Source organism: Ranitomeya variabilis, chromosome 1 (genome assembly GCF_051348905.1).
Source record: "Ranitomeya variabilis isolate aRanVar5 chromosome 1, aRanVar5.hap1, whole genome shotgun sequence".
Lineage (NCBI taxonomy): Eukaryota > Metazoa > Chordata > Amphibia > Anura > Dendrobatidae > Ranitomeya > Ranitomeya variabilis.
In genome coordinates this window covers 364809059-364877217 of record NC_135232.1, presented here as the reverse complement: position 1 = coordinate 364877217, position 68159 = coordinate 364809059, and the positions used below count along the sequence as shown (strand labels likewise).

At 43.7% G+C, this 68159-nt stretch overlaps 2 protein-coding genes across 18 annotated transcripts; one reads left to right on the top strand and one right to left on the bottom strand.

Annotated features, from left to right (window-relative positions):
* Nucleotides 1–10494: 10494 nt before the first annotated feature.
* Nucleotides 10495–22010, bottom strand: HNRNPK (heterogeneous nuclear ribonucleoprotein K). Of its 12 annotated transcripts, none has more exons than XM_077248974.1 (15): nucleotides 21848–22010; nucleotides 17228–17312; nucleotides 16984–17081; nucleotides 16807–16863; nucleotides 15911–15954; nucleotides 15005–15077; nucleotides 14819–14932; nucleotides 14605–14733; nucleotides 14189–14496; nucleotides 14041–14098; nucleotides 13717–13732; nucleotides 13553–13617; nucleotides 13266–13435; nucleotides 12524–12602; nucleotides 10495–11168 (listed from the first exon to the last, which is right to left on the bottom strand). In XM_077248974.1, the coding sequence occupies exons 2-14, from the start codon at nucleotides 17280–17282 to the stop codon at nucleotides 12563–12565; spliced, it is 1227 nt and encodes a 408-aa protein (XP_077105089.1). In that variant the 5' UTR covers nucleotides 17283–17312; nucleotides 21848–22010; the 3' UTR covers nucleotides 10495–11168; nucleotides 12524–12562. The 12 variants fall into 12 exon arrangements, with proteins under 12 accessions (XP_077105089.1, XP_077105095.1, XP_077105086.1 ...); XM_077248980.1 differs by having other exon boundaries at nucleotides 14041–14077; nucleotides 21848–21955; XM_077248971.1 differs by lacking the exon at nucleotides 21848–22010 and adding an exon at nucleotides 21360–21645.
* RMI1 (RecQ mediated genome instability 1) lies at nucleotides 21209–53286 on the top strand. Of its 6 annotated transcripts, none has more exons than XM_077248966.1 (4): nucleotides 21214–21345; nucleotides 24189–24325; nucleotides 29452–29778; nucleotides 29857–30822. In XM_077248966.1, exons 1-4 carry the CDS (start codon nucleotides 21343–21345, stop codon nucleotides 30725–30727), a joined length of 1338 nt encoding a protein of 445 aa, XP_077105081.1. In that variant the 5' UTR covers nucleotides 21214–21342; the 3' UTR covers nucleotides 30728–30822. The 6 variants fall into 6 exon arrangements, with proteins under 6 accessions (XP_077105079.1, XP_077105081.1, XP_077105083.1 ...); XM_077248968.1 differs by lacking the exons at nucleotides 21214–21345; nucleotides 24189–24325 and adding exons at nucleotides 21635–21717; nucleotides 23781–24021; XM_077248963.1 differs by lacking the exons at nucleotides 21214–21345; nucleotides 24189–24325; nucleotides 29452–29778; nucleotides 29857–30822 and adding exons at nucleotides 21635–21717; nucleotides 23781–24021; nucleotides 50806–53286.
* The last annotated feature ends 14873 nt before the right edge of the window (nucleotides 53287–68159 follow it).

Here is a 68159-nt window from a genome sequence, read left to right as displayed (position 1 = left end):
GCGGTGCCCTCCAGTTTCTTTATCTAGAAGCAGTCACCATCCGCACAGTATCAGGCTGAGACTGACGCCTCCGCTGAGCAGGCTCTGCTGCGGCTAGAGAAGAATGGGAGACCACAGCAGAGATGGTTTGAGACTCCCCCTGTGCAGAGGTGGGAACTCGACCCCTAATAATATAAAAGTTCAAATCACCCCCCTTTTACCCCATTCAAAATAAAACAATAAAAATAAAATCAAACATACACGTTTGGTATCGCCGCATTCAGAATCGCCCGATCTATCAATAAAAAAAAGGATTAACCTGATTGCTAAACAGTGTAGCGAGAAAAAAAGTCAAAACGCCAGAATTACGTTTTTTTGGTAGCCGCTACATTGCATTAAAATGCAATAACGGGCGATCAATAAGTATTTTCTGCACCAAAATAGTATAATTAAAATCGTCAGCTTGGCGCGCAAAAAAATAAGCTCTCACCCAACCCGAGATCACGAAAAATGGAGACACTACAGGTATCGGAAAATGGTACAATTTTTTATTAACAAAGTTTGGAATTTTTTTTCACCACTTAGATAAAATAAAGAACCTAGACGTGTTTGGTGTCTATGAACTCGTAATGACCTGGAGAATCACATTGGCTGGTCAGTTTTAGCATGTAGTGAACCTAGTAAAAAAGCCAAACAAAAAACAAGTGTGGGATTGCACTTTTTTTTCCCGATTTCTAGTACACAACATGGTAAAACCAATGGTGTCTTTCAAAAGTAGAACTCGTCACGCAAAAAACAAGCCCTCACATGGCCACGTAAAAATAAAAAAGTTATGGCTCTGGGAAGAAGGGGAGCGAAAAACAAAAAAAGTTCCGGGGGTTAATGATCTCAAGGCAGCTGGGACCACAGTCACCAAGGATACCATTGATAACACATTATGCCGTAAAGGTTTAACCCCTTCACGCCGTGGCCCTTTTTCGTTTTTGCGTTTTTCGCTCCCCTCCTTCCCAGAGCCATAACTTTCTTATTTTTCCATCAATATGGTCATGTGAGGGCTTATTTTTTGCGGGACGAGTTGTACTTTTGAACGATACCATTGGTTTTTCCATGTCTTGTACTAGAAAATGGGAAAAAAATTCCAAGTGCGATGTAATTGCAAAAAAAGTGCAATACCACACTTGTTTTCTGTTTGGCTTTTTTGCTAGGTTCACTAAATGCTAAAACTAACCTGCCATTATGATTCTCCAGGTCATTACGAGCTCAAAGACACCAAACATGTCTAGGTTATTTTTTATCTAAGTGGTGAAAAAAAAATTCAAAACTTTGCTAAAAAAACAAACAAACACCATTTTCCGATACCCGTAGTGTCTCCATTTTTCGTGATCTGGGGTTGGGTGAGGGCTTATTTTTTGCATGCCGAGCTGATGTTTTTAATGATACCACCTTTGTGCAGATATGCTTTTGATCGCCCGTTATTGCATTTTAATGCAATGTCGCGGCAACCAAAAAAACGTAATTCTGGCATTTCAAATTTTTTTCTGGCTACGCTGTTTAGCGATCAGGTTAATGCTTTTTTTTACTGATAGATCGGGCGATTCTGAACACAGCGATACCAAATATGTGTAGGTTTGTTTTTTTTTTGTTTTACTTTGGATGGGGCGAAAGGGTGGTGATTTAAACTTTCATATTTTTTTAAAACATTTTTTTAAAACTTTTGCCATGCTTCAATAGCCTTCATGGGAGGCTAGAAGCTGGCACAACTGGATCTGCTCAGCTACATAGGAGCGATCACTATGTAGCTGAAATGCAGGTGTGCTATGAGCGCCGACCACAGGGTGGCACTCACAGCAGGTCGGCATCAGTAGCCATACTAGTCTCAAGGACCTCTATGGTTACCCTCCTGACGCATCGCCGACCCCTGATCATGTGACGGCCACGCGGCCAGAAGCGGTAGTTAAATGCCGCTGTCAGCGTTTTGACAGCGGCATTTAACAGGTTAATAGTCCGCCGCTATTGCGCGCACATGTCAGCTGTACAAAACAGCTGACATGTTGCGACTTTCATGTGGGCTCACCGCCGGAGCCCATATCAAAGGGGGAGACACTACATGCGTCGTACTCGTACGGCGCATGTCGGGAAGGGGTTAGGCTATGTGCAGGGCAAAACCGCTGCGGTTATCCCTGCAGATTTATCGCGGTTTGTTTTGCGGTTTCCGCTGCGGGTTTACTCCTATACTATTGATGCTGCATATGCAGCATTATGCAGCATCAATAGTAATGTTAAAAATAAAAAATGGTTATATACTCACCCTCTGACGTCCCGATCTGCTCGGCGCTGCACGCGGCGGTCTGGTTCCAAAGATGCTGTGTGAGAAGGACCTTCGTGACGTCACGGTCATGTGACCGCGACGTCGCGGCAGGTCCTGCTCGCACACCAACCCAACCCTGATACCGGACGGCCGCGTGCAGCGCTGAGGTGAGTATATCATTATGTTTTATTTTAATTCTTTTTTTTTTTTACACAAATATGGTTCCCAGGGCCTGGAGGAGAGTCTCCTCTCCTCCACCCCGGGTACCATCTGCACATTATCCGCTTACTTCCCGCATCGTGGGCACAGCCCCATGCGGGAAGTTAGCGGATCAATGCATTCCTATGTGTGCAGAATCGAAGCGATTCTGCACAAAGAAGTGACATGCTGCGGAATGTAAACCGCTGCGTTTCAGCGCGGTTTTTCCCGCATGTGTACAGCGGATTGCGGTTTCCATAGGGTTTACATGTAAACGCTATGGAAACTGCTGCAGACCCGCAGCTACAGAAACGCTGCGGATCCGCGGTAAAACCCGCAAAGTGTGAACATGGCCTTAAAATCCTGCAGTCCCCCTGCTCAAGAAGGCGAATGTGCAGGCCCGTCTGAAGTTTGCCAATGAACACCTGGATGATTTTGTTAGTGATTGGGAGAAGGTGCTGTGGTCAGATGAGACAAAAATTGAGGTCTTTGGAATTAACGCAACATGCTGTGTTTGAAGAGAAATGCTGCCTATGACCTAAAGAACACCTTGCATGGAGGTGGAAACATGTTTTGGGGGTGTTTCTCTGCTAAGGACACAAGACTACAGCACCACATCAATCAAACCCTCGACCTACTGTCTCCTTCACCATAATCCTATAGAATGTAAGCCTGCAAGGGCAGGGTCCTCGCCCCTCTGTACCAGTCAGTCATTGTTAGTTTTGTTTACTGTAAGTGATATTTGTATTTTGATGTAACCCCTTCTCATGTACAGCACCATGGTATTAATGGTGCTATATAAATAATAATAATGGGAGAATGGATGGAGCTATGTACCGTAATATCCTGAGTGAAAACCTTCCCTCAACAAGGACATTAAAAATGGGTCATGGCTGGGTCTTCCAGACAATAACAAAAAACATACAGCCAAGGCAACAAAGGAGTGGCTCAAAAACAAGCACATTAAGATCATAGAGTGGCCTAGCCAGTCTTCAGACCTTAGTCCCATAGAAAACTTATGGAGGGAGTTGAAGCTTCAAGTTGCCAAGCGACAGCCTCAAAATCTTAATGATTTACAGATGATCTGCAAAGGAGTGGACCAAAATTCCTACTGACATGAGCGCAAACCTCATCAACTACAAAAAAAGTCTGCTGTGCTTGCCAACAAGGGTTTTGCCACCAAGTAGTAAGTCTTGTTTGCCAGAGGGATCAAATGCTTATTTCTCACTGCAAATAAATTTATATAATTTACACAATGTAATTTTCTGGATTTTAATATTCTATCTCTCAATGTTAAAATTAACCTACCCTTAAAATTATACTGTTCATGTCTTTGTCAGTGGGCAAACTTACAAAATCAGCAAGGGATCACATACTTATTTCCCCCACTGTATAAACTTTGTCTTTTGGTGCTAATTTGAGTTCTACGTTTTGCCTTTCACATTATATTTATGGGTAATATTTTTGTAGTTCATGCAAAGAATTGTGTGACCCAAAGAGTCTGCAGAGCAGTGACATCACTTAGGAGAATGGCACTAAATCCCAAAGGCAGTGAGTATATTAACACACTCATAATACATGCACATATATATATATATATATTTTTTTTAAAAAAAGTCATCATATGAATACTGCAACCTCAACCCCTTCATCACACTTGTCTTTGGTACATAGTAGAGCACCTTTGGCTATTCTGCTGCAAATATGATGCACAGCTAGACACTAGCTTCTTCTAGTGATCCTGAGGAATTTAAGGCCATTTCTTATGGGCAATGGAAAACAGTTCACTAATATGCTTGGTTTGTGCACTGCTAATGCCTTATTCAAACGCCAAATATTTTTTTAGATTGACTGTAGAATCTTCAAGGACTTCTGAAACCAAGCCTTCATTAACTCTGGAGTACATTTGGGATCACTGTTCTGTTAGAAGGTTCAGTAGCATCCAAGATTCCAGACAGAAGTCACAAGATCTTTTCCTGGGATTCCCAGGTACTTGATTGAATTCATCTTGACCTCAACTAGTTGCAGGTTTCCAGTGCTAAAGCAAAGATACTGCCATACTGTCCAGTAGGCATCAACGAGCCACCACCATTGTAGGGTGCACCAAGCCATCATAATTCATTGTAAGCAGGTCACTCCTTTCTCCATTATACCTCTAGCCATACTGCTAATCTATAGGCCCTATAAAATGCAGTTTTATTGCAAACATCTATGGATTATTTATGTTTTTGTGCATGTTGGAGTGTGCTTTTCTTGTACTTTTGGGTTAGAAGTTTTGGGATGGAGACCATCAGTGATTAGTATGCACTTTGCTGTTCAACTTAAAACCTCAGTACCTGCTGCCACCAAACCTTGCTTTAAGTCTCTGCAGTTACTTAAGGGTATGTACACACGATGCGGATTTTGGTGCGGATCCGCAGCAGTTTCCCATGCGTTTACAGTTCAATGTAAACCTATGGGAAACCAAAAACTCTGTGCACATGCTGCGGAAACGCAGTTTACATTCCACAGCATGTCATTTCTTTCTGCGGATTCCGCAGCAGTGTTACAGCTGCCCCTATGGAAAAGCGCAGTTGTAAAACCGCAGTGAAAACCGTGGTATATCCGCAGCAAAAAATGCAGGGTTTTTGCCCTGCAGATTTATCAAATCTGCTGCGGAAAAATCCACAGTGACCAAGAATACATGTATAATAATACATGTAATAACCTAAGGGTTTTTGACCGCCTCCCTTGTCAGCCTTTTGGTAGCAGTCAGTGATCACTTCCTTTTTCCAACATGTCCAAGTAGTGTAACCACAGGAAAATAGTGGGCACTCTTAACATTTGTGCAGGGATTAGATTTACATCCTATTATTGAGCAGAGGACCATAGCTCTATAAAAAAACAAAAAAAAAAAAAACATTCCAATAGGATAGCTTTATTGATAGGCATGACATTAAAGTTATCCCACATATCAAGATAGTGGCGTATATAAATGCTTAAGACGATCTAAACCTAGGTAAAGGTCTGGTGTATTGTGTAGTATGAACAGTGATAACCTATAGCGCGGCCAGTGTTCCTTTAGCTTTAAATTATGCTTCTGACTATTTCTAGAAGCATTCAGTGTCTTTTTTGTTTCCTTTGCCTTGTTTTTCATGAAAATGATTTAGACCAGTGTTTCTCAACACCTGAGATCAAGGCCCCCCAAGCAAATCATGATAGGATATCCTTTAGAAAGAATCTGTGACCATTTCTGAAGCCTTGCTAATAATTCCATCACATTTGCAACAAGGAAATTCTGAGGCCTTGAAGATTAGACTTCAGAAACACAGATCTAGACTAGTGTCTTGCCCAAACCATATTTCTAATATGTACTCAAAGTCAGTAAACACCCAGACGGTTTTTATATTTGAGGTTTTATCTCACACTCACCTGATGCAACTACCAAAGCCTTTAATAGAGTTGCATGTGGTGTTCTTGAGACATCACCTGATCTGTAAATGTGTGCTCTTACAAGGGATTGTATTCATGGGGGGGGGGGGGGGGTAAGAAGAATTCTGAGACTGCTGATCATATTTATTTTTACCCTGTGGATGGGTGATCAGTGTTGAGGGACCAAACAATATTTCTGAGACTAATTCATATACTGCAAGATGTTCCTAATAGTTACTAAGATTTTGGTTTGCATTAATAGTAATAGGCAATATCTCAACAATGCAGTGCTACAGCAGTGAAATAAATGTTACACAAGGAAAACCAACACATCCAATAGACTACTTTTTATACCCCAAAATAATCAAAACCACTACACATTGTCTTGTCAAAACTGTAGTTCTTGTGATAATTATATTATAAACTGTATGGTAAAAAAAAATGTAATACACCCATTTTTTTGTATGTTTTTTTTCATTATAGCCATTTAGCTACAGCGGTACTGTAACTGGGTTCATGGTTTTATGTTCACTACAGAAATACACCCACGATTGTCAATGGTATTGCCACAGAAGCACCACTGGAAAGCTTTCACTTCTAAGGATCCACAGGTACCATTCTTGCCTTTAAGGCTGGGTTCACACTGTGTTACTGTGACCCGTTTAACGGACTAAGTTACACCGCGGCATAACGCGGTGTAATGTAGTCCATTAACGCCTCCATTTAACGTAATGGCGGACGCATCGCTAGCGCACGCCCACAATGGGCGTGCGCTAGCCATGTGCAGTCATTGAGTGATGGACCCGAGACGCGGGCTGCAGCGTTTCCGGGTCCGTCACTGCTAGCGCAGATAGAGCTAGCAGAGCTCTATCTGTGCTAGCGGGATGCAGACGCCGGCACGTTAGCGTATGTGCTGAACGGGCTGCTGCTAACGCAGTGTGAACTAAGCCTACTTTCACACTTGCGTCTTATGGCGCACGTCGCAATGCGTCGTTTTGGAGAAAAAAAAATGCATCCTGGAAAGTTGCCCCCAGGATGCGGTTTTTTTTCTCCATAGACTTGCGTTAGCGACGGATTGCCACACGTCGCATCCGTCGTGCGACGGATGGGTCGTGTTTTGGTGGACCGTCGGCACAAAAACGTTCCATGTAACTTTTTTTGTGCTTTGCGTCCATTTTCGACCGTGCATGTGCTGCCGAAACTACCCCCCCCCCGGACTGGAGAATGGGTAGCGGATGCGTTGTAAAACTGCATCCACTGCCCACGTCTTGCAGTTATTTCACAGCGTCCGTCGGCCCAAACCGACGGAAGTGTGAAAGAAGCCTAAGTGTACGTGCACACTGTCAGTAAACACTGCGGGTTGGACGCTGTGTACTTGTGCAGTGTCCAACCCGCAGCGGCCAGATGTTACAGCACAGTGGATAAGATTTCAAGAAATCCCATGTCCACTATGTGTCCAGACACCCACAGTTTACCTGTAGAGACGAACATGTGGTGTGTCTTTACCGCAGCATGTCTTGTCTATGCAAGATACATTTCACCTATACAATGAATGTATAGGACTCAGTGATTCCGCACGGCTCAAAGAACACATGCGGAATCACCTGCGTTCAATAGACAACAGCAGACATGTGCTACATCCAAAGCGCTGCCAATTATTGAACTTCTGCACATACCCTAAGGCTATGTGCACATGTTGCGGATTGGTGTGTGGATTTTTCCACACAGTTTTTGCAAAATCCACAGGTAAACCACACTGCGGATTACCCGCGGTTTTTGTGCGCATTCCACTTATAGTTTTACACCTGTGAATTCCTATTGAGCAGGTGTAAACCGCTGCGGAATTCGCAAAGAATTGACATGCTGTGGAAAAAAACACCGCTGCGTTTCTGCAGCATGTGCACTGCGGATTTTGTTTTCCATATGTTTACATGGTACTGTACAACGCATGGAAAACTGCATATCTGCGGCGTGAAATCCGCAACGTGTGCACTATGCCCAAGAAGCTTGGTACATTGACATGTAAAGCATTCTCACTTAGTGCTTTAAAATCTACTTGACTTTTTTGTGTGCAGACTGAAATAAAACTGAATAGGTTCAGTTAACAGCCCAAATCATTATTGAGAATACAACACTGACCTAAACTATGATTGCAGTTTTGGTTGGGGAGTAACAAAATGTGCCTCGAGAATACAGGTGGTTAAAGTTTGTTCACTCTTCCACGATATACAAATATATTTTTCAAGGCTCTAGCCAAAATAATAGGGGTGGGGGGGTGGGTTTAAAAAAAAAAAAAAAAAAAGCAGCTGCAACAGATTTCTGTTGACCACAAATACTTCTTCATACTGACCTGAGATAAGAGAATAGCGTCCCCCGACAGGTGACAACCAGCAGCTGTCGGCTGTACACTATAGCTGACAACTTTCTGCATCAGCCACGATCAGTGTTGGTACAGCCAATAGCTGTTTAACCCCTTAAATGCTGCTGTCACAATAATGACTACACCATCTAGATGGTTAACAGTGTGGGGGACATCCTCTAACCCCCTGAGATCTTGATCATGTAGTCCTGATGTTTGCCATGGCAATTCATGGCCAAATATTGGCCTTAGAGTCTGCCGGTTACAGTGGCCTGTTAGAATTTAGATAGCAAAAATACATTTCATTCCTGTTGTCATTTTGTATTAATTCATGAAAAGCACCTGAAGGGTTAATAAACTACCTGAAAGCAATTTTGAATATGTTTAGGGGTGCAGTTTTTTTTAAATGGTACTGCTATCGGGGGTTTCCAATATATAGGACCCCCAAAGTCACTTCAAAATTGAGTAGGTGGCAAAAAAAAAAAAAAGTTTCGGAAATTTCCTTGGAAGGAAAAAAAAAAAAAAAAAAAAAAAAAAAAAAGGAAAAATTACTGCTACATTGTTTAACCTTCTAAAATGCTAACAAAAGAAAACATTTTGCATATTGTGAGGATGTAAAGCAGACATGAGGGCAATGTAATTAATGCTTTTGTGGGGTATGACTATCTGGATTAAAGGAATAATCATTCTAAGTTTGAAAATGTCTGATTTTTTCTTCAATTGAAAGCAAAACATATCCACTTAAATTTAGCATCATCATAAAGTACAGTAAGTCATGAAAAAGACTAATCTCAGAATCAATAGGATATGTTGACACGTTCCAGTTATTACCACAAAGTGACAGTCAGATTTTAAAGATTTGGTTCGGTCACAAAAGTAGTTAAGTGTCTGTACCCACAATGGCCAAATGAATGGTGACTCTCAAATCCCCCGGATAAGGCTTCACTTGAATTATCATGTCTTAATTGGGTAAGGGTACCAAAAAAAAAAAATGCAAGTGGATTATCACTCCCAATACAACATAGGGCATTTAAAAAGTCAAACTGTTGATTCCTCTCCCCCATATCATCTGTTGGGAGACAAATAGAAGCTTCCATACACATTAGATGAGCCGATCACACAAATTAGCAACTTGTACGGACCTTAATGTGTATGGGTGTGATTAGTGTATTTAAAAATTAATCCTGCAGGTATGCCCTTTGATGGCAGCCATTATTCTGTAGGATGTGCTGAAAACTTGCCAAGTATGCTTTATTAAAAAAAAAAAAAAAAAAAAACGAACAACCAACAACCACCCACAACTATTTCTTACCTGGGATGGGGCAAGTCACTTCAGGTAATTATTCTATGGCCATTGGACACAAGCCCTACGAACTGCCATTTCCAGCCCCTCTTGATTAGCCAGCCTTACGGCATCACCTTTTGCAGTGTAACATCATGCCAAGATGGCTAAACAAAATAAGACCCAAGGAGGAGGTACTCAGGACATGGCCACTAGACCAGGTCTTGCAAATAAATTCACACCTTTTCTACTACTTACCCAATTGTGCACAACATATTTAAAAGAAACCTAAGGTTGAACTGTACCTAGGTCTTTTCAACTTATGTAACCTGTCAACCAGTCCAATCTGCAGGCATTATGCTCTAGAGCAGCAGGTGCTCAATAGATACATCCAGCAAGCGGGCTGATTAGTGACTGACAGCTATCTCTAAATATGTCTACGAAGAAAGCAGTCAGTCACTGATCCGCTCAGTGGTCCAAAAACAGCAGGTGTACAGGATTAAAATCCAGTTATATTATACAGAGTCTTCTCACAGAACCCAAGTCAATGTACTCTGCTCTCCCGGCTCTGGAATACGCTGCCTGCAGATTTTACTTCATTTCCTTAGTAACGGGTTCCCTTTAATAGCAAATTGTTAATTGAAGAATAAGGCTACTAAGGAGGGAGGGAGAATTCTACAAATGACACAAGGATCTACTCTGCTAAATACGAACATCCCAAAATATGCAGGTAATGCCTTACAGTTTCTGATGTGAGGTATTTAGCATTTGCTAAATCATTTCTTTTCAGTTGCCATGAAAGATTGGTACAAATGCAAAATCTTTTATTTGCATACCAAATAAATGGGAACCTAACAAGTGATGAAATAAGCACCCAGGTTAACTTCTAAGTAAAGCCTACATCTATAATTGGCTAGTACGACATCTCCAACTCTCGAAAAATTGCAAAAGACAATGGCTATTTCAAATGTTTGTTTAGTTAAATAAAAGTTTCACTACTCAATTAGCTACATCTAAAGAATGAAAAAAAAATCCTTTAAACTTTAATTATTGACAAAAACTGAGCGCACAGCTGGTCATCTCAATACACAAACACAAGAGACTAACTTCAGTTACAACATACCAATGTAAAAGTGATAAAAACAGCAATGTGTACAATCGGCACATTGTTACAGTGAACACAATCCCCCAATTCTAAACAGACACTGCAGATAAAAGAAAACAGCCTTGAAATTAGGACAATTAGAATAAACAAGAAAAATAAAACTGAAAAAACCAAACTTATCAGTTTTTCAAATATTAACAATTATCCCAATAGGATTTGCACAGACATGCTTAAGAGGAGTTTTATTCTCCATGTAATAACTGAATTTAGAAAATAAAAAGGAAAAAAATTATTTTAAAACAGAAAGCAGATATATTCATTCATCTTTACTAATCCTGTACAATTCTCTTGGAGGTGGGGTATTCTTCGCTGTGTGCTGCTGGCTACTAATAAATGCATCCGGTGATCCAGATCTTGGTTTGTAATCCAAAAGCAACGAAACAATGGGGGAAGAAAGCATTCCAGGTTTTGTTTGTTTTTCTCATTGGAGCTGTCCTAAACAAAATATTTTGGAATCCACTTATGCCTGAAAAAGAAATTCACATTTTGTTCCTCATATATAAAACAGTAAAAACATAGCAGCTGGCTGAACCCAAGCAGGACATAAAGAACTTAGACAATCTCTACTGTGCAGTTACCGATAATGAGGCAAACCCTTCAAAGTGTAACATTATCACACTGCTGTTCTCATGCAGATTGCCAGAAAAACCATGTCAGATTAACCACTACTGCTAACTCTGAAGAATAAAGCAAACCTCAGTTCTAGCTTTGTAAGCTAAACTATTAACTAAAACTAGCTGTCTTCTACTAATCCTTACGTGATCGCTTGTATCGTGCATACTCTCCAAAGATGAAAGCTGTACCGGGGCAGTGGCAAAAAAAAGAGCTACTCGCACTTGTGAAAAAAAACAATAAGCTCAGCTAATTATTCAAATCCAAATGGGGAGATAAAATTTTAGGATTGTAAACTATAGACAATAGTCGAGGAAATAATGTGAAAAAAAGCTAGCGTTCACTATAAAAAAGAATAAAAAAAAAAAAGAAAAATGTACTACAATCTGAGAAAAAATGTTAAATGAATACATAAAGTCTGCTTTATGACCAATTTTCCAATCAAGTACTGACTTAAATACCCATTTAGATTTGAAAACATTTGGTAAAACACAACATGGAACATAGTTTCCTTAAAAGTTTTTATTGTGATAATAGAAATAATTGTAAAACAAGATCAAGTGCAAAGGAGAACTAAATTTCATCACTGCTCACTGTACACTTTCCTCTTCATCATTAATGTGGTCTGTTAGAGTGTCCTGGAAAAAGAAACCAAAAATGCCATTTGTGCTTTATTTAACTTAAAAAAACAAAACACTAAACTTTAAAAAAAAAAAAAAAAAAAAAAAAGTGGGGAAAGTCACAATTAGGGAAATCAATATAATGACTACAAATAGTAAATAACTGTAACGAACCCCACAGCTCACTACATTAAGTAATTTCAACTGCTCATGGTAGATAGTGGTAACCATTGCCCTTCCTCGACATATATAGAAACATGTAAACCACCCACAAGTTTAATATAACAATGAAAAGTTCTTTTAAAAAGTACACCACTCATTCTGCATCTGATCCCAAACTGCACTGCTATGTAGAACACCTTTCATGGTAAGGCGCTAGATCAATAAATATAAACCACCAGTTACTTTCTACATCTTAATGTATTACACCTATGAAGCAGAGGAACGTTTTTATTATTTTTTTTGTTTGTTTTTTTAATCAGAAGCGAAGATAAAGAAAAGAAAAAGATGCAGGATTCCTTCATTCTTCACTAGTCTTAGAAAAACTTGCCAGAATACTGCTTCACACTATAAAAAAAGAGAACCTTACATTAGAACCCTTGAGCATGTGCCTCTCAATGTTTAGAAGTCAAAACCCATAAGCATAATCTTCAGAATACTGCTTCACACTATAAAAAAAAGAAAATCTCGCATTAGAACCTGTAAGCGCATAAACCTTACAGAAATAAAAGACGTTATCAACTCAAAGAGAAAACAAGGCTAGCACACAAGTTAATAAAAAGGCATGATTAATCTGCAGGTTAGTGATAATTAGGAAGCAAATAACCCAAAACATGCTACAGCTAGGCAGATTAAAAGGAAAAATTAAAAGTAGTGGTTAGTAAATAGAAAAGATGTGAAACGCTGCATTACAGGATCCAATCAAAACGACTGTAACTTGTCCTGTAGAGGCATGGTCTGTGCCATATGGCAGACCGCGATTTGTTGTCAATGCTGTTATCTAAAAACAACAAAATCACTAGTCTTCCACACAGAACTAAACCAACATCCACTGATTTCTTCTAATATATCTACAGGCACATTAATACAAAATGTTCCTTTTTTACAAATAGTTTGCAGTCGTTTCACGACAGAGTTGAGCTGTTAATTTCGTTAAGCAGAATTAGTTTTAAAGCATCTTAATTTTTAGTAATATATTTAAAAGAGAAAGAAAATGAAATCCAGAAAATCTGAAAAGGGGGAAAAAAGGAGTTAAGATAGTACACAGCTTACAGACACCTTTGTAAGAGTTTAGTCTTAGACCCATGCATGATAAAGTGCCAACTACTTGCCTGTTCTGAAGCAAATATTGTGCATTCTGTATCTGGTCTTGGGTGCCTATAATTGTGATGATTCGATCATCTGACCCTTCCAAAGGTTCATCAATTTTGATAGATGCACCCGATTCATGGCGAATTTGTTTGATCCTTTGACCTCCCTTTCCAATGATAGAGCCTGCCAACTAAAAAAAAAAATAAAAATACAAAAAGAATACTAAGTACTTATAATCTAAAACAGATGTGACAATTAAGTGTGGTAATATTATAAAGATTTACAATATTAAATAGTGAATACTTACATCTTTTGGAATAGTGACTTGAGTAGTTATGACAGGGCCCCCTATATCTCCATAAGAACCCCGACCTTGAAACAAAAAATACAATTGTTAATGATGGTACCCACACAAAACATGTGAGCAATACAAAGGATTGAGTGTGAGGGTGGAAAACCAATGACACTTACCATATCCAGAGCCACCCTAGGGAAGAAGAACAGAAATCAGGTCATTTACAAAATCAAGCCAGTTGTAAATCTCTTAAAACATGTCCGACTGATTACTCTCATGCAGTAATACAATTAGAATTTTATGTTTGTCCACATGTAGTAAATAGAAAAAAAAAAAATCTTACTAAAAGATTTTTTTAAAAATAACTAAATGAGATATATAGATCTACAAAACCTAGAAAGAAATGTAACAAATGTTAGGCAAAACAGAGTAAACTAAGAGAGAACCCCAAACCTCCAAAACTTGCAAAAATTAAGAGACAAAATATACCAGACACCTACCATCCCATCATAATGGTCAGGTCTCCCTCGACGATCACTAGAATTAAAATCAAAAGTTCTAAGTATAAACAAAGCAGATGTCAGTAGGCAGCCATGGAAATCACAGTCCAAAAACAGCAGTACAATGCCAACAATGTAAGATTCTTACCCTCCTCTTGGTGGTGGGGGTGGTGGAAGTGGAAGATTGCGAGCTCTACTGCCACCTCTACCTCCACGACCCGGAGGAGGTGGGAGAGGCCCCCTCCTTGGGCTCATATCATCATAATCTCTTCTTGACTGAGGCATTGGACGGCCACCCACTCCTGGAGGCATCCGATCAAAACCACCTCTAGCATGCATGGGGAAACCCATAGGACGCCCTCGTCTGTCATCAAACATCATAGTGAAGCCACCATAATCATATGTTTCATCATAGAAGTTGGGATCATAGGGTTGTGCTCTGCCTTTGATTGGAGACTGAAAAAGTATGATATATTAGATTAAGAAGCAAACTAAAGACAAGTTATTCAAAAAATTTAAATAAAAAAAAAAAAAAACCACCGCCCATAAACAAGTTATGCATACCTCAGATATGAGGTCGAGGATGACTTTGATGCACTCAACCACTCTATCTGGTTTTCCTCCAATAAGCACAACACGATCTGTAGAATGGGGGCAACACTCCTGGAATAGCTTAATTGTAGTCTGTGTGTTCTGGAAAAGTCAACTCGTGGAGTGAGTGTAGAAAAGACAAAAATACACCTACACACAACCACCACCACAAAAAGCTGCTATATACCTCTCGAAGTTCCTTGATCTTTGCACCTTTGACACCAATAATGCCTCCTGCCAGGGACTGGTGGATAAGGAGCCTCAACTCACAGTCAAAGTCATTTCCCTTATAGTGCTGATACTACAAAGAATGGAACAATTTTACTAAAATTTCTATGATAAGTTATTATTAGAACTAAAAGGCCAGACATACCTCTTCTAACGTAGGAATGATTTTCTTCAGGATTTCACCAATTGTTTCAATGTCTGCACTGATACTTAAAATACTGCATGACAGACACGACATAGGAAAAAAACAAGATATTAGTATATCTTTCACATCTATAGTGAGATAAGGATGCTAAGATGAACATATAACTGCTATTTAAAGATGTACACATGCACATGTGCTTTTATTTCCTTTTTTTTTTTAAATTTCCTTCAGTTGAATGTGACTGGGCAGTAAACGTTTAGATGCTGGTGAGGGAAAGGGATTCTGGAAGGATTTAGATAAAGCGGGCATAAAAGAGGCACAGAACTGGAAACAAGTGAACGATCACATTCCCCGTCACCACTAATTCAGGACACCCTCACTATCTGAATGAAACTGGCAAACTACAGGGAGAGTTGGAAAATGCAATTGGTGGATACTTAAAGATGAAACACCTTCAGAAAACTGGAAATATCAATGAGCGTTGGAGAGAAAAAAAATTAAAATGACAATAAGCAACAGAAACGTGAAGTGAAAGTGATTAAGAGTTAGCGCCTAATTAGGAAAGGAATAGAAGACAATGAAACAAGCAATGCTGCAGGAATCAGGCGGGCCACAGACAGAAACCACTCAGAAAACAACTGTACAGTGTGGAAATATGCAACTCTTGAAGCGATGTTTGCTCCCTTGTACATGGAAATTTGTGGCTCCAAAGACTAACTTATGTAAAGAAGATCAGCGAAAAAAGATGAAAGGAAATACAAAAAATATATATATATAAATAAATAATCAATGGGAAAACAAGACAGAAAAATAACACTATGTAGGGGAACTAATCATATTAAAAGGCAGGTTATAACACATTTCTCTTTCTAATCAGGCAGTGAGGCATAAACTTTTGGGACATACCGCTCGGGGCCACTGCTGTCTGGGACTGAAACACTGGAATTGTACTGCATTGGTCATTGGCGTTCGTGGATGTTGGCATTGGGCATGGGCATTCAATCGGAAGATGTCAGGAATAATGCACGTTGGGCAACGAGCACATTTTTGGGCATAGCCAACCAGGGTTTTCACATGGGCGTTCAGGGGTAGATGGGCCATCATGATGGGCAACGCAGGGGTAAGACGATCCAGTACATGGGCAACGGAGATAGGTGGCCAAAAAAAAACAAGGAGAGGGAAAAGGGGGGGAAAAGCAATACATTTTAATTTAATACAAACTGGACTCAATTTTCAATTAAAGTAATGGTATTAAGGCATATTAACTTCTAAATGCTGACTACAATTCAATTCTAAGGTAGGTAATCTGACATTAAACAACAGTAGCAGGCTGACTCGTGGGTATAGACACATTCCCTCATAATATGAAGGATCTGAGCAGACTGGAAACAGCTCTCGGATCAATGCAAAAATTAGCTAAGGGAAAATATACAAGTGAAAGTACTCCACTTAAAATTTCACTTGGAAGGTGAATTGTGAGAAAAAAAAAAAAAAAAGTGTAAGGCACATGGTGCCAGGTCAGCTTGATGAAGGCACCAGTAGTATTATGCAAATGTCTAATCACGAGTCAACCCACTTAGGCACTGTACGAACCATTAAATTTATGTTATTAATCTACAGAAAATTTTACATTAAGCTATACTAATCATGCTGAAAACTACACATTCTATAGCCAAGTGTCCAAAATCTACTGTTTCTAATACCCCTCCACAAGCCTAAAATAGACTGCCTGGATGTTGTATATACCCTAACATTATTAAAAAACAGAAGCTCGATCGGGGATTTGCTTTAAAAACACTCACGTCTGTCCGAAGTGCTTTTATATTTTTTCCTCCTTTTCCAATAACTGCGCCAGCATTCTGAAGAGACAGGAAATACAAGACATTAGAGACTGCTACAACAGTGAGCACCCAAGTCTTACAGCAGGAGGTACATCTGCATAAGAAATTGTCTGGCAGTCTGCTGGACAGTGAACCTACTTTACTCTGGAGCAGAATACGCAATTCAACCATCATATCTGTGTTTCGGGATCTCTTGAAAGCCTGTTCTTCCTCCATGTCTTCTGCTGGACGTTTTCCTACATAAATTCAATTTGATTAGAATCAGCACGCAACTGACATCTTTATCTAGCACATGTAGATAACATACAAAGATTTTAATAAATCAAGCAGCTACCACTTCAAAAATACAAAAGGGGCAACACAGTGCAAGGAAGCCTCTTACCGTTGGTCTCTGTGTTAGTGAATTCAACCTCTTCCTGCTCTGTCTCCATCTTCATTCAATAGACTAATAAGGTGGTGGCAGCTATCTGTGTAGAGACAACAGTCAAAAGACAAGATCATCATTGAGGTCCAGGTAACAGGCATACTGCTGCTGATCAAGGCAAGAAAAGCCAACGCAGGCCATGCAGGTTATAAGACAGGAATGGTAGGAGGAGGGACAAAGTGATGACTCCTCTCTAGCACACTGACCTATGAGAGCCTGCCTGAACAAAACCAGTCATTGGCTGCAGTAGTCAGACTTGCAAATCGGCGCCACACCAATGATCAGAAGGGCACAGTGAGCCTAGAGGAAGCTGCCTATACAAGAGCAACTAACATAGCAGGGAACCTAGAAGAAGAGCTGCTAGCAACATTGTGAGAACCTAGAAGTATTGTTAACAACATAGTGGCAAGCCTAGAAGACGCTGCTTATACAACAAGAACATGCGAACATGATGGAGAATCTAGAAGCCGCCATCTATACAAGAGCTGCTAACATGGCGGAAAACATGGAAGCTGCCTATACAACAAGATCGGCAAACATGGCTGGTACTCTTGAAGAGGATAAAAAAAACTGCTAACATGACTGAGAACCTAGAAGAACTTAACACAGTTGTGAACCTATAAGTTGCTTGCTTATAAAAAAAGGTGCCAACATGATCTGAAATTAGAAAGATCCAGCGATTGTTTGCCCATAAGACTTAGAAAACTATTCCTTTCAGCTCACAAGGCTTGGCTCAGCCCAATGTGCATGTGTTCTCAATAGGGAAAGGGTTGCTGCAAGACACCTCCCATCTCTCTTGGGAACCAAAGAATCAGATATAGCAGCAAGGTAGCTAGCACTGTGTCCTTTAAGAGCTGGGGTCCCCGAGTGCAAATCCTATCAACAATAACATTCGCCAGGAGTGTGTATGTTCTCCCTGTGATTGCATGGGTTTTCTTTCCTTCCACATTGGGAATTTAAAATTGCTAGGCTCAAAGGGGACATTGACCATAATGTCTAAAAAAAACATTTTAAAACTAATGCCACTATATAGTAAAAGAAATGTTAAAGGGAACCTGTCGCCCCCAAATTCGAAGGGGAGTTAAGCCCACCGGCATCAGGGGCTTATCTACAGCATTCAGTAATGCTGTAGATAAGTCCCCCGATGTATCCTGAAAGATGAGAAAGAGGTTAGATTATACTCACCTGGGGGGGCGCGGTCCGATCCGATGGGCGTTGCGGTCCGGGGCCTCCCATCTTCTTAGGATGACGTCCTCTTCTTGTCTTCACGCTGCGGCTCCGGCGTACTTTGCTCTGCCCTCAACAGGGCAGACAAAGTACGCCAGAGTCGCAGCACAAGAGGACATCGTAAGAAGATGGGAGGCCCAGGACTGCGACGCCCATCGGACCAGAACCGGACCGCCCCTGGGCGAGTAATCTAACCTCTTTTTCTCATCTTTCAGGTTACATCGGGGGCTTATCTACAGCATTACAGGATGCTGTAGATAAGCCCCTGATGCCGGTGGGCTTAGCTCACCCTCGATTTTGGGGGTGACAGGTTCCCTTTAAAATCCATCTAATACGCCCCAACACTTCACCAGATGGGGTAGAGACCAAACAACCACCATATACATTAGATGCTCAGGCAGTCTCACTAACATGATCAGGGCAGCACGGTGGCTCAGTGGTTAGTACTAGTGATGAGTGAACATCCTCAGATAAGCTGTTATCTGAGCATGCTCTGGTACTGAGTGACTGGCATGCTCGAATAGTATGTTCAAGTTCCCTCGGCTGCATGTCTCGCAGCTGTTCGACAGTCGGAACTCAAATATTCTATTTGAGTACGCCAAAGTCACTCAGCACCAGAGCATGCTCAGATAACAGCTTATCCGAGAACGTTCACTCATCACTAGCTGCGCTGGACTCATATCCCACCAAGGACAACATCTGCAAGGAGTCTATTCTCTGCCTGTGTTTGCATTGGGCTCTCTGGTTTCCTCAAGCACTTTAAAGACATACTGATAGGAATCTAGATTGTGATCCCCAATGGGGATAGTTCCGATGATGTATGTAAAGCGCTGAGGAATTAATGGCGCTATACAAGTAAAATAGACATCTGTGGCCATTTTTACACCTGGCGCATTTAAAATACATTGACCTGTAACTCGCGTACACGTTTCGGAGCGTGTGGTCCATATTCATAGTATGTATTTTAAACGTCCCAAGAATAAAGCCTACGGTCAGGGCTGCATGTTAAAGCCTACGGTCAGGGCTGCATGTTAAAGCCTACGGTCAGGGCTGCATGTTAAAGCCTACGGTCAGGGCTGCATGTTAAAGCCTACGGTCAGGGCTGCATGTTAAAGCCTACGGTCAGGGCTGCATGTTAAAGCCTACGGTCAGGGCTGCATGTTAAAGCCTACGGTCAGGGCTGCATGTTAAAGCCTACGGTCAGGGCTGCATGTTAAAGCCTACGGTCAGGGCTGCATGTTAAAGCCTACGGTCAGGGCTGCATGTTAAAGCCTACGGTCAGGGCTGCATGTTAAAGCCTACGGTCAGGGCTGCATGTTAAAGCCTACGGTCAGGGCTGCATGTTAAAGCCTACGGTCAGGGCTGCATGTTAAAGCCTACGGTCAGGGCTGCATGTTAAAGCCTACGGTCAGGGCTGCATGTTAAAGCCTACGGTCAGGGCTGCATGTTAAAGCCTACGGTCAGGGCTGCATGTTAAAGCCTACGGTCAGGGCTGCATGTTAAAGCCTACGGTCAGGGCTGCATGTTAAAGCCTACGGTCAGGGCTGCATGTTAAAGCCTACGGTCAGGGCTGCATGTTAAAGCCTACGGTCAGGGCTGCATGTTAAAGCCTACGGTCAGGGCTGCATGTTAAAGCCTACGGTCAGGGCTGCATGTTAAAAGGTTCGTCACAAAATAGCAATTGCTTATTGCTGAACACCAGGACCCCAATAACAGGGCTCTGGACCCATGGAAGTCAGTGGTGAAGTCCTGGAAACACACAAGTACTGCTCAGTAATCTGCTTTCTGCAGCCAATCCCATAGAATGAATGCAGCAGAGGTGGAGCATGTGCCACTCGGCTCTATACAAGCCTGCTGTAGAGCACGATGGTAGCAGCACATTATCCCCAGAGTGGAGCCGTGCCTGCAGAGTCTGTATGGCGGATCATCCTGGTGCTGTGTTATATTGGGGCTATGTGCGCTCAGACATGTAAGGGGGAATCAGGACCTATGGACGAACAAGCGCGGGGCCTTCCAGCTCGGACGAGCAGTCATAGGAGAAAGAAGGGCTCCTAGGGGAGGTCATGTGACCCGAGTACATCGCGTGGATGAGACCCACCGAGACAAAGGCGAGGCCCCCACACGCGGCATCAGGCCGGCGGGGACAAAGCACGCCGCTCCGCTCCCGCCTTTGTCTTCAGGACACCGGCCACAGCGGCCCCGCCCCTCGGCCGCAAGCTTCCGCCAACAGCCATTTTGTGAGTGAGAGAAGACGGGCAGACAGCATGGCGGCTGCGAGCCACACAAAGCCCGCCTAATTCTGCCCGTCACAGCCCTCCTGCCCCAGTCCACCCGACCGCACTATAAACCGTCAGAAGCCCGCGGCCGAGTATATAAAGGCGGCACGGGGGGGGGGGGGGGATGGGCTGAGTATGCCCGGTAACGGCGGCACCGCTCTCCATGACGTCACCTCAGGCCCGGTGCAGACAACGGAAAACGCCCCGCCACGAAGCCTGCATATGTGATACCAAGCCCGGTCACGACTCCGTACCCGCCGCCCTGCGTCAGACTACCGGCCACTATCCCCGCTAACAGTGACGCAGTCTCTAATAAGCCTCTTCCCCGCCCTCACAACGCGGTCCAGAGCCGCCATAGCGAGCCCTGCGTCCACACTGCGCCCATGCCGGGCTCGCTTTACCTCGCTCCTCCGCCGCTCCCGAGCTCCCTCCACTAGCGCGGCCGAAGCACAAGACGAAACCACACAGGGCGCAACCTACAGACCTGCTAAGTGTGCAGCTCCGCTCTCCGACTGCGATTGGACGCTCACTAAGCGAACAGACTGGATTGGCTGAGGAAGAAGCCGATCAATGGTAACCCCGCCTACCTCTTCCAACAGGGCACTGTGCGATGCAAGCTTGGTTGGATGAAAATGCTGGCAAGACGAAGAAAATGAAAGCGGCGCCTAGTAATGTGGCGCACGTACGCCGCACACGGCGGGGGTCGTGTGCTCAGGGACTGGCAGTACTGGGTGACACGGCGGCCGGTAACGGGCGTCACACCGTGTAATGTATGCGTGGCTAATGGCAGCGCAGGAACAATACAGAACTGCATATGTTATAAAGCGCAGTCCAACGAGCCGGTTGCCAAGACAATAGGTGGGGGAGGGGAGAAATCTCGCGATATTCCGCGCGCAGCCTGCGGCCCTGTGATTGTGTGCTCTGCTGGCGCCGCGTGAGCCGCGGGTGAGTGCTGTGCGGTCCCTGTGTATGAGGGGAGCGCGTCCCCCGCCATTACTGGCAGCGATTATCCGCCATTACTCCGAGCGCTCAGAGACGAGCAGATCGCCTCACAATTGGCCGATAGATACATAACCTTGTGGGGATAGAGATGCGGCTCTCCCTGTGCCCGCTCCCCTGGGAGATAACGCGCCTTCCGTACACATGCACGCTCACTCCGTCCGGTCGTGCCTGCATGTCCTCTACTCTGCCCCCTGTCTGTGGGCAGAGGAATCACGTCGGTTTCCCGAGGGTGACGTGACCGTGAAATTAATTCTGCTCAATATTATAATTGTACATTGTATTGTATCACTGAATATTGAGCAGGATTAGAAATGCCGACCTCCCCTATTTATCTCACTATATAGCGCCATCATATTCCGCAGCGCTCTACATATATCGCTGTCCCCCATGGGGCTCACAATCTAGATTCCCTATCCGTATGTCTTTGGAATGTGGGAGGAAACCGGAGAACCCAGAGGAAACCCACACAAACACGGGGAGAACATACAAACTCCTTGCAGATGTTGTCCAAGGTGGGATTTCAACCCAGGACCCCAGCAATGCAAAGCAACAGTGCTAACCACTGAGCCACCATGCTGACCCTATATACTGTATGAGCCTGCATAGACCCCTGTATATGCTGTGTGAGCCCCCACATATCCTCCCTATATACATTGAGCCGTCACATAACTGCTATATACAGAGTGAGCACTGCATAGCCTTGTATATACAGTATGAGTAGTCTATATACAGTTTTAACCTTAGTCTCTCTATACAGTATGATTCCCACATAGCTCCCTAAGTACACTATGAGCCCCCACATAGCCTCTCTATGTACAGTATTGACCACCACATACCCTCCAATAGACCGTATGAGCCCCCACATAGCCTCCTTGTATACAGTATGATCCCCCACATAGCCGCCTTGTATGCAGTATAAGCCCCCACATAGCCTCCTTGTGTACAGTACAAGCCCCCTATATACAGGATGAGTACCCACACAGCCTCCTATATACAATGATCTCCACAGCTGCCTTGTATACAGTATGAACCCCCACATAGCCTCCTTGTATACAGTATAAGCCCCAACATAGCCCCCTATACACAGGATGAGCCCTTACATATTTGGCCTCTTTTATAGAGTATGAGTACCCACATAGCCGTCTAAATGCAGTATGAGCTCCCACATAGCCCCCCTATGCTGTATGAGCCCCCACGCAGCCTCCTATATACATTGAGTCCTATTGCCCCCTTATATACAGCATAAGCCCCCACATAGCCCCCTTGTATGCAGTATGAGCCCCAACATGGTCCTCTATATACACTATGACCCCTTACATACTTTGCCTCCTATAAACAGAATGAGCCGAACCACATAGCCTCAATATATATTAAGCTCCCTATATTCAGTTTGAGCCCCCTATATACAGTATAAGCCCCCCACATACATACACATATCGTACTGACTCCGCACATCTCACGTGATGAAGTGACATCATTGGGTCTGCTGACTCGGTCGCACACGTTGATTGGTGGAAGGAGGAGCCGGTGTAGTCACTACTATCTGAATCCTGAGGATACAGATAGTGGTGACAGCAGGCGTGGGCATGATGTGGCCAGTGGGCTACTAGTTCAGCCCTTTAGTGGTCTCTGTCCACGGGTCGGACTGGAGAGGGCCTTGAAAACAAAAGGTTTGGGATTTGAAATTTAAAGGGGTTGCTGTCAGGGCAAAATAAAACTTTGCCAGGTGAAAGGATATGTAAAATATAATAAACTTGATCCTACCCCGGTGGATCCAGCGCAGGCCACTTCGAAGTCTGCCCATAGACAGAAGGCAGCGATGTCACCATTCCCCTAGCTGCCGGACCAATGCAGACTGTGGTTGGCTGCAGCTGTCAGGTGACTTTGAGCAGTACGTCATCATTAAACATCTGATGGGTGACTGAGTTTATATATTTGTTTTATTGCTCTAAGCCACCCATGAACTTTTCACTTTGCCCCAACAACCCCGTTTTTTTTTTCCTCAGATAGCATCTGTCTCGTGTTGGTCAGGAGGCCCCTACATACATAAACAGTGGTTCTCATCTAAATTAATGGTGTCATTTGAGTATATGGGACATCATTAAATGTTTCTCTGATGTGCTCTTCTAAGTCACCTGACTGCTGCAGACAATCACTTCTGCAACTTCCAAACGAAGCAGACCCCACTTCCGAACCTGTATCAGACCTCCAGAGTGGTTGGCCCTGGATTCATAGGAGCCCTGCATGGTGAGTATGTCTCCAGTCATTATTTTCAAAGAATCCACGCCTAAAAAACCCCCAAAGAAACCTATTTTGCTCTTGGACAACCCATTTTAAGGCTTTAGGTGTTTATTGCGGTTTGTATCTTTTCTCACTGGTTAAATAGTAATGCACGGATCACTGTTTCTTGTTAGGCGGACCCTAAACCTGTGAGGCTCAGTAGTGCCTCTGGTGTCCGTTGTGCATACACCACCACCGGCTTGTCTTCCATTGATCTGCGTCCCTTCTTGACTGACAGGTCTGAACTTTCAGGAGTAAGAGGAGGATGGAGGTAGTTGGAAAGGTGCATGAACTTCTCAGCCATGCCAAGGGTTCACCCAGCACCTCATCAGTATATTTCAATAAAGAACCATTTCTGGGAAGTGGCGCAAAGGTTTGGACCATAAGGCCCGATTTATCACTGATTTTACACCAGAATTCTGTCCTAAGACGCTTAGAAAAGTCTCAGAATTTTTGCGCAATGTGAGTTTATGCTTTTTTTCGCCCAGTTCAGACAAAGTGAATGAAGCTAGGGCGAGACGGCAGGTGGCGACTCCCTGTCAAATGCATGGTGAGTGGTGGCGTTTCTTACACCACAAATCTTACTCCAGTCTCTGACTAAAGTAAGATGTGAGGTGAGGCGCACATTGGGTTCCACCTTACTTTATTAATTTAGAGGCGTGCGCATCTTAAAGGGGTACCCCAGGAGATAAAACTTATTTTAATGGATATGACTTCATAAACTATAAGGGTATGTGCACACGTCCGGATTTCTTGCAGAAATTTCCTGAAGAAAACCGGAAATTTTCTGCAAGAAATCCACATTTTTTTTTTGCGTTTTTTTTCCGTTTTTTTCGCGTTTTTTTTAGCATTCTGCAAGCGTAATTAGCTTGCAGAATGCTAAAGTTTTCCAAGCGATCTGTAGCATCGCTTGGAAAACTGACTGACCGGTTGGTCACACTTGTCAAACATACTGTTTGACAAGTGTGACCAACTTTTTACTATAGATGCTGCTTATGCAGCATCTATAGTAAAAGATAGAATGTTTAAAAATAATAAAATAAAAAAAATGCTTATACTCGCCTGCAGACCTCAGCGGCGTCCGTTCCGTATAGCTGGTGTGTGCGCGCAGGACCTTCCATGACGTCGCGGTCACATGACCGGTCTCGACCAATCACAGGACCGTGACGTCATCGCAGGTCCTTCACCGCACACCAGCTACAGGAACCGAAGCGGCAGCATGCACCTGAGAGGCGGGAAGACATCGAAGGTGAGTATAGGACTATTTTTTATTGTAATTCTTTTATTTTTTACCAATTATATGGTGCCCAGTCCGTGGAGGAGAGTCTCCTCTCCTCCACCCTGGGTACCAACCGCACATAATCTGCTTACTTCCCGCATGGTGTGCACAGCCCCGTGCGGGAAGTAAGCAGATCAATGCACTCCTAGGTGTGCAGAATCCCTGCAATTCTGCATTTTTAATGAACATGTTGCTTTTTTTTCCGCGATGCGATTTTTTCGCGGAAAAAATCGCAACATTTGCACAAAAAATGCGGAATACACTGTAAATAATAGGAGGCATAGGTTAGCGTTTTTTTCGCGTTTTTATCACGTTTTTATAGCGAAAAAATGCGAAAAAACGCGAAAATTCCTGAACGTGTGCACATGGCCTAAAGCTAACATCCATAGTGGTGTTTTTAATCATGGTAGTACCTGAAATTCAGTGTGATGGGAAATCTGCTCCTCTATTCTGGGACGTTACATCACATATCCGTGTGCGTGGCCTGCTCCTGGCTACTAATAACAGCCAGCCCCCCTGATAACATCTCCATCCATGCAGCCCGAGATCAGGAGGCATGCCCAGCCCCTGCCGAGGTGTGGTCACTATCTGTGCACTGTCCCCTCGGGATCCATCCCTTCTACCTTTGTTCTATGCTATGCACTGTCATGGCTTGTACAGCAGTGGATCGCAGCCTGTGTTTGTAGCTTCTTTATGATGTGTCCAGTAGAGTGGAGGAAGCTATGACTATATAATAAAGCAGCTGCAAAATTAGAAAGCATGGATCTCGAATAGAGAGGAGGAGGACAGTAGGAAAAACTCGGATGGATTTGACTGGTGACTCCTGATTTGGGCTGCATGGAAGGAGACTATATCAGGGGGCTGGCTGTTACTAGCCAGGAGCAGGCCACACACCCTGATCTGTGTTGTAACGTCCAACAATTGAGTAGGAGCACAAAGGAACAGATCCACCATCTCATTGGATAGCAGGTGTACGGTCAGGATAAAAATAACACTGGATGTTAGCTATATAGTTTATGATTGCATGACCATTAAAATACTTTATCTTCCACTTTAATGAATCCACTCCACCGCACCCCCTCCATCAAGACCGGTGTGAAAATCATTGGTTTTGATGAATTATGGCCTAAATGGACCATTGTTTTGAGCTTTGTCACCTACAAGGTGCTGTGCTTGGTTTGGGAAATCCTATAACGTATATTTATCAAATGTTTGAAAAGACACTAAGTACGACTGCTTTTAGCCGTTGCCATAAATTCAGATATACAATTCCAAGTACAGTCGTTTTATTAAGAGGCATGCACCTTGAAATAAGGCACAGTTCTCGCCAACTGCCCTCCAGTTTCATTGCTGCAGAATGCAGCATCACTAAAGGAGTTACCTCAAAATGATAAATAGAATTGCAAAGTACCTATAAAAGCTAATAACTTTGCAATATACTTGTTATTCTTAAGAATGTAGGGATTTTTAATTCGGTAGTTTACTGATTGTTGTCTAGGTTGCTGGCCACCTCTGCAGTCAATCAGTGGTGGTCAGCCTCCTAACGTTTGAGCCCAGCCCTAGTAAGCTCTTTGCTATTGCTGGCTGGTAAGCGTCCGTGCCCTTGCGCTCCATGAATGTTGGAGAGGCAATGTGACCTCTGTTAGCAGCATGGTTGGGTGAACAGTTAAAACCGGTGTCTCACTGTGCCTCCAGCTCAAACTGTCTATCTTCACGAGTGCCAACTTCCCTACCCCTGAAGGCTAGAGAGCAGTGACCTTCTGACGATTGAGTTTGAGAAAAGCCCTTTAACAAATATTAGCAAAGTATGTAGTTTTCATTGTGACTGCCTCTACTACAGTAGAACACAATAGCTACCTGAAATAAGTGTAAAGGTGATCATATTCATTAGATGGTAGCAGATTGATGGCTGAACAACCGACCAGGGAATGTTTGACTAGTGAACAATCCTCGCACCAACACAACCATACACCTTTTAGTCCGTATTAGTCATTTATACTGGCCATAGATGTCCAATGACAACAGACGAAGGTAGAGCAATAGGTGTGGAAACTGTTTTCTTTTTTTTAATGGAACGATCTTTCATGAATTAGCAGATTTCTATTGGGAGAAAGTTGTAAACACGTACATCTGCTGTCACGACTCTGTTGACAGGTGACCCCAGACCAGGGGCTCCCTCCCTGTCCCTAATTCTAGGGGGCGCCCTAGCTCGCCCTGTTTCCCAGGTTACGTCTGAAGGTGAAGATGCCAGTGCCATGTACCTTGCCTTATTTCCTGAATCCGCCCTCCGTCTGTACATTTCCCCCACCCAGGGAAGAGGAGAGTAGCAGCGCAGCATAGTACACCAACCAACGAACAAGGTAACATGAACAGGGGAAACGAAAAATTCCAAACATACAAATGTACACTCGCATATAACAGAGGGATGCATCGGGGAATGGAGGATAGGGTAGAACCAAAGTAGGAGAAGGAAGGAGATTCACACAAAACCAAGTAACAGTCACAGATAAATCCACCAAACGCCTCCTCCAAAAACCACCAACTACTATCATACCAGCCATGCAGCATAAGCTAGCTCTGACAATGTGTGTCAGTCGGGACCCAGATTATATAGGGGATGGGAGTCGCTAAAGGCTCTCAGCAGAGCAGATTAACCCCTGCACTGCCAAAATAAATACACCGGTTAATAAGAAGTTGAAGTGCTTCTATTCATCGCAGGAGTAGGAGCAATCAGACTTCTGTGGTCTTCTGGCTCCTCTCTGTCGCGGTAACCCAGTGACATCTGCCTTCCAGATGGTGGTGATATATTACTCCCTTTTACTTGTGGTTCGCCAACATTTCATCAGTTTGACCATTGTCCATTTCACTCAATTAGACTGATACATCAGATCAGAGGGCTGGCTTGCATTCTTGCTGCTTATGCAAGTTCACTACCTGACTAAGGCTTATCACAATCTGTGTGCAAGCTTTATGTACCCCTCACTTTCATTTTGCACTGCCTGCACTTTCACAGCTGGTCTTTGACCTGTCATTTCCCTCACTGCTTCTCCATCTCTCATTCTGTACTCCTTGACAGGTTATACACAAGCTGTGAAGGTGCAGGCAGGCAGTGCAAAGTGAAAGAGAGGGATGGCATAAGACCCAGACTGTGATTAGCCTTGGTCAGGGGGCTTGCATAAGCAGCTAGCCAAAAAACCATGCCTGCTGGTCTCTGATGTAGCGTTGCCGAAATGGAGCTCTCGGCAACAGCAGCGGTGTAACTTGTGGTTGCAGTAAGTAGTAGTTAACTCACATGAAATTACATATAAGAAAAGGCAGAGGGATATGAGCCATATCTTTTTAGAGGGAATGTAGACTGAAATTCATTTTAAGTCCCTAGAGGTAGCCATTCAATTTTTAGCTTATCTACTGTCTAAGGCTAGTTTCACACTAGCGTTTACCTGATCTGCGGCAGGCTGCGGACTTCCTCCGTGAAGCCCCACCCTCGGCCGCACCTCCGCCGCTAGCTCCGCCTACTTCTGCATGCGGCCCGCATGCGACCTCCGTACCTATCTTTAACATTAGGTACGCAGGTCGTGCCGCTGTATGCAGATGCTGCCGCATGCGTCGTTTTGACCATGCGGAAAAAAAAAAAAATGCTACAGGCTGCGTCCTACGCTGGTCGCCGCATCGTCAAAACGACGCATGCGGCAGCATCCGCATACAGCGGCACGACCTGCGTACCTAATGTTAAAGATAGGTACGGAGGTCGCATGCGGGCCGCATGCAGAAGTAGGCGGAGCTAGCGGCGGAGGTGCGACCGAGGGCGGGGCTTCACGGAGGAAGTCCGCAGCCTGCCGCAGATCAGGTAAACGCTAGTGTGAAACTAGCCTTAAACAGCTTTGCTCTTGGGCTATATAAAGATTTTGTCTATAGTCCTAGGCTATGTAGGAAGAAGTAGGAGACTGAAACCTTTTTTTAATCACGCCAAAATGTACCCCTTGGCTCATCAGTATCTTTGGACATGTACTTGAGACACAGTTATGATAACCCTATGTGAGGTCAATAGCCAAGTGCCAGTTGCTTGCTGCAGCTGTTGAGTTTTGCTGTTGCCCATAGCAGTTGCATTTTTATTACAGGATGGCTTTATCTATGACATGCAGAGATAGAGTGCTCCTGGCATGGCTTATAAGTAGAAGGTTCAGGAGACAGCGAGCCTTTGAGGAGGAACAGAGGACCTCCACACTTCCAGTGTACCCCATTGTGTCCCAGAGGAGTCCAAAGTGTCACACTGCTACCCTATACCAGGACCTCAGACGGAATCCTGAAAAGTTCTCCCAGTTCTGTAGAATTTCAACCCAGACGTTTGACAAGCTTCTGGAGGAGTTGTGCTCTGGTTTGACCCAGCAGGATTCCAGCACTAGGCAAAGCATACAGCCTGAGGAACAGCTTTTGGTCACCCTGCGGTAACTACAGTTTATATTGTTTTTCTTTTTTCTTTTAAAATTTTAGAGAAACAACTATATTTATTTTCTGCTCTGCAGATTCCTGGCAACGGGCAATTCTCTGGAGTCCCTTCATTTAGAATTTTTACTCTGCAAAATCACCATTGCGGAAGTCATTAGAGCAACATGCAACCTGATTTGGGAAAGACTGCAACCGACCATAATGCCCACTCCCACTACAGAGACCTGGCTGGACATTGCCTCCCATTTCGAAGCAACCACACAATTTCCCAATTGTGTGGGCTCCTTGGGTGGAAAGCACATTCAGGTCATGGTGCCACCAAAAAAAGGGTCCAGATCATACAACCTTAAGAAATATTTTTCAGTCCTTTTCCTGGCATTGGTCGACAGTCGATACCATTTTGTAGCTGTTCATACCATGGTTAATGGGAGCCCAACAGACGCTAAGATGTTAAGTGCAACTAGGAATGGACAGCAGATTCTGACGGCTCACTTGTCCTTGCCCAACCCCAGACCTCTACCTGGATCTATGGGATCGCCCGTGCCATTTGTCATTGTGGCAGATGAAGCCTTTGCAGTGACCAACAATGTGCTGAGGCCCTTCCCTAAGCGAGGACTTGACACTAGGAGACGTATCTACAATAATAGACTCTCCCGGGCGCGCCACCATGTTAACTGTACATTTGGCATTCTGAGCAGTAAATGGAGGGTGTTCCTGAGAGCACTACAGCTGGATGTTAATGTGGTAGAATCCATCATAAAGGCCTGCTGTATTCTACATAATTATCTATGTCTCCATGAGGCTGTGGATGTTAAGGAGAACATGCCATCCACGGAAAGAGTCACAGAAAGAGTTAATGAAATGCCTGATATGTCTGCACTGCAGGTGAGGGACATGTTTGCAGATTACTTCATGTCACCTGAAGGTGCAGTTCCCTGGCAAATTTAAGCTGTACCAGATATAACCACAATCGTGTGTATCCTTTAATGAGTTTTTTTTAATTTGTTTTCTTGCTCAATAAAGTTCAGGTACTGTTTATATTACGCTTATCAGGTCTTAAGTTTTTGTGCTTATATATTTTATACAGTGGGTGAAAGTATTGAATGCGTCAACAATTTTCTAAGTTAATATATTTCTAAAGGTGCTATTGACATGAAATTCTCACCAGATGTCTGTAACAACCCATCCAATCCACACATGCAAAGAAATAAAACCATTGATGTCCATAAATTATGTGTAATAGTGAAAAATAACACAGGAAAAAAGTATTGATCACATGAAGAAAGAGGTGCAAAAAGCTATGGAGAGTCATGACGCGAGCTGAAATCTCTCAGTAATTAGAAAGCATTCCTGCCACTTAGTGAAAAATAATATCACCTGGTTCAACTGATGACCTATAAAAAGGTGTCTCATTACGAAGGTGCCACACAAGAAACTTCTCATGATGGGTAAAACTAGTGAGCTGTCTCAAAACCTTCTCAACCTTATTGTTGCAAAACATACTGAGGGCATTTGTTAAAGAAGTATTTCCACACTACTGAAGGTTCCAGTGAGCATTGTTGGGACCATAATCCAGAAGCGGAAAGAAGATAATTTCACCATAATCCGGCCTCGATCAGGTGCTCCCGCAAGATTGCAGACAGGAGTGAAAAGAATTATCAGAAGAGTTGTCCAACAGCCAATGACCACCTGTAGAGAGCTGCATAAAGACTGGGAATCAGAAGGCACAATTTGTTTCAAAGAAAACTAATTCACTCAACCTCAATGGCCTGTATGCACGCTCACTACGCAAGACTTCATTGCGGAACAAAAAGCATGTTCAAGCACGTTTAACGTTTGCTCAAGAACAGTTAGACAAGCCTGTGAAATACTGGGAGAATATAGTCTGGTCAGATGAGACCAAAATCGAAATCTTTGGTGCCATAATATACACCATATTTGGAGGCCAAAAGGTGCTGCATATCACCCCAAAACACCATACTAATGTTTGGAAGTGGGAACATCATGGTGTGGGGCTGTTTTTCAGCAGACGGCACTGGCAAACTTCATATCATTGAAGGAAGGATGAACGGACAAATGTGCCAAGACATTCTTGATAAAATATGTGCTGCCATCTACTAGGATGATGAAGATGAAACAAGGGTGGATATTTCAGCAAGACAATGATCCCAAACACACAGCCAAGGAAACTCAATTTGTTCCAGAGAAAGAGAAAATAAAGCTGCTACTAGTATGGCCCAACAGTTGGCCAAAATCACACCTGAGCAATGCATGCAACTATTTTTTTCATACAGGAGGCATCTTGAAGCTGTCATCACCAACAAAGGCTTTTGTTTAACCCCTTCCCGACCTGTGACACAGCGTATGCGTCATGAATGTCGGTGCCAATCTGACCTGTGACGCATATGCTGTCACAGAATGATCGCGTCCCTGCAGGCCGGGTAAAAGGGTTAACTGTAATTTCACCCGACCTGCAGGGACAGGGGGATTGGTACTTCAGCCAAGGGGGGGTGGCTTCGCCCCACCCCCACCCCCGTGGCTACGATTGCTCTGATTGGCTGTTGAAAGTGAAACAGTCAATCGGAGCAATTGTAATATTTCACCAATGAAAATTGGTGAAATATTACAATCCAGCCATGGCCGATGCTGCAATATCATCGCCCATGGCTGGAGACTGCGATCTGCTACTGCCACCGATCCACCGCCCCGTCCTCCGGCCTGTCTTCTGCTGTCCTCTGCTCCCCTCTGTCCTCCTGTCCGCTCCCCTCGCAGTCCCATCTCACCCCCCCGTGGTCCGATCCCACCCCTGCATACTTACCGAGCTCCGGTATCCCTCCCAATGTCCGTCCGTTTTCTCCATGGGCGCTGCCATCTTCCAAAATGGCGGACGCAGTGCGCCCGCCGAATCTGCCGGCTGGCAGATTCGTTCCAGGTACATTTTTATCGCTGTGATAGGTCCTATCACAGTGATCAAAATAAAAAAAATAATAAGCCCCCCTTTATCACCCCCATAGGTAGGGACAATGATAAAATAAAGAAAATATATTTACTTTTATTTTTCCACTAGGGTTAGGCTTAGAACTGGGGTTAGGCTTAGAACTAGGGTTAGGGTTAGAATTAGGGTTAGGTTAGAACTAGGGTTGCAATTAGGGTTACAGTTAGAATTAGGCTATGTGCGGACGGTGCAGATTTGGCTGCAGATCCGCAGCGGATTAGCCCCTGCGGATTCGTAGCAGTTTTCCATCACATTTACAGTACCATGTAAACCTATGGAAAACCAAATCCCCTGTGCCCATGGTGCGGAAAATACAGCGCGGAAACGCGTTGTATTTTCCGCAGCATGTCAATTCTTTGTGCGGATTCCGCAGCGTTTTACACCTGTTCCTCAATAGGAATCCGCAGGTGAAATCTGCACAAAAAACACTGGAAATCCACGGTAAATCCGGATTTTTCAAAAACTGCAAAAAAATCCGTACACGAATCCACAACGTGGGCACATAGCCTTAGGGTTAGGGTTGGAATTAGGGTTAGGGTTGGAAATAGGGTTAGGATTAGGGTTAGGGGTGTGTTGGGGTTAGGGTTAGGCTTGTGGTTAGGGTTGGGATTAGTGTTAGGGGTGTGTTGGGATTAGGGTTGTGATTAGGGTTATGGCTAGAGTTGGGATTAGGGTTAGGGGTGTGGATAGGGTTATGGTTGGGATTAGGGTAGGGGTGTGTTGGGGTTAGTGTTGGAGTTAGAATTGAGGGGTTTCCACTGTTTAGGCACATCAGTGATCTCCAAACACGACATGGCGCCATCATTGATTCCAGCCAATCTTGGGTTCAAAAAGTCAAATGGTGCTCCCTCCCTACCGAGCCCCGACGTGCGCCCAAACAGTGGTTTACCCAAACATATGGGGCATAAGCGTACTCAGGAAAAATTGCACAACTTTGGGGGTCTAATTTCTCCTGTTACCCTTGGGAAAATAACAAAATGGGGGCTAAAAACTGATTTTTTATTTTCACGGCTCTGCCTTATAAATTTCTGTGAAGCACTTGGGGGTTCAAAGTGCTCACCACACATCTAGATAAGTTCCTTGGTGGGTCTAGTTTCCAAAAATGGGGTCACTTGTGTTTTTTTTTTTTTTTACTGTTTAGGCACATCAGGTCTCTGCAAAGGTAACATGACGCTCGCAGACCATTCCATCAGTCTGCATTCCAAAACGTCACTACTTCCCTTCCGAGCCCTGACGTGTGCCCAAACAGTGGTCCCCCCACATATGGGGTATCAGCGTACTCAGGACAAACTGGACAACAACTTTTGGGGTCCAGTTTCTCCTGTTACCCTTGTGAAAATAAAAAATTGCGGGCTAAAAAATAATTTTTGAGGAAAGAAAAGTGATTTCTTATTTGCACGGCTCTGCGTTATAAACTTCTGTGAAGCACTTGGGGGGTTCAAAGTGCTCACCACACATCTAGATAAGTTCCTTGGGGGGTCTAGTTTCCAAAATGGGGTCACTTGTGGGGGGTTTCTACTGTTTAGGCACATCAGAGGCTCTGCAAACGTAACATGACGCCCGCAGACCATTCCATCAAAGTCTGCATTCCAAAATGTCACTACTTCCCTTCCGAGCCCTGACGTGTGCCCAAACAGTGGTCCCCCCCCCCCCCCCACATATGGTCAGCGTACTCGAGACAAACTGGACAACAACTTTTTGGGTCCAATTTCTCCTGTTACTTTTGTGAAAATAAAAAATAATTTTTGAGGAAAGAAAAATGATTTTTTATTTTCACGGCTCTGCGTTATAAACTTCTGTGAAGCACTTGGGGGTTCAAAGTGCTCATCGCACATCTAGATTAGTTCCTTGGGAGGTCTAGTTTTCAAAATGGAGTTACTTGTGGGGGAGCTCCAATGTTTAGGCACATGGGCTCTCCAAACGCGACATGGTGTCCGCTAACGATTGGAGCAAATTTTTCATTCAAAAGTCAAATGGCACTCCTTCCCTTCCGAGCCTTGCCGTGTGCCCAAACAGTGGTTTACCCCCACATATGCAGTATCGGTGTACTCAGGAGAAATTGCCCAACAAATTTTAGGATCCATTTTATCCTGTAGCCGGTGTGAAAATGAAAAAATTGAGGCTAAAAGAAATTTATTGTGAAAAAAAAAAAGTACTTTTTCATTTTTACGGATCAATTTGTGAAGCACCTGGGGGTTCAAAGTGCTCACTATGCATCTAGATGAGTTCTTTGAGAGGTCTAGTTTTCAAAATGGGGTCACTTGTGGGGGTGCTCCAATATTTAGGCACACAGGGACTCTCCAAACGCGACATGGTGTACGCTAAAGATTGGAGCCAATTTTTCATTCAAAAAGTCAAATGGCGCTCCTTCCATTCCGAGCCCCGTCGTGCGCCCAAACAGTGGTCCCCTCCCACATATGGGGTATCGGCGTACTCAGGACAAAATTTACATTAACTTTCGGGGTCCAGTTTCTCCTTTTACGCTTGGGAAAATAAAAAAAATTGTTGCTAAGATCATTTTTGTGACTAAAAAGTGAAATGTTCATTTTTTCCTTCCATGTTGCTTCTGCTGCTGTGAAGCACCTGAAGGGTTAATAAACTTCTTGAATGTGGTTTTGAGCACCTTGAGGGGTGCAGTTTTTAGAATGGTGTCACTTTTGGGTATTTTCTGCCATATAGACCCCTCAAACTAACTTCAAATGTGAGGTGGTCCCTAAAAAAAAATGGTTTTGTAAATTTTGTTTTAAAAATCAGAAATCGCTGGTCAAATTTTAACCCTTATAACTTCCTAGCAAAAAAAAATGTTGTTTCCAAAATTGTGCTGATGTAAAGTACACATGTGGGTAATGTTGTTTATTAACTATTTTGTGTCATATAACTCTCTGGTTTAAGAGAATAAAAATTCAAAATTTGAATATTTTCACAAACGCAAAAATTATCGACCTAAATTTACTACTAACATAAAGCCCAATATTTCACGAAAAAATAATCTCAGAATCGATACGATCCGTTGAAGCGTTCCTGAGTTATTACCTCATAAAGGGACACTGGCCAGAATTGCAAAAAATGGACAGGTCATTAAAGGGAACCTGTCACCCCCAAAATCGAGGGTGAGCTAAGCCCACCAGCATCAGGGGCTTATCTACAGTATTCTGGAATGCTGTAGATAAGCCCCTGATGTATCCTAAAAGATAAGAAAAAGAGGTTAGATTATACTCACCCAGGGGCGGTCCGGGTCCGGTCCTCTTCTTGTCTTCATGCTGCGGCTCCTGTTGAGGGCAGAGCAAAGTACTGCAGTGCGCAGGGGCCAGGCCTCTCTGACCTTTCCCAGCGCCTGCGCACTGCAGTACTTTGCTCTGCCCTCAACAGGGCAGACAAAGTACGCGTGCGCTGGAGCCACAGCTTGAAGACCAGAAGAGGACGTCATCCTATGAAGATGGGAGATCTTATCTACAGAATGCTGTAGATAAGCCCCTGATGCCGGTGGGCTTAGCTCACCCTCGATTTTGGGGGTGACAGGTTCCCTTTAAGGACAAAATAGGCTGGGTCATGAAGGGGTTAAGGTATTAAATTTCCGTAAGAGTGCATCCAAATTACGTTCAGGCACCCATTCGGTGGCCTCGTTTGGGGCTTCTGTCCGAACCCCCAACAAAGCTTGATTCGGACATGTGCAACGATGGGGCCATTGACCATAATGGTGCATCATTATCGGTTTATATGCCTTCTGGAGGTAGATACACAGACGCAGTCTACTACGCTTGAGTAGGCATACACATTCTCAAAAATGATGCACAGCAGAGCATACATTCAGCGGGGGTCGGACTGAAGGCTTTTTTCACCTGCTGTATATGCCCCACAACCTACTGTATTTTGCTCTTGCTGGGGAAAGCAAAAGACAAATTAAATGAATTAATTTTAAGTGTAACACGTATCGACAGCATGTTTTCAAAAAGGAGCTGACCAGCTTGATTTATTGTTTTGCTCAAACATTCAGTAGAACTTCGTGCAACATGGTGCATTTTAGTAATGTCCCTGCTCCTTCTAGGTTGATGTCCATGGTTGAGGCGTTCCTTGTGTGAGTATGCATATATACAGATTGATCAGGCCCGCCTCTTGGACTCCTAAACCAAGAATGAGGAGGGACTTCATTGTATACTATACAATTTGCACTGAATATTTCTTCACCTATATAGAAATTTGTTCAGCTCCTCCTGATCTATAAGTTGCTGCCCACAGATCCTACTCCCATACCCTTTAAATTAGTTGTTCCCTTTCAGCTAATGCTCAGCCTTAATGGCACTGTATTCATTGTCTTGGGGTTCACAGATGAGTCTCCACTACTGCTCCAGGTGTCTGGCATTGATTGCGACTACTATGTTACATAGACAACCTGCCAGCCAATCAGTGAGCTCTGCGCCTCTGTCAGTGTAGACAGAACGCTGCCTTCATAGCCGCTGATTGCTATTGGCTGGCTCTAACGTCAGTATTGCATCCAATACCAGATCCCAAAATCAGTGGCAGTAGATGTAACAAATCCCAATCATTTACATCGTAAAACATCCGCAACTTATTATTGATGTACAGATTTTCAAATCCCCAGAATGGCATATGTTGCAGAAATTCAGCAAATTTTCACTGCACTTTTCATCTATAGCAATCTGCCACAAAATCTGCATGTAACACGTGGAGTTTGGTTTCTATTTTCTAGGCTGATTCAAAAGCATGTTAATTCCACTATGGTACCTGTGATGACGGAGCAACAATGCATATTATCCATTCGCAAGAACAGAGGGATGTTTAAAGGGAACCTGTCACCCCCCAGGCGTTTGTAACTAAAAGAGCCATCTTGTGCAGCACTAATGCTGCATTCTGACAAGGTGGCTTTTTTAGTTCTGGTCCCTGGCACTGCTGAAATAATTGTTTTTGAAATTTGTCCCTCCTACCTTGAAATCGCCAGGGGGGCAGGTCTTTCCCCCCTAATCCAGATGCCTCCCAGCCGTCACTCAGGGCCTCTGCGTGCCGGGTGCCACCTCCTCTTCCTTCATTAGCGTCCCCGGCGCCTGCACTGTAAGTTCGAAGGGCAGCGCAACTGCGCATGCCCCCCCAAAAAAATAGCGCAGGCGCCAGGAACGCTAGTGAAGGAAGAGGAGGCGGCGCCCGGCGCGCAGAGGCTCTGAGTGACGGCTGTGAGGCGTCTGGATTAGGAGGCAAAGACCTGCCTCCCTGGTGATTTCACGGTATGAGGGGCAAATTTCAAAAGCGATTATTGCAGCAGTGCCAGGGACCAGAACTAAAAGAGCCACCTTGTCAAAATGCATCATTAGTGCTGCACAAGGTGGCTCTTTTAGTTACAAAAGCCTGGGGGGGTGACAGGTTCCCTTTAATTCTATAGTTTGCTGCTTGTTGCCAGAATTCCTAGGCACCTCTGCAGATCTCTCCTCGGATGCTGAACAGGCACCGTTTTGGGTGCATTTTTGCTTATCCATACCACCAACCTGAACTGTCAATCTTCAGGAGCGCAAGCAGGAGGCAGAGGAGCGGTGTGCTGCTAAGCTCCTAGAATAAGACGACCCATTTAAATACCAGTATAAGGCCGGCGTCACACTTGGCGTAAGACAATGCGCCACATATTATACGTCCGTACTACGGCCGTAATACGGAGAAATGTTCCCAAAATATTGATCCGTAGTCAGGGTGTGTCAGCGTATTTTGCGCATGGCATCCTCCGTATGTAATCCGTATGGCATCCGTACTGCGAGATTTTCGCGCAGGCTTGCAAAACCGACATCTAATGGATTTATGTGCTCAAATGTTCATTAAAAGATATATACAGTATATATATATATATATATATATATATATATATATATATATATATATGTCATTGAGACACATATATATATATTCTGTATTTAGATTTCATTCAGCGCGATATCTGTGAACAGCCGGTAATTCAATTGCCGGCTTTTCATTTCTCCTGCACAAACCCGACAGGATATGAGACATGGTTTACATACAGTAAACCATCTCATATCCCCCTTTTTTTTGCATATTCCACACTACTAATGTTAGTAGTGTGTATGTGCAAAATTTCAGCGCTGTAGCTGCTAAAATAAAGGGTTAAATGGCGGAAAAAATTGGCGTGGGCTCCCGCGCAATTTTCTCCGCCAGAATGGTAAAGCCAGTGACTGAGGGCAGATATTAATAGCCAGGAGAGGGTCCATGGTTATTGGCCCCCCCGTGGCTACAAACATCTGCCCCCAGCCACCCCAGAAAAGGCACATCTGGAAGATGCGCCTATTCTGGCACTTGGCCACTCTCTTCCCACTCCCTGTAGCGGTGGGATATGGGGTAATGAAGGGTTAATGCCACCTTGCTATTGTAAGGTGACATTAAGCCAGATTAATAATGGAGAGGCGTCAATTATGTCACCTATCCATTATTAATCCAATTGTTTGAAAGGGTTAAAAAACACACACACACACACATGATTTAAAAGTATTTTAATGAAATAAACACCGCGGTTGTTTTAATAATTTATTGCTCGCTCAATCCATTTGCAGACCCTCGCTTGGCAAAACAATAAACGCACAAGATACATACCTTCTGATGTCCGATCACGTCCCACGAGGTAATCCATCTGAAGGGGTTAACTAATATTACCGGCACGAGCTGCGATAAACCACTCGCTCGTGCCTGTAATCCCCGGGTGCTGAAAGGAAAGCAGAGTGATTTATACTTACATTGAGTCGCGGTGATGCGCCCCTGCTGGATGTTCTCATGAACTGCAGCCTGGGAACTTTTTCCCACGCTCCAGGTCATATGAGGACATCCACCAGGGGGCGCATCACCGCGACTGAAGGAAATGTAGGTCAATGACCTACATTTCATTCATTCGCCGGGGAATTACAAGCACGAGCACACCGCTGCATTAGCAGGGCTCCTGCTTGTAAATTATTTTAACCCCTTCAGATGGATTACATCGTGGGACGTGACGGTTCAGCTGAGGGTATGTATCTTGTGCGTTTATTATTTTGCCAAGCGAGGGCCTGCAAATGGATTGAGAGAGCAATAAAATATTAAAACAACCGCTGTGTTTATTTCATTAAAATACTTTTAAATCATGTGTGTGTGTGTGTGTGTTTTTTAACCCTTTAATACAATTGGATTAATAATGGATAGGTGACATAATTGATGCCTCTCCATTATTAATCTGGCTTAATGTCACCTTACAATAGCAAGGTGGCATTAACCCTTCATTACCCCATATCCCACCGCTACAGGGAGTGGGAAGAGAGTGGCCAAGTGCCAGAATAGGCGCATCTTCCAGATGTGCCTTTTCTGGGGTGGCTGGGGGCAGATGTTTTTAGCCACGGGGGGGGGGCAATAACCATGGACCCTCTCCTGGCTATTAATATCTGCCCTCAGTCACTGGCTTTACCATTCTGGCGGAGAAAATTGCGCGGGAGCCCACGCCAATTTTTTCCGCCATTTAACCCTTTATTTTAGCAGCTACAGCGCTGAAATTTTGCACATACACACTACTAACATTAGTAGTGTGGAATATGCAAAAAAAAAGGGGATATGAGATGGTTTACTGTATGTAAACCATGTCTCATATCCTGTCGGGTTTGTGCAGGAGAAATGAAAAGCCGGCAATTGAATTACCGACTTTTCACTAACACCGCTGCGTATTTCTCGCAAGTCACACTGCTGGTCCGTGTGGAATCTGTATTTTTCTCGCCCCCATAGACTTTCATTGGCGAATTTTTTGCGCAATACGCTGACAAACGCAGCATGCAGCGATTTTCTACGGCCGTAGAAAGCCGTATATTACGGATCCGTAATATACGGCTGATAGGAGCAGCCCCATTGAGAATAATTGTGCCGTTTATTTTGCGAGTTTTACGGACGTAATTTCTGCGCTCTTACGTCCGTAAAACTCGCCAGTGTGACGCCGGCCTAAGGCTTCATGTATTTGAAAAAAGAGCCTGATTCATCAAAAGTTTCAGCTAGTATTTTTGCATAAAAGACAACTTTTGAAAAGTCGCCAAATTTTGGCGCAATTCGAGTCTTTGCAAGACATTTTGCAACATTTGTCATTCATGTCATTTTTTTCCCAGCTTCGACAAAGTGGGCAGAGTTGGGATGGGGGTGCGGCCAACGCCGCTTGTCAAATTAATTCATTCCAACAGGGACTGGAGTAGGACTTGTGGAGAGGTGCCCACAAAGGTGTTTGCCACTTGCCCAACTCTTCTCATTCACTAAGCAGTATATGCGACTCCATGGATCGGGAGCGTCACCTCATCATGACTGGCATAAGCATCAGTTTTGGTGAATCAGGGCTACGTAGCGTGATCCTTTATGGAGGTTGATGGGGGGGGGGGGCACTCCTCAACACATGCTAGACTAATGAGGTGTTCTATCATAGAAGCAATGCTCTAGAGAAAAGCACAGTCCTCACGGCGGTATCATATGGCAACACACAGTGCTAAAGGGTCCTTTGCATATATATGCCAACGGGTTCTGTGTGAGCCAATATGGCTTATGTACCAAAAGGGTTGTCTGGCAAGAATTAATTTTTTTATTTTTTTTTTTACAAAAGATTCATGTTTTTAAAAAATGAAATAAGCCATGCTTTAATGCCTGGATAATAAGAAAATATTTTCTATATTTTTAGTGATCAAATACCGACCCATAAGGTTACCACCTGGCAGCTCCGAGTGAGGAAAGGCTGCCCTCCTCCCTCTGCCAGGCAGTTTGCCTTGGTTGCCATTGCAACAAGGATGCAGAATATTAATTGGTGGAGTAAAGTACTGCCGCAGTAGTCTTGGCTCTGGAAATGTGAAGAAACACCCTCATCTTAAGTACAGAGCAGTGAATCTTAGCAAATGTCACCCAAAAGGGTTTACAATGTGATAGAAACATCATCAAAATTTCGTCATTTAGTAATTTAGAATAAATTGTTGCTTGAAACATTCTCTCTTTATTGTGCCTCCCACACAAAGGTATTGTATAAGCACCGATTCATAAAAGCCGTAGACGGGCACAATACACCTATTTGCATATTTACAAAATGCCTCCGACAACAGATGTTAGAAAAGCAATGCCTGTGTATGCAAAAGATGCTCCTGTTTATTTAAAAAGCATGGAAAATGTATATTTGTATAATTGAGGTAAACTATCTGGACCATATTCCTTTTCAGTATTTATAGGGAACGTTCAGAGAGGACCTGTGCCATCTCGCTTTTAGGGACTTTGTATTTTCTAAGTAATCAATTATTCTGTAACATCCTGTTTTTACAGTTTTGCATTTTGGTCTCCCTCTGTTAGGCAATGTTCACAGTGTTCTAGCATATGTTCTTTGTCGGGTCTTGCATCCAAATCCCCTCATAATGGGATTCGGGCGTATGGGCTGACGGGGCTATTGACAGTAATGCTGCAAACTGAGTCACAGTGTGTTTTGTGTCATGCATCTGGGTTCGAACCCTTGAGCCTGTGCTTTGTGGTCGGCTTCTCTGCCGAGCCACACCAGATATACTTTTTCTCTAGGTGTTTAGTTTCCGTTATCCTTGCTTCAGTCTTTTTTAGGGTAACCGGTGTGTTCATTTACTCATTTGTCTGCCCTATCACCTTTCGGGTGTGGCTTTATATACTTTCCCTCTGCAGATATTTCCTGCTGGTCAGGATGTCTAGCCATACTGTGTACTTTAATCTAGTCAGTGAAAGACCAGCTAGGGCCTATCTCTCTGCTGTGTATTTTCTTTACCCTGCACCTATCTTCTGTTTCTTTTTAGGAAGTTGGCAGCATATACTCTTTACAGTACACTCTTAATCCTTTATTTTGTATTTTGTCTTTGTTTTAGTCACCCTTGGATCTCTTTCTATTCCAGCACACTTTCCCTTCAGTAGGTAATTTGCACTCTGCTCTGCCTTCTAGTTCTTTAGGAGGAATGTGAAGTGCTCGACAGCCTTTCAGGTAGCATTGGTCTGAGTTGCTATATAATCTGTGGTTAGGACTATCACTGCTCACGCAGGAACCACTAGGGACTGCAAGTTCAGGATCTCTAGTCTTTACAGGAATCGGCAGGGTCAGTTGCAGTTTTTAGTTTACCTATTTCGTTGCAAAAGTTGCTACACTATCACAACAAACACTTTCTTGGAAATAATTTTGTATACTGTATACTCCTATTGAAAGCAGTCAACAAGGTCTTGTCGACTACGCCTTGCTGCCCACCTTCAAAAGGCATATAACCTGGATAATGATGTATAACTGAGCACACTGTGACTCCATCTGCATCATTATCCCCTTTCTGACCGGCGGTGAGCCCGCATCAAAGCCGGAACATGTCAGCTGTTTTGTACAGCTGACATGTGCCCGCAATAGCAGCATTTAACCGGCGCTTCTGGCCATCGGGCCGGAAATGAGCGCATCGCCGACCCCCGTCACATGATTGGGGGTCAGCGATGTGTCTGCATAGTAACCATAGAGGTCCTTGAGACCGCTATGGTTGCTGATGCCGGATTGCTATGAGCGCCACCCTGTGGTCGGCGCTCATAGCAATGCAGGAATTCAGCTACATAGGAGCGATCTGATAATCGCTCCCATGTAGCTGAGCCGATCGAGTTGTGCCAGCTTCTAGCCTCCCATGGAGGCTATTGAAACATGGCAAAAGCAAAAAAAAAAGTTAAAAAAAAATGTGAAAAAATAAAAAAATATAAACGTTTAAATCACCCCCCTTTCGCCCCATTCAAAATAAAACAATAAAAAAAATCAAACCTACACATATTTAGTATCACCGCGTTCAGAATCGCCCGATCTATCAATAAAAAAAAGGATTAACCTGATCACTAAATGGCGTAGTGAGAAAAAAATTTGAAACACCAGAATTACGTTTTTTGGTTGCCGCGACATTGCATTAAAATGCAATAACGGGCGATCAAAAGAACGTATCTGCACAATAATGGTATCAATAAAAACGTCAGCTTGGAACGCAAAAAAATAAGCCCTCAAGCGGCCCCAGATCATGAAAAATGGAGACCCTACGGGTATCGGAAAACGGAGCAAATTAATATTATTTTTTTTTTAAGCAAAGTTTGGAATTTTTTTTCACCACTTAGATAAAAGAGAACCTATACATGTTTGCTGTCTATGAACTTGTAATGACCTAGAGAATCATGACAGGTCAGTTTTAGCATTTACTGAACCTAGTAAAAAAAGCCAAACAAAAAAAAAGTGTGGGATTGCACTTTATTTGCAATTTCACCGCACTTGGAATTTTTTACCCGTTTTCTTGTGCACAACATGGTAAAACCAATGATGTCGTTCAAAAGTACAACTCGTTTCGCAAAAAATAAGCCCTAGCATGGCCATATTGATCGAAAAATAAAAAAATTATGGCTCTGGGAAGGTGGAGAGCAAAAAACGAACACGGAAAAACGGAAAATCCCAAGGTCATGAAGGGGTTATTGTCAATAGCCCCATTAAAGCTTATGCCCCAATTGTACGCCCTAAGGCTACGTTCACATTTGCGTTGCGTCGGGCGCAGGCTCGGCGACGCACAGCAGTGCATGCGTCATGCGCCCCTATATTTAACATGGGGTGCATGGACATGTGTTGTCTTGCGTTTTGTGACGCATGCGTCATTTTTGGCGCAAGCGTCAGGGCGCACAGGACGCTGCATGATGCATTTTTTTTGCGCTGAAAATCATGCCAAAATTGGACGCATGCTTCACAAAAAGCTGCGTTTTGCATGCGTTGTGCGTTGCGTCGCCGACGCTGCGCCGCACAACGCAAATGTGAACGTAGCCTAACATCCACTGAACGTGGGGGAAAAAATGCCATGTGAACATAGCCTTATTCTTTTTAAAATTTAAAAAGTCACATCCTGTTGTCAATCTTCTTTGTTTGCATTGATTGGTCAGTGTTTAGGGATATGTCCTCAAATGGTGACACCCAGTTAACAATTTAGTCATTTTCTGTTGGGAATAACAGGAACAGCACAACCCGGAGAAACGATGCTCCAGAATTGTACTAATTTTCGTCAAATTTCCTTCCAATAAAATCAAGATCCGTCTAAAGTGTTCTGTATATGTAGCCTAATGGTGTCAGTATTTGGTCAGTATTTTACCTCAGTATTTGTAAGCCAAAACCAGGAGTGGGTGATAATACAGAAGTGGTGACGTGTTTCTATTATACTTTTCCTCTGATTGTCCCACTCCTGATTTTTGTCTGAGGTAAAAAATGCACCAAATACTGATGGTGTGAACGTGGCCTAATAGTCTTACCTATGATCAGGCTCTACTACAATTTTAACGTCTGCGATTATCGCACAAGGACTGTCCCTCATCAATTATAACATATTGCATTGTGATATCACGGATTTATAACGTTTAACATGACATTTCGTATGTACCATACATATGTTATTTATTTTTGCAGACATGACATTTCAGCAGTGTTGGATTTTTGTCATTTTAATCACTTTACAGGTCGCTCTCTCCCCACATTTATGACACATACAGAATACATATCGCATGTCAGTTGACATAGTAATATAAGACATTAGAGACCTGGCCTAAAAGTTTGCGTCCTCTATTCTGTTCTGGCCATGAATTTAGTCTGCAAACAACATCTGAAAGAGCACTCTTTTATAAAGTAATAGAAAATATTTTGTCTGGTCATCTTTTCTATCCGTAATGTGCCCAAGATTGTCACTTAAGCCTGCTCCAGCGATGCCTGGTCTCGGCGGCTGCAGCTCGTCCTGAATGAGCGGTCACATGGTACCGCTCATTAAGGTCATGAATATGCGCATATTAATTACCTTAATGAGCGGTATCACATGACCGCTCACGCAGGAAGAAGGTGCTGCGCCGGGAGTCGGGACAGAGGCAGAGGGATGTCGGCGCGGCCGCGCGGTGTGGGACAGGTGAGTATGAGGGACGGGGGGGATGAAGGAGGGCATAAGCCGACGCGCCATGCAAGATGGGAGCAGGAGGGGGAGCGGAGAGATAAGCCATGCATACGGGGGGGGGGAATATAAGCCATGCATACGGGGGGGGGGAATATGAGCCATGCATACAGGGGGGGGATATGAGCCATGCATACAGGGGGGGATATGAGCCACGCATACAGGAGGGGGAATATGAGCCATGCATGCAGGGGGGAAGGAATATGAGCCATGCATACAGGAGGGGGAATTTGAGCCATGCATACGGGGGGGGGAATATAAGCCATGCATACGGGGGGGGGGGGAATATGAGCCATGCATACAGGGGGGGATATGAGCCGCGCATACAGGAGGGGGAATATGAGCCATGCATGCAGGGGGGAAGGAATATGAGCCATGCATACAGGAGGGGGAATTTGAGCCATGCATACGGGGGGGGGGGGAATATGAGCCATGCATACAGGAGGGCGAATATGAGCCATGCATACAGGGGGGGAATATGAGCCATGCATACGGGGGGGGAATATGAGCCATGCATACAGGGGGGGAATATGAGCCATGCATACAGGGGGGGATATGAGCCATGCATATGGGATGGGAGGAGGATGAGCCATGCATACAGGAGGGGGGGTCATTATACAGTATTGAGCATCATGTGGGAGGGGAATATGAGCCATGCATACAGGGGGGGGAATATGAGCCATGCATACGGGGGGGGGGGAATATGAGCCATGCATACAGGGGGGGATATGAGCCACGCATACAGGAGGGGGAATATGAGCCACGCATACAGGAGGGGGAATATGAGCCATGCATGCAGGGGGGAAGGAATATGAGCCATGCATACAGGAGGGGGAATTTGAGCCATGCATACGGGGGGGGGGGAATATGAGCCATGCATACAGGAGGGCGAATATGAGCCATGCATACAGGGGGGGAATATGAGCCATGCATACAGGGGGGGGAGAATATGAGCCATGCATACAGGGGGGATATGAGCCATGCATATGGGATGGGAGGAGGATGAGCCATGCATACAGGAGGGGGGGTCATTATACAGTATTGAGCATCATGTGGGGGGGGAATATGAGCCATGCATACAGGGGGGGAATATGAGCCATGCATACAGGGGGGGATATGAGCCATGCATATGGGATGGGAGGAGGATGAGCCATGCATACAGGAGGGGGGGGTCATTATACAGTATTGAGCATCATGTGGGATCATTATACAGTATGGAGAACTGTGTGTGGCCATTATACAGTATTGAGCATCATATGTGGCCGTTATACAGTATGGAGCATCATGTGTCGCCAATGGACATTATACAGTATGGAGCATCATGTGTGGCCGTTATACAGTAGAGCATCATTTGTGGCCATTATACAATATTGAGCATCATGTGGGATCAGTATACAGTATGGAGCACTGTGTGTGGCCGTTATACAGTATGGAGCACTATGTGTGGCCTTTATACAGTATGGAGCACTATGTGTGGCCATTATACAGTATGGAGCACTGTGTGGCCATTATACATTATGGAGCATCATGTGTGGCCATTATACACTATGGAGCATCATGTGTGGCCATTATACACTATGGAGCATCATGTGTGGTGGCCGTTATACAGTATTGAGTATCATGTGTGGCCATTATACAGTATGGAGCACATTTTTTTGTCTATAATTATTGTATATAAAACAGTGTGATCAGCAGTGCTAAATGGCTGTGGATATGGGTGTGACTAGTGAAATGGGTGTGGTCAGAGGCGTGGCCTAAAATTTGTCGCGGCGCACTACGCGCGCCACAAACTTTATACCTCCTTCCCTTCTTCAAAAGTTGGGAGGTATGGTACCACATTTGCCAGATCACGGCAAGTGCCGCAAATCCCATAGGGAATGAATGAGGCCGAACGCAGTGTTGCTGTAAGTGATCCGTTACGCGGCAGATGCAGAAAAACTGCTGGATCTGCTGCAAAAGGCGACTTTCACATCAGCGATTCTTGCCAAAGTCACTGCCGATAGTGTCATACTCACCAAAGGGGGAGGCAGCACTAAAAGTGCCTAGGGCAGCAGAAACTCTAAATACGGCCCTGGGGGGCTACATTATATTCTGTGGGGGGACTGCATTATACTCGGGGTACTACATTATATTATGGGGGGCTACATCATACTATATGAGGGGTTACAGTATACTCTATGGGGGGCTGCATTATATTCTGTGGTGGGGCTGCATTATTCTCTTGGGACTACATTATATTATGGGGGCTACATCATACTATATGAGAGGGCTACAGTATACTCTATGGGGGGGCTGCATTATATGCTGTGGTGGAACTGCATTCTCTCGGGACTACATTATAGTCTGTGGTGGGTTGCATTATACTATATGAGGGGGGCTGCATTATACCCTATGGGGGGTGCTACATTATATTCTATGGTGGGGACTGCGTCATACCTGAGGGGGTTGCATTATATTTTGTGGAGTGCTGCATTATATTCTATGAGAGGGGACCGCATTATATTTTATGAGGGGGCTACATTATATTCTGTGAGGGGGCTACCCCAACCCTTGCTACATAATTAAGACGTGAACTACCTTATATTATACCCTGATATTAGCGCTTTTTACCACACAATTGGTGGTGTATCTATTTCTATGTAGCTATATAGTGGGCCCCAAGAATGATTTTCTCTGGTGGGCCCAAGGTGCTCCTGTCCGACGCTGCTTATGTATGTTTAACTTTTCACATTTGGATATCTTTGTGAAGCACAGCCAAAATGGTGGCATAAATTGTAGCTATAATATATGTGGGTTTTTTAATGGTTCTGTCTGGGCATAAAATGTTCCGATCCTATGGGTAGTTTATGCTGACTCTGACTGCTTGATCAGACATGGAGGATTTCTTTTGGATTTCTATGTGAATTTCATGCTGAAAATAAATGAAAATAAACACCTGATTGCCATACGATGCTACTGAATTAGGTTCTCTAACCGCTGTTCACGTATAGCAGTAAAATTTGCAATGCAGAGGGACAAATGTGCTCCATCTGGATTGGCCCATGTAGTGACATTTGAGTGATAGTGTCATTTTAGCACAGATGAAATTTGGTTGTTACAAAATCACTATTGTTTGACATGTTGGAGGGTCATTAGAGGTGAACAAAAATATTCGTAGGACATGTTGATACTCCATGGCTGCCGGACCAGAAGCTTGCAAACCTTCTCCTGTCATCAAGTCCAATGAGCATCATCACACATGCTCTGTACAACTGGTTCCTATAGAACAAATTTCACTTGGAAATGTTCCCAAACATAACTGCTGTACTTTGATCCTTTTTGGGGTCATATCGCTATCACATTTGCCAAGGTAGCAAATATGCTGGCACCTGTATGCAGATGCCACCGTTTGTAAAGACAGCATGGAGATTAAATGCCCAGAGTTTAAGGCTGGTTTCACACGTCAGTGGCTCCGGTACGTGTGGTGACAGTTTTCTCACGTACCGGAGACACTGACTCACGTAGACACATTAAAATCAATGTGTCTCTGCACATGTCAGCGTGTTTTCACGGACCGTGTGTCCGTTTGAAAAACACGGAGACATGTCTGTGTTCGTGGGAGCGCACGGATCACACGGACCCATTAAAGTCAATGGGTCCGTGTAAAACACGTACCACACACGGATGCTGTCTGTGTACAGTCCGTGTGCCGTGCAGGAGACAGCGCTACAGTAAGCGCTGTCCCCCCAGCGTGGTGCTGAAGCCGCCATTCATCCCTTCTCCAGCAGCGATTGCTGGAGAGAAGGAATGAAAAATCAATGTTTTTTTTTATTATTTTTGTCTTTAAAATAAAGATCTTTGACACCTCCCACCCCCTGTGCACCCGCCCCCTGGAAATAAAATACTCACCCAGCTCCCTCGATGCTTCCTCTCAGCGTCGCAGCTTGTCCTGTATGAGCGGTCACGTGGTGCCGCTCATTACAGTGACGAATATGCGGCTCCACCTCCCATAAGGGTGGAGCCGCATATTCATCACTGTAATGAGCGGTACCACGTGACCGCTCATACAGGAAGAAGCTGCGGCGCTGAGAGGAAGCATCGAGGGAGCTGGGAGAGTATTTTATTTCCAGCGGGCGGGCGCACAGGGGGTGGGAGGGGGGAGGTTGCCGGGAACTTGATTTTAACCACACACACACAAAAAAAATGATTTTTCATTCCTTCTCTCCAGCGAACGCTGCTGGAGAGAAGGGATGAATTCCGGCTTCAGCACCAGATGCAGGGGACAGCGCTTATCTCTAGCGCTGTCTCCTGCACGGTCCGTGTGGTCCTCAGTGGGCACATGGGCTGCCGCACGTGTGCCACACTGATGTGCCACAAGAGCACACGGACACGGATAACTCCGGTACCGATTTTTCCGGTACCGGAATTATCTGGACGTGTGAGACTGGCCTAAAGGGAATCTGTCACTGGGTATTTGTCACCTAGTCTGAGAGCAGGATGATATATGGCTGAGACCCTGGTTCCAGCGATGTATAATTTACTAGGTTGGTTGCAGTCGTTTTTGTAAAATCAGTTTTATCAGCAGGAGATTATCACTAGAGGCTAGTAAACCTGCTGCTAGTTAGTCAAGCATATTCATGGGTTCTGTATAACCGCACCACCACTAATTGGCAGCTTTCTGCCTATGCACAGTGTACACGGAAAGCTGCCAATCAGTGGTGCTCAACATTCAGAGAATTGATGTATCTGCAGTAGAGAAAACTGTTTTCATTCAGAAATGGCACCACCCCTGATAATGGGTTGCATGTGGTACTTCAGCTCCGCTACATTTAATTAAATTTGACTGAGTTGCAATTCCAGACACTATCAATGGTCAGTGGTGGCGCTGTTTTTGAAAAGTCTCCATATACATTAAAGTTGGCTGAACCCCCCCTGATTTTGGTGGGAATGGATAACCAATGTGTATGGAAGCCCCCCGACTCTGCCTCCAATCGTGGACTCCATTAGAATGACTGACTGTGGTTTTGAAACCTTGTTCTTCAGATAAAAGTGCTCATAATATATATATATTTTTGTCCTAGGTTTCAAAATGAGTGCCTGTGCTAATAGAGTGAGGACATGGCTGTCATCAACCTGGCATATTAAAGTTCCAGATCCTTGGTTAGAAGCTTGCATTGGCTGGATTCAGGAAGAAAATGGAGGTTCATCTCTGTCTCAGGCTGTCATCAATAAACAAGTTTTTGAACAATGGCTACTTACTGATCTAAGAGACTTGGAACAGCAAGTTCTGCCGGCAGGTGTCTTGGATTCCCTAAAATCTGAACTAAGTGGGTTTTATGCAATACAGATAGATTCTTTGGTTGACGTCAGTCAGCCTGCATACTCTCAACTGCAGAAATTGAGAGGAAGGGAAAATGCAAATGATCAGGTTACAGCTACAACACAAGCGACTCAACATTCCTGGGAGTCAAAACCATCCCGAATGCTCATGCTACAGTTAACGGATGGCGTTCAGAACCTTCAGGGAATGGAGTACCAAACTGTACAAGTGCTTCATGCTGGACTTCCACCAGGAACAAAAATCCTGTTACAGGGTACTATATCTTGCCGTCTAGGTGTACTTCTCCTTAAATCCGAAAATGTGAAAGTTCTTGGAGGTGAAGTGGAAGCTCTGGTGGCAGAATATGCACAAGATAAAGTTCTTTCAAGACTGATTGGTATGGAAGAAGATGCTGTACCCCAACGAACACCAGTGCAAAATCAAGTTACATCAAGGCCACAAGAGGCAATTGTGGAAGCATTAGACTTAACAGATGAAGATCTTCTAGCAGGTCTTGGTGAGAATGAGGAATTCTCAATCAATAATAATACAGTTCCTGACAGTGGCTATTACAGTAGATCTGAAAATTCAAGTCACAGTTCAAGGATCTCCTATGTGGATCGCCAACGGACACAAGTATCCAATATTGGTCGCGCACATGTCACAGCTTCCAATGAACCCATTCCTGCTTCAAATACCATGGACGAGGCTTATGATTTAGATGATGATTTATTTTTAGAGGAAGAAATTCAGAGGGAATTAGAAGAGATGGCAATGGGGCAAGATGAGATCACGATCCGTTCATCTCCAGAAATAGTTGCTTCTACAGCAATTACTTCTAGTACTCCATTGACTAATCAAACATCAATACCTGAAGTAGTCCCTAGTCAACTAGATCTTCCCCCATTTACCTACTTATCAACTGTACTGTCTTACCCAAGTGCTACTGTCCAATGTGTAAAGTTAAAGGCCTTTATTGTGACTTTAAATGGAAATCTTGCCAGCAGTAGTGGCAGCTGGAGTATAAAAGCCAAGATATCTGATGGCACTGGATACTTAGATGTTGAGTTTAGCAATGAAGTTCTCACCAAACTTATAGGCTTTTCAGTGCCTGAAATGAAAAGGCTTAAACGGGATTCTAGCCAGCAGCATAAACTGTTAGGTGGCCTTCAGAAGTGTCAGACGTTCCTGACTGATTTCTGTGGGATAATGACCATCTCCTACAACCCTACAACATCTGAAGCAGGTGTGCTCACTTTACAGGATGTCACTGAAGAAATGAGTGTAAGTTTGAGGAGAAGGCTAAATACATAAGAACATAAAGACGTTGAGAGGACTGCTATTTCCCCTTGTAAATCGTACTAACTGACCGTAATAAGAAATTAGAATGTGCTCATATTGTTAGAAAAAGAGCCATTATAAGATGTCGGACATTACCATATTGAGTCATTTTCATTTTGGTTTGTTACTACCTGGCCATAAATACGCACCTGGAGGTCTTCCATGTTTCCTTTTACACTAAAATAGCCCATGTTATGCAAAGACTTGAAAGATCAATAGGAAGATGGCCTCTTGGAGTGAGGTGAAGTGGGTAAATGGTTTTATAGTTCTATTTCTCAACTGTGTAATATACAAAATATTAGATTTAGTATTTTACAGTTGGTGGTTTTAATAAGTGTATAGTTTTTCCATATGTTTGGGTGGATTTAAACTGAAAGATTATCATGAATGTGCATTCTTAAAAACACTCGTTTCACGATAATCTTTCAGATCGGCAGCCTGTTTACACGGAAAGATTGTGTAACGATCTCTTGTGCAGAAAAGGTTATCGTCCTCAGCAGTGCATCATCCTGTGTAAAAAGGACTTGCGCTGCCGAGAACAATGGCAGCCTATATGCACTGAGTGATCTATCACAGATCGCTCAGTGCCCGCCATTTGCATTGGGCCTGCCTGTGTAAACAGGTTATTAAGCAACTGTCGATCCCTAAAAGTTCACCGATCAGCAGACGTTTATTAAATGGACCCGTATATTTAAATCCATACATGAAGAGTACACAGTAATCTTGCCACTTAAATGCAAGAAGTCAAATGGCTTTGGCAAGATGAGCGTTCTCAATCTTTTTTAAAAGTGCAATGGGCATAAAAGAACAATGCATTAAGTTAATTGGTAATGTCAACAGTTTGAGTTTTTTACTGCACCGACTAAATGTAATTTTTGACCGATTAAAGTATTTTATAGCATTTCAAGTTTTTTTTTTTAGACTCTTCTAAACTTGAAGTCCATTCTTTACCCAGCAATCCAAAGCACCTGTACACATCCTACCTGGTTATCATATACAGCAGATGACTCACAAGATGACCTAGCACTTACTACCCATAACCTTTGCCCTTATTTTATATTGCAATGGTCGCATAGTAAGGTGGTGGTAGCATAGTAATAAACGCACAAATTTACACATATTTATCCTCTGGAAATTCATATAACTGTGCCTGCCAATAGTAGCAACCATAAAAAAAATCACATGGTAGAGTCGACAGTGGAGTTAAAGGGGTATTTCCATCTCCAAGATCCTATCCCAACATGTAGTGTGTGTAATAATAATATTAGCAAATACCCTTAATTAGAAATGTAGTATAGTTCATCTGATTCGCTATGTCTCTTTCCTCATGTGCAGGCATTGAAGGACCTTAGGCATCCATGGCATCCATACGGCCACTAGCAACTAACTAACCGTCACTGTATCAGTGGTAACCGTGGATACCTAAGGTCTGCAATACCCTGCACATGAGGAGAGAGACTTGGTGGATCAGAAAAACTATACATTTCTAATTGGAGGTATTTGCTAATATTATTATTACAATTATTGGGAATGAGCATGTATGAATGAATCATCACATAAGTATCATTTCTTATCCAATTGTTGCTGAGGGTCCAGGATGGATGAGTCGTGGATATTTTTAATTTACATATGAGATTCAGTGAAACTCGTGTTATATATGGTTTGACATTGGACAGGTTTCAGTATGTGGTTTGGCCAGACGCAGTCGGGATCAGATTATTCAAATTGTGCAGTGATCTGCCCGTATAGTGAAACTGTCTTGATTCCCAGAGGATCAAGGTTTTGTAGAAATTGATTAAGTCTAAGAACTGCTGCATTCTGTTTCTTTGTGAAGGACACTAAAATTCTGATGGGAGGGGTGAATGATGCCGCTGTGCAATTGTTTGTGAGTTTCTCCTCTCTGTTCTTATCTCCGCTAAGTGCCTGAAGGGAGGGTGAATGATGCCGCTGCGTGAGTTCTCTGTATTGTTTTTGTTCTTGGTGTAGTATGCGCTGGGAGATTTGTGTTTAAAGCAGCAGTACTGTATTGAAGTAGAAAGAAATATTGTAAGTTGAAGTTGGAAGTTGAAAGTAAAATATGGTGCCTATTTTTAGAAGGAAACTTGTAAGTGATTGTTTGGTCATCAGTGTGTGTTGTCACCTGCTTCTAGTTGTGTGATTGATATATAGGTAATTGAAGATCAACAAAAGGAGGTAGCCAAATGCACGGCTGATCTAGTAGGTTAGAGGCCTCCTATCTAAGCCATCTTTAGTCAGCATGGTTTTGGTTGTGGGTGAGAGGCAAAGAGCCTTCCCTCGTTCTATGGATCTGCGCTAGTAGGTTAGAGGCCTATCACATCTGGGCCTTTCTATTCTAGTCAGCTGATCTAACGGGTGAGATGCAAAGAGCCTTCTCGATACATCCTGTAGGGCTACCGGGTGAGAGGCAAGGAGCCTTCCCACTACACCTTGACAGGCTCGCTCTGACTTGCTATGTGTGGCCCGTAGACAAGGTCCAGGCACACTAAAAGGGCATTTGCAGAATAAAGATGAGCTGTCTGGAGAATAAGTTGAAGCCATGGGCAACTTGTTCTGTGTGCAGTCAGGGCTCCCATTGGGATCCAGAACAGCTATACAGATTGAAAAAAGACAGAAGGAAAGGAAGCAGTGAAAGATGTGTAACCAATATTTAAAAAGGCTAACATGCCTGAGTGTGGATGTTTTGATGTACAGAAGTTTGAGAAGAGAATAGAGGTTGGATAAAAGACAAGGGAAGAGAGCAATAAGTGAATAAATGGTGTTGTGTGGCAGTGGAAATACAACAGTATGGGAGTAAAGAAACTACAGTAGGACATAAGGTGTGTTATGACTGTTTTGATGCACAAAAATCTATGACTGACTGCTGCCGCCCCAACCTCTGTATAACCTGAGGCCCAGACAAGACAGATGGACTTGTAAACACTGTGGTCAGCCAAACCCAGACTGTGGTCAGTCAAATGTAGCAAACTCCAGATTGACCAGAGGGAATTCTGTTGGGATAAAGTGATCTATAATTGTGACAGATACAGTTGTGCTCAAAAGTTTACATACCCTGGCAGAATTTTTGCTTTCTTGGCATTTTTTCAGAGAATATGAATGATAACACCAAAATGTTTTCTTCACTCATGGTTAGTGGTTGGGTGATTCCATTTATTGTCAAACTACTGTGTTTTCTCTTTTTAACCCCTTTCTGACCTCGGACGGGATAGTACGTCCGAAGTCAGATCCCCCGCTTTGATGCAGGGCTCCGGCAGTGAGCCCGCATCAAAGCCAGGACATGTCGGCTGTTTTGAACAGGTGACATGTGCCCGCAATAGCGGCGGGTGAAATCGCAATTCACCCGCCTCTATTAACTAGTTAAATGCCGCTGTCAAACGCTGACAGCGGCATTTAACCGGGGCTTCCGGCCATCCGGCCGGAAATGAGCGCATCGCCGACCCCCGTCACATGATCGGGGTTCAGAGATGCATCAGAAGGGTAACCATAGAGGTTACCTTGAGGTTAACCTTGAGACCTCTATGGTTACTGATCCCGGCTAGCTGTGAGCACCCTCCTGTGGTCGGTGCTCATGGCAAGCCTGCATTTCTGCTGCATAGCAGCGATCTGATGATCGCTGCTATGTAGCAGAGCCGATCGCGTTGTGCCAGCTATTGAAGCATGGCAAAAGTATAAAAAAAAAAAAAGTTTAAAAAATGTGAAAAAGATGTAAAAGTTTAAATCACCCCCCTTTCGCCCCATTCAAAATAAATCAATAAAAAATAAAGCAAACCTACACATATTTGGTATCACTGCGTTCAGAATCTCCCAATCTATCAATAAAAAAAAGGACTAACCTGATCACTAAATGGCGTAGCAAGAAAAAAATTAAAAACCCCAGAATTACTTTTTTTTTGGTCGCCGCGACATTGCATTAAAATGCAATAATGGGTGATCAAAAGAACGTATCTGCACCAAAATGGTACCATTAAAAACGCCAGCTCGGCACGCAAAAAATACGCCCTCACCTGACCCCAGATCACGAAAAATGGAGACGCTACGGGTATCGGAAAATGGCGCAATTTATTTATTTTTTTTTTAGCAAAGTTTGGAATTTTTTTTCACCACCTAGATAAGAGAACCTAGCTAGACATGATTAGGTGTCTATGAACTCATAATGACCTGGAGAATCATAATATCAGGTCAGTTTTAGCATTTAGTGAACCTAGCAAAAAAGCCAAACAAAAAACAAGTGTGGGATTGCACTTTTTTTGCAATTTCACCGCACTTGGAATTTTTTTCCCATTTTCTAGTACACGACATGCTAAAACCAATGATATTGTTCAAAAGTACAACTTGTTTCGCAAAAAATAAGCCCTCACATGGCCATATTGATGGAAAAATAATAAAGTTATGGCTCTGGGAAGGAGGGAAGCGAAAAACGAACACGGAAAAGCAGAAAATCCCAAGGTCATGAAGGGGTTAAATCATAAACCCAAAACTGTTGCAGCTGTTTGCTTTCTGACCCAATGTCAGATATGCCAGATCACCAGTGAGGCCAAATCAGGAGGTTATGCCCTTCATTGACAAGCATGCTTGGAGAAAAAGGAAACCGCACACGGATTGTGAGCAAGTCACTTTATCTGATCTAATGGAGCAAGAGGCAGTATTTTATACCATTTACAACAAATGTAACTCAATGTAATTCATGCAGCCCCTCCCCTGTTACCACAGGTCATGCTGACTGTTATTTACCATGTACCCAGAATATATTGTTTCCTGACTATTGAAAACATATATGAAAAGAAGTATAGTATCCTTGAAGAGGAGACTACCAGACTGCTTGCACGACTAAACACATTCTAGCAATTAAAGGCAAACATTAACCCTTCTATATCAATTTCCCCCTTTTGTAAATGGTATAACCTTTGCCACAGGGTCAGCTGATGTCCACAAAGGAGCTACTGTCTCTTGGGTCTAGTACCCATAAGGGGTCTTTTTACTTGCTTCGCACATCCACCCTCAGTGTGGGCACTCACTTCCCCCATCAGCAGTGGTTATCTGGGGTCTATGATACACTATGGAAGGTTTAGCCTTAGATTTTTTTTTCCTTACACAAACACTATTCAATAGTTTATGTAATGCATATATTAGCGCTTTTACAGCTACATAAAGCAATAAACAAAACAATAAAATTTGCATGGAAGTCTGTAAAATACCAAAAAATCCATCCCACTAGGCCACTAAACCAATTGGCTGGATTTAAAAAGGAGCCTCTGTATTGTAATAGTATCATTAAAGGGAACCTGTCACCCCCACAATGGAAGGTGAGCTAAGCCCACCAGCATCAGGGGCTTATCTACAGCATTCTGGAATGCTGTAGATAAGCCCCCGATGTATCCTAAAAGGTAATAATAATAATTTTATTTATATAGCGCCAACATATTCCGCAGCGCTTTACAAATTATAGAGGGGATTTGTACAGACAATAGACATTACAGCATAACAAAAATCACAGTTCAAAATAGATACCAAGAGGAGTGAGGGCCCTGCTCGCAAGCTTACAATCTATAAAAGGTGAGAAAAAGAGGTTATATTATACTCACCTGGGCGGTCCAATCCGGGGCCTCCCATCTTCTTACGATCACATCCTCTTCTTGTCTTCACGCTGCAGCTCCGGCACAGGCGTACTTTGTCTGCCCTGTTGAGGGCAGAGCAAAGTATTGCAGTGCACAGGTGCGGAAAAGGTCAGAGAGGCCTGGCGCCTGCACACTGCAGTACTTTGCTCTTCCCTCAACAGGGCAGACAAAGTACACCTGCGCCAGAGCCGCAGCGTGAAGACAAGAAGAGGATGTCATCGGATGAAGATAGGAGGCCCCGGACCGGGACCAGGACCGCCCCTGGGTGAGTATAATCTAACCTCTTATTCTCCTCTTTTAGGATACATCCGGGGGCTTATCTACAGCATTCCAGAATGCTGTAGTTAAGCCCCTGATGCTGGTGGACTTAGCTCACCTTCCATTTTGGGGGTGACAGGTTCCCTTTAAGAACCTCAAGGAACCTAGAAAATCTGAGTCCAAGTCTCATTGTGTATGCAGTGTGGTGTTAATACCTTCCATGGCTCCTGGGGTAAGGCTAAGTAGAGCATAGTCCTTGCAGATACTGGGCTGTGTGTACAGATCCAACAGTCTTTTGGTTTTTGTCCTTCCACGTCCATTCTAAGAAGAACATGATGTTGAATAAGTTTGTTGTCCCAGTCAACATTTAAAAGTTTATCTATTGTCTCTGTAGAGTGCAATAATCCTGCCACTGCCAGCAAGATGATTAGGAGAACAGTCATTCTGCTGGTGAAAAGATCTTTTTGCAGTGACTGGCATGGATCCAGGTGGGCTTTCCCTCACGTTTCATGGAGGTGAATGTGGTCAGCTGGACTTTAAAACGGGTTGTCAAACCATGGATCTAGGCTCCTCAAATGTCTGTGTATGACCACCCAATCACCTGGATTCAGCTGATTCACGTCTGCACTGGCTTTAGGATCTGGAATGGATGAAAACACATGTTCATGCACCACATTAAGTCTTTTCCGCAAGGCCTTGATATAGGCTGTCATAGCACCATGTTGCATTTGTAGCACCTATGGGAAGTGCAGACCAGTCTTTGGTGCACTATCAAACACTGTCTTTCTATTTAGAGTGTGCCTGACCTAAAAGAGTGCAAGAGGCAAACACTCTACCCAGCTCTTTCCTGTGTCTGCTATGGCCTTTTGAATTTTCAGTTTAAGTGTCCCATTTAGTCTTTCTGCTTTCCCACTACTTTGTGGTCTATATGGTGTATGAAATGCTTGCTGTATTCCCAGGGTCTGCATGACTTCCCTCATTATTTCTCCTGTGAAGTGTGTACCCTTATCGCTTTCTATGGTTTCTGGGACATCATACCTGCAGATCAGTTCTTTCATCAGTTTGTCTGCAGTCATTTTAGCATTTGCACATTTTACCGAATAGGCTTCCAGCCAACCAGAGAAGAGATCTACACATACAAGGACATTTTCATACACTCCTACCTGTATGTAGTCAATCTGCAGTCTCTGAAACAGGTAGAGGAGAGGCCTGGTTGTCGCTTTCTTAGGGACTCTTACTGTTTTACCTGGGTTGTGCTGTGCACAGATGAGGCATGACTGTACGAGTTTGGCGGCTGCGTAACTGAAACCAGTAGCAATCCAGAGGGGAATTACCATGGCACACGTGACTTTTTGAGGTGTGAGTGGGGCCATGTGTTGCTTGCGCCATGATTGGGAACAGGGACCTTGGTAGGTAAAATTTATCCTTATTCTCCCATACTCCATTTGAGTTCAGCTCAGCTCTCTTTGTCCCCCAGTGTTCCTTCTCTGTTTGGGCAGCTGGAGGGATTTCAGGACATCTAGTCTGTGTGGCTGGAATACGCTGACTCTACCCCAACGTCCTCTGCTCGCTAGGCCCCCTTGCTGCAACAATCTTCTGCCCCTAATGATCTTCCAGGTAGATGATTTTTAGTTGGAGCGCATTTGCATTCCACCAACCGGATGCACTTGTTCGGTGACGTTATCTGACCTGTGCTAGCGTTGTACATCAGTTCCGGTCGGAGTCCATGCTTTTCGTGGCGGCACTTGGTATTTAAACGCTAACTTGGTGAGACACATGTAACACTTCATTGTGAGCGGTCATGATGAGATGCGGCTCATTGTAGCTGCCTCTTGTTGAGAAAAGCCCTTTTCTTTCCCCTGATGAACCCTTGCTTATTATCCTGGGGGAAACGCATCTGGATGGGCAACTAATTGGATGAGTACATCCTTTATCATTGTCTTTTTTCTGACTACTGTCAATTTATGGACTGATCTACAGTATGTCCTTAAAGTCATGGTGCACTTTTGACCAGTCACTAGAAAGCAATAAAAAACTATAGAAATGTGAAATCTGCTCAAAATAAAAGAAAAACTCTCCCAGTTCCATACCTATTCAATACAGTTCGATGTGGGCTTTATTCATTGCCCTACACGCATCCAAAGGATAGTGAAGTTCTTGCCACACACTGGTAAGGACGTCTGGTGTAACAGAGTGAATAACATCTGTGATTCTCTGTTTTAAGTGATTAATGTCGTTGATACATTCAATGTACACATGTTGCTTCACATAACCCCAAAAGTAAAATGGGCCTATCACCTTATCATGCATCAAGCCACACCACACGTTCACTGTAGGGGTGTTACGTTCGTACTCAATGTAGGCATGAGGATGTGCAGCAGCCCATATTTGGACTTTATGGTGATGAACATGCCCACAGATATGGAAGGTCACGTTATCGCTAAACACAATCTTCTGCAAAAATCTTGCATCATTGTTGATCTCATGAAGCATATCTGTAGCAAACGCGCATCGTTTGGGTCTATCCGTCGGTTTGATAGCGTGCAACAGCCGCAATTGGTACCCTGTAAAACAGAGACATTTCTTTAACACCTTATGAACTGTAGTCTTGCTTAGGTGTAATTGTCGAGCACACGTACGCACAGATTTTTAAGGCTCCTTAGGTAGCTATCCCGTATAGCCTCTACAGACTCGTCACTGACTGATACCCTACCAGAACGGGGTTTCTCCACCAAACTGCCGGTTTCCTTCAACTGCTTATCCCACCGAGTAATGTTATTCCTATGTGGTGGCGCTTCGTCATAAACTTGCCGATCTTCAAGTAGCACTTTGGTCACGGATGCAAATTTGGCGAGCCACAGAACACACTGAACTTTCCTCTGTACCGTCCACTTCTCGACTGGCATGGAAAACCACACTGCTGGCATAAGCTTGTGGTTGTATGATGTCACAGACCTGGCAGTGTATTAATCAGAGTTCAGTTTATCAGGGGTTAATCTGACTGGGGGCTCAGCAACAGCTTAAATGAGTTTGTGTTGTTTGGTTCTTGTTATCTCTCCTCATGAACAGGTCTGATATGATTGGGCCAGAGAAAGGGCGCCAAAATGTAAACTATAAATAGATCCTGTGACTGGTCAAAAGTGCACCATGACTTTACGGACACACTGTATTATTGCCTGCATCAGTTTTGATATGTGTCTAAGAGGTGCATCTTTATTATTTAAGTGAAGCAATGCCATTTTGAGGTTGTAGGCATTGTTATTGCCTCTATCTTGTATGGCCAATTCTTTATTACTTGTACCTACTGTCATATGTGCTATCAGTAGAGGGTGAACCCATAATAATATGGCACCAACCTTCTAAGAGTTGCAAAATTTTGAGATATTATACAGTACAGACCAAAAGTTTGGACACACCTCATTTAAATTTTTTTCTGCATTTTCATGACTATGAAAATTGTACATTCACACTGAAGGCATCTAAACTATGAATTAACACATGTGGAATTATATACTTAACAAAAAAGAGTGAGACAACTGAAATTATGTCTTATATTCTAGGTTCTTCAAAGTAGCCACCTTTTGCTTTGATGACTGCTTTGCACACTGTTGGCATTCTCTTGATGAGCTTCAAGAGGTAGTCACCGGAAATGGTTTTCACTTCACAGGTGTGCCCTGTCAGGTTTAATAAGTGGGATTTCTTGCCTTTTAAATGGTTTGGGACCATCAGTTGTGTTGTGCAAAAGTCTGGTGGATACACAGCTGATAGTCCTACTGAATAGACTGTTAGAATTTGTATTATGGCAAGAAAAAAGCAGCTAAGTAAAGAAAAACGAGCAGCCATCATTACTTTAAGAAATGAAGGTCAGTCAGTCCGAAAACTTGGGAAAACTTTGAAAGTGTCCCCAAGTGCAGTGGCAACCACTAACCATGAGTGGAGAAAAAGTTTTGGTGTTATCATTCATATTCTCTGAAAAAAGGCCAAGAAAGCAAAAATTCTGCCGAGGTATGCAAACTTTTGAGCACAACTGCATTTGTAATTGATTTATTTTCAAGAATCCATAACAAATAATCGGCTATGCTTCAGGGTTGAAGACAAAGCTGTTAATAAAATTGAGAATATAATTATGGCAGTTTCCGCATTTTGTTATAAGGTTACAGAGTAATTACTCAGCAGGTCCTCAGTTGCTGCTAATGTAGAAGTGACAGAACATAATATGGCTAAATTACAGCTTCACAGCTGGCGATAATATTGTGTAAAGTCAGGAATATTCTAATACATGGTTTACAAATCATCAGGGAAGCGGATAAGTGAAGATCTGGTTGAGCGCTACAGTCGGAAGATATGGCATAGCTGTTCACTAATCTATTGTTAAAGACTGGATTGCACCAGATAGGTGTGGCAATACAACAGGGCTGCTAAGGGGTATATATCGTGGGAATAGGGTGTCATGAAGCATGCTGTTATCTTATAGCTGTTGGACAGCAGGGGGCATATGAACTTCCCACTATTGCTATGAATATTATGCTATTATGAATATTATTAGATTGCTCCCCTTGTAAAGGAGCTCAAACATCAGAAATGCTCTTCTATTTTTGCACCTTACGAAGTAATAATAATAATAATTTTTATTTATATAGCGCCAACATATTCAGCAGCACTTTACAATTAAGCGGGGACATGTACAGACAATAAATTCAATACAAGTTATGACAATTTAAACAGTGACATTAGGAGTCAGGTCCCTGCTCGCAAGCTTACAATCTAGAAGTAAATGGGGGGGACACAATAGGTGAAAAGTGCTTTCAGTTATTTCAGGTCTGGCAATTATAGTAAATACGGATTTTCATATAAAGCTGCATGATCCGGTCATCAGCCTGTGTGTTTAAGTGCAATAATCAAGTATCAAGTGCAGTTCTCGTATGCATGGAGGGTGTGGCGACAGATGAATAGTAGGGTGCAGATTCAGAGTAATATTTGGAAGGAGGGAACAGGGCAAAATTGGTTTACTGAGTAGTTGATGTGGTAGGCTTGTTTGAAGAGATTGGTTTTCAAAGCACGCTTGAATAGGTCGGGGCTAGATATAAGTCTGATCATCTGGGGAAGTGCATTCCAGAGAGCTGGCGCAGCAAGAGAGAAGTCTTGGAGATGGAGGTGCGACTTTTGGATTACAGGGGATGTTAGTCTTAAGTCATTTGTAGAACGGAGGGCACGTGTAGAGCGATAGATAGAGATGAGAGAGGAGATATAAGGTGGTGCAGAACTGTGGAGAGCATTGTCGGTGAGAGAGATGGGTTTATACTGGACCCTGTAGGGAATGGGTAGCCAGTGTAATGACTGGCACAAGATGGAGGCATCGGTGAAGCGGCTGGATAGAAATATGACCCTGGCTGCCGCATTCAAGAAGGATTAGAGAGGAGAAAGTTTGGTAAGAGGGAGACCGATCAGAAGAAAGTTGCAGTAGTCCAGACGAGAATGAATAAGAGCGACAGTAAGAGAGATCTTTTTAAGATGCAGGTGACAAGAGAAAGTGAGTGATCGGATATAGGGAGTAAAGGAAAGTTCGGTGTCGAATATGACCCCAAGACAGCGGGCATGCTGCTTGGAAGTTATGGTTGAACCCTCCAGAGTTATTTCGATGTTAGGTAGAGTGAGGTTAGTAGAAGGGAGAAACACAAGAAGTTCCGTTTTGGAGAGATTTAGTTTCAGATAGAGGGAGGACATGATGTTAGAGACAGCAGACAGACAGTCCTTGGTATTTTGAATTAGGGTAGGGGTGATGTCAGGGGAAGAAGTGTATAATTGGGTGTCATTGATACAGTGAAGGAGCGGTCAGAAAGATAGGAGGAGAATCAGGAGAGGGCTGTGTCCTTGAGGCCTATAGAGTGGAGCATAGTGAGGAGGAGCTGGTAATCCACAGTGTCAAATGCGGCAGAGAGATCCTGGAGAATCAGCAGAGAGCAATGACCTTTGGATTTAGCTGTTATTAGATCATTAGAGACTTTAGTGAGGGCAGTTTTAGTGGAGTGTAAAGAGCGGAAACCAGATTGTAAGGGGTCGAGAAGAGAGTTATCCTAGAGATAGCTGATTAGACGGGAGTGGACCAAGCGTTCCAGGAGTTTAGAGATGAAGGAAAGGTTAGAGACAGGTCTGTAATTAGCAGTGCAGTTCTGGTCCAGGGATGGCTTTTTAAGTAAAGGGGTTATGATGGCATGTTTAAATGAGGAGGGAAAGATACCTGAAGAAAGAGAGGTTAAATATTTTAGCCAGGTGAGTGGTGACCACTGGTGAGAGAGACTGCAGGAGATGTGAAGGAATGGGGTCACTGTTGCAGGTTGTAGGCCAAGCAGAAGCGAGGAGCTTGGAAACTTCTTCTGAAACAGGCTCAAAGATGTCTAGTAAGCTTGAGGTGCGGCATGGAAGGGGATCCAGGCACTGATGAGATTGGGTTGAGATATCCTGATGGATGTGGTTGATTTTTTTCTAGGAAATAAGTGGCCAGACCCTCACCGCTGAGGTTGGTGATGGGGGCCTGTATTTTAGGTTTCAGGAGGGAGTTTAAGGTTTCAAAAAGTCGTTTTGGGTTGTTAGATAGTGAGGTGATGAGGGTGGTGAAGTAGGATTGTTTGGCCAGATGAAGGGCAGAGTTATAGGTTTTGAGCATGAACTTATAGTGGATGAAGTCTTCTGCTAAGAGGAGAGATTTTCTCCACTGCCGTTCTGCACACCTTGAGCAGCGCTGAAGAAAGCGTGTTTGCATTGTGTGCCAGGGCTGCCGTTGTCTGTGTCGGGTCTTTCTGCGTGTAGAAGGTGCTGCTTCATCTAGGGCATTCTTCAGTGTATTATTGAAGTGTGACAGTGCTATGTTTGGACAGGAGAGGGAGGAGATGGGGGCTAAAGATATGTGAAGATTGTCCATAAGCTGCTGGGTATTAATGGTACGTGTATTCCGATAAGTGTGGTAAGTTGGGGTGTCCTGGGTGAGGAGATAATTCTTGACAGAGAAGGAAAGAAGGTTGTGGTCCGAAAGCGGGAGAGGGAAGTTAGTAAAGTCGTGCAGCGAGACGGGGCGGGAGAAAACCAGGGCCAGAGTATTGCCGCCCTCATGCGTAGGACAATTAGTAAACTGTGAGAGGCCGAATGAAGAAGTTAGAGAAAGAAGATGAGAGGCAGATTGGGAGAGGGGATCCTTAATGGGGATGTTAAAGTCTCCCATGATGAGGGTGGGGATGTCACAGGATAGAAAGTGAGTAAGCCAGGTGGCAAAGTGATCTAGAAACTGGTGGGAGGAGCCTGGGAGGGATAAACATCCACCACTCGCAAGGAGAAGGGCTTAAAGAGTCTGACGGTGTGGACTTCAAAGGAAGGAAATGTAAGTGAGGGAACCGGGGGGATGACCTGGAAAGCACATTGTGATGAAAGAAGCAAACCAACACCTCCACCATGTCTGTTCTCATGTCTGGCGGTATGTGAAAATTTCAGCCCACCAAACGAGAGAGCGGCAGCAGCGGTAGTGTCTGAATGCTGGATCCAGGTTTCTGTAATAGCCAGAAGGTTAAGGGAATTAGAGAGGAAAAAATCCTGAATGTAAGTTAGTTTGTTACACACAGACCGTGCATTCCAGAGAGCACATAGGAAAGTGACAGGAGAAGGCATGCACTGAATGTTAATAAGATTAGCTGGAGGAGAGTAATGTAAGCTGGTGGAGGGAGGCCCAGGGTTGGGGGAGATTTTGCCTGCAACTAGTAAAAGGAGAAAAAACAGAAAGGGCAGGTGGTGGGATGATTTGTATGAACGGTTTGAGTGCTGCATGGAGGTATTGGATGGTTTGGAGTGGGTAAGAAATGTCAGTAGAGCCTCAGAGTTATTCATAGGAGAAACCCAAAAGTAAAAGAAGAAGTAGCGCACTCCTCTTGTCCAAACCAGACTTGATTTTTATTGAGACATCTCACAAAGACAGGCGGGTAAGAGAGAACATGCTGGAAGGTGAAGGACTACAGCTGTTTCGCGCAAACAGGCGCTTCTACAGGTCCCGACCTGTAGAAGCGCCTGTTTGCGCGAAACAGCTGTAGTCCTTCACCTTCCAGCATGTTCTCTCTTACCCGCCTGTCTTTGTGAGATGTCTCAATAAAAATCAAGTCTGGTTTGGACAAGAGGAGTGCGCTACTTCTTCTTTTACTTTTGGGTTTTTGCACATTTGTCATTTCCTCGCATGCAGCACCCTCCAAGAGCCGACCACTCAAGACGGAGAGAGTCGCAGTGATTTGGACGCTCGCCACGCACGAGGGGTAAGTGCATACCAGCGGTGCTACATTTTCTCTTTTCTACGGCAACATTTGTTATTCATAGGAGAGGGGAGAAGGGAGGGGTGGATATGGAGAGAGTGCACAGAATGTGTAAAAGGGCAGGTGAGTTGCGAGAAAGCAGAAGTAAAAACAAATAAGAAGCAGATTGATATGATCAATGCATATTGTAGTACGACTGACCAAGAAGCATGTTTGTATGAAAAGCTTATGCACCTTACCTGTCTCCTGCCCTGTCCAACTGCCATTGTATAACTGCCAAGCACTTTATCCTGTTGCACTTAATATCTGTTGCACGCATGACCCTGCACGCGTGCTATCCCAGCCAGAGCTAAATATATATGAAATGAAATGTCTGCTAGCATCAGGCACCAAATGGCCACAATCAGTAATTAACCAATTAGCACGAGGCCAGAGCAGGCATTACTATACAGGGTAAACAATCAATGCTGAACAAGGCCATAAAGCAGTAGTACACTAAGAACTATTGCAATATCATGGGAAGATATGAGTGTGGATCCCATGCGGATGCACAGAGCATGTGTGTAAATTAGCTCTTCAGAAGCCTCTCATCTATCCGACCACTGTGTTGACGGGGGGGGGGGGGCAAGAACCCCAAAACGACTGGCTAAAGATGGGTGTCTTTTCCTTTTGGAAGAGACTTTGATCTGGCTAATTTCTTTATTTATGGGACTGAGCATGCGAGCGGTTTGACACAGGATGCTGCTCCTCTTGCCTAGCGCTCTATTGAGGTCCTGTGCGTGAGTCACGTGTGGTGTTTGCCATAGCATGCTTCTGTTTTCTGCTCTTGTGCTCTGGTACTGAGGTTGTGTGGTGAGTGCTAAGGAGACTGGACAACTTTGCTGCCTGATTGTGTCTCCTGGCGTTAGCTGATGCGAAGAAGAACTCTGGAGGTGTGTGTGTGTGTGTGTGTGTGTATATATTCAGTATGTATGTGTGTGTGTATATATATATATATATATATATATATATATATATATATATATATATATATATATATATATATACATATGTGTGTATATATATATATATATGTGTGTATATATATATATGTGTGTGTATATATATATATATATATATATATATATGTGTGTATATATATATATATATATATATATATATATATATATACATATATACTAGCTGAAGAGCCCGGTGTTGCCTGGGCATAGTAAATATCTGTGGTTAGTTATAGCACCTCACTTCTCTTATATTCCCATCAGGCCTCTCATTTAGCACCTCACTTCTCTCATTTTCCCATCATGCCTCTCATATTCCCCCTCACATCTCTCATTTTCTCCCTCATTCCTCTCATTTTCCCCCTCACTCCTCTTATTTTCCCCCTCATTCCCCCTAACACTTGTCATTTCGACCTCACATCTGTCATTTTCCGATCAGTCCACTATTTTCCATCACTCCTCTCATTTTGCACTCACACCTTTTCATTTTCACCTCTCATTTTCACCTCACACCTCTCATTTTCACTTCACACCTCTCATTTTCCCCTCAGTATATACATGTTTGTCATCTCCCTTATATATAGTATACACCTGTATGTC

Excerpts from the sequence above, each read along its gene's own strand:
- HNRNPK (XM_077248974.1), bottom strand. The coding sequence starts at position 17,282 with ATGAAGATGGAGACAGAGCAGGAAGAGGTTGAATTCACTAACACAGAG. Across the intron at positions 14,734-14,818 it reads AGATCAAGGAACTTCGAGAG|AACACACAGACTACAATTAA; the intron begins GTATATAGCAGC and ends TGACTTTTCCAG. Across the intron at positions 13,436-13,552 it reads AAGTCACTATTCCAAAAGAT|TTGGCAGGCTCTATCATTGG; the intron begins GTAAGTATTCAC and ends TTTTTTTTTTAG.
- RMI1 (XM_077248964.1), top strand. The coding sequence starts at position 50,814 with ATGAGTGCCTGTGCTAATAGAGTGAGGACATGGCTGTCATCAACCTGG.